This window comes from Lepisosteus oculatus, chromosome 8, assembly GCF_040954835.1.
Source record: "Lepisosteus oculatus isolate fLepOcu1 chromosome 8, fLepOcu1.hap2, whole genome shotgun sequence".
Taxonomy (NCBI): domain Eukaryota; kingdom Metazoa; phylum Chordata; class Actinopteri; order Semionotiformes; family Lepisosteidae; genus Lepisosteus; species Lepisosteus oculatus.
This window is the reverse complement of record NC_090703.1, coordinates 47,700,722-47,761,669: the sequence shown is the minus strand read 5'-3', so window position 1 is coordinate 47,761,669 and position 60,948 is coordinate 47,700,722. Positions and strand designations below refer to the sequence as shown.

Here is a 60,948-nt window from a genome sequence, read left to right as displayed (position 1 = left end):
GGCTTCAGGGAAAGTCAGGCTGAAGGAACTCCGCTTGTTTACACTTCCACAGAGTAGACTACGAAGAGAACAGACACGAGTATTCACAATACTGCGGAAGTCCAGCCAGCGTACTGCTCTAGAAGGAAGAGTGGACAACGAGGCAGAGGACGCAAGTGAAAACTAACTGAAAGTGCATTTAAAACCAAGAACAGGAAACACTACTTCACCGAAGGTGTGAGGGAGCACGGAACAGACCACCCAGCAGCGTTGCTGAAGGCGATAACCTGGCTTTTTTTTTAGAAAGAGCTTCATTCAGGACCGGAGGCGTTATTTTTACACAAAGGGTTGTGGGTGTATGGAACAAGCTACCCTGCCGTGTAGTTGAATCCGATCCTTCGGCGTCTTTCAAGAATGGATGAGATCCGTGGACTAATTCACTGTTAACTACCTGACGCGCTGGGTGAGCCTGAAGATGGGAGATAGCTTCTTCTCCTTTTGAAACTTTTAATGAATGTGCTCTTAAAACAACAAACAACGCGTCGTCGGGCAAGTTGGATTTGACGTGGCCTGAAACAATTGACTCAGCCTGTTAGACAAACGATTCAGGGCGGAAAATGTGGTCGGAGGATTTGTGGGAAATCCCGCGCAGTGATTTGCGATGTTATTACATTGCGACAATCTGTTAAAACCGAGGACGTAGTAGTTACGTCAACGTGACACGTGCCTTCCACGTCAGACTGCGTCATAAAATTTCTCCGGGACTTCAGTCGCAAATCCTAAAAACCGGCACTGTGGATGTTACTGAAGGAAATAACAAAAAGAGTTTGTATTAGGTCTGAAACAATGCTATAACACAGTTCTGAAACACGAACAACGCCAGAAGAACAACGATAAAAGGGGCAAAGCAATTCTGAAAAGGAGAGATGACGTCGAGGTGTCACACTTTTAGCGTGAGCACAGTGTAGCCTCACCGCTTTCCTTTAAAAATATGTCAGTGGGTCCCAACAAGTGCAATGTAAGAGTGTCCTAGTCTCCACTCAACTAGTACGTAGGATTCGCGTTTTTAATTATTGCCGATGACTGGCGTTTACCCAACGAAAACACGTCACTGAGCACCGAGATGGGCTCGTAAAGTCTCGTGCCAAGCGCGTATGATCGCTTCCTGTGACGTCAGTCGAGTTTTTAATAAAGCACAAAGTTAACCGTTTCCTCCCCCCACTATTACTTTTCATTACAGTACAGCTGTGCAGACGTCACACACCCAACACGAAAATACCTCCCGCCGCCACTAGAGGGCAGTAAGACTGCGCGCATGAAGACTCTCTTTAAGCATCGCTTCTGCCGGTGTCTGGGAATTTGCTTGCAGTCTTCTCGTTCCATATGTATGCAATTTCCCGCATTCCCGTCATACGCGTTACGAACTTGTCGGTCTGACGCTTTTGCCCACCCAAAGCGATGCGCCTTTGCACAACTGTTTATTTTACGATTGCGACGGCGCGCTCAATGAAGCAACGGTAGGGCTCCACCCGGATTTTGAACCCACAGCCCTGTAGTTATGAACCCGAGCGCTAACCGCGGCTCTACACTTCTGCTTGCTTTCCTTAAAGCAACAGCCCCGCTGTCACATTACACTAAGGGGCTACTTGGGCAAGTTAGGGGCAGTGTTTGGTTTGGGACTCTGGATTTGGCCCCGACTGCTGAGGAACCTTTCACTGACGCACAGCGTCCAGACACTCGATGTTTCACCGTGTGTGTGTGACCCCCTATACTTAACCACTAATCACGACTTTAATAATAATTGCTTCATGGAGAGACATCTGCTGTGTCACGGTGTTGGTGCTGCCAGCAGACTTGCCGCTCCTACAGTGCAATTCGAAGGCAACCTTAATGACCTCAAAATAATACCGTTTTTGCATTTATTGCAACAGCAATACAAGCGCAACTATACCATTAACCTGACTACAACTGATAAAAATAGTAATTTATTTAATGACAGCAAAGTTGATGCCAGTTAGACTAATAATATAGTGGTAACAATAATTATTATTTTTAAAAAAAGGTCGATATATTCCGATGATCGTTGTAGCCGATCACTCTTCGCAGTTACAGCGCGCATCAGTGGTGCGCTGCAGGCCCGTGTGCCGGGTGTTCACCGCGGCGTGGAGCGGAGAGCCCGTGGATTCCCCCCTTTCCTCGCGCGGAGCTCCCAGACCAGCAGGAGGAGAGGTGGTGGGAGAGGAGAGAGGAGGGGGGGGTGAATCGTGCGCATGCGCCGCGACAGGCCGCGATGGCGCTGAGAACGGGCATCGTCAGGCTCCTCTGAGTCTCCACTCCAGGCGAGGATCCGGGAGGAGGAAGCCGCACTCGAGTGGGATAGGGACGTACGGCGGGACCGCTCTCGGTACGCGCAGCCCAGAGAATCGCATGCGACACCGCCGCAGCCCAGACGCGCTACTCCGGAGGTGCACTTTGCGTTGTTCTGATTCAGCCTGCGCCGTCTCCCAGCCTGGCTGCGCGGACCGCCGGGGAGAAACGTGCGGTAAGGAGTCTCGCTTTCCCGCAGCTGAAAGGCTGACTCTCTTATCAGGCTGGTGCGCTTCTATCGGCTTCAAGGATCTAACCGTTTCCTGCAAACGCAAAAAAAAAAAGCCGCAATTGTTTTGGCACTGTCTGTTCTCCTGTCGGCCAAAGGTGTGTTTTTTGTTCCCTGGGATGAGTATATGTCTTTCTGAACAGACAAAACAAAATCTCGTTATGATATATTGTGAGTGGTATAGCGGGGACGAGAGCTGGTCCTTTTTCAATTAAAACTTTCCTCGTTTGTGTTCAAATTCTGACGTGTTCCTTACAGAAAGAGTTTCCTCAGAGACGTCTGGAGAGCATAGGCTGTTTCATAACCCTCGCAAGCCCTTTTGATCGCGATTTATTTTTTAAATACAAAAAAAAAACAAGTTACTGAGAACTCCAGTTTATAATAATCTCCGGAAAGTGTGGAACTGGAGTAACTCCCGAGTCATGAAAACCGTCTCAAAACAAAACCGCAAAGCTTTGTCCCTGAGCTGAGGGGTTTTTACCACCGAAATCTGCTCGTTATATCTAATTGCACATGGGTCTGGTAGAATATTTGACTTGTCTGCTCTATGCCACGTATGCTGCTGAACTGCCGCTGAAGCTAGAAATTGCTCCGATGTTTTCTTCAAAACTTTAATTCCCGCAGAAACACCTGAACGCAGAAGATACGTGTTAATGAAACGACAGCCATTAACAGCAGTTTTAATATCAAATTGAAATATAAAGACGTAATTGTAGAACAAGGGGTTCCACTGTCCATAACCCAACCAGTACAGTTTTGTTGCGTCACGGTGACGTCATGCTGTGTGTGTACTGTTACAATGGGGGGGTCCGGCTTTGCTTTGATCTGGTATTACCTTAGGAATCCATTATTATACCGTCCCCCAGTGAGCCGGTCAGCTGTAGTTTTCAACTCTTTGTTTCACCTTTTGTTTCCGAGTACAAGATATTAAAATTAGTTTGCTTGAGAGAAACCCTGATATAGGAATCCTTATCTACTTTGCCGGCCAATGAAGAACCAAATATTATATTCACGTGTTCGTCTCTTTGCACTGAGATGTAGGATTTGACATTTATTATACTGTAGCCCGGATACCGGCCAGTCTCTTCAGTTTAGTTGGAGTTATGATACAGCAGTTTCAATATGATTTCGTCGAAACGTTACCCTTGTCTGAAAGAAAATCGTCCTTGCTAAATATAAATGTTCTAGTTTCATACATTTAGTATGTTTTAGATTTGATTAAATGTTTTAGTTCTGGCTGGTTGTTGAAGTCCGACTGACGGACTGTCTCTGTATCGGCTCACTGGACACAGGTGACCTTCCAGCTCCTCCTCAGCGATGTCTTGTGGTTTCGTACAGATCAGAGTGATGCACTAACTGTACAGCAGACCAGTCTGTGGGGAGTCCAAGCGTCACAGTCTGGGCAGAAGTGTCCCGTCTCTACAGGACCCCCCCAGCAGTGACCGAGGGTATCCTGACTGCAAGGCGCTACACTGTTCAAGTCCCGGGAGCTCCTCCTGATGGGAGCCCATTCCAGTCCTCCTGCTGCTCAGGAACAGATCCGGGCCGCTGTGCTGCGGCTGTCCCAGCCCCCAGACTGCAGCTGCACTGAACACGCGTGGGAGGAGCTGGGACGTGTGGCAGCCGGGGCTCAGAGCCCAGAGAACGGGCTCATGCTTGTCCCGGCTCTGCAGGAGGACTGGGTGAATCTGAAGGGTACACCAGGAGCCCCAGGGGTACAGCCTAAATTATCTCCAGCAGAGGCGACTCCTGTACCAGCCTGTGACTTTCCCAGCTGACTCCTTGTTCCTTGTTGATGACAATTGTTAATCAGCATAACGCATCTACCTGGGTTGTATCTGTACAATAAGGTGTCAGTGCACCTGCTACAAAAACAAAGGTCGTTTTCCCGATAGTTACTTTGTGAATTTGGTGGCGTTGTAAATTGGAAGTTTCTTTCTCACTCAGTATATCAGATGGTTATGTGCTTTGTGTTCGAAGAGCTTTCCAGTTTGAATGGGTCATCCCAGGTTGTGTAAAAGCTGTGATGAACTGGTTCTGAAAAGCGATTCACCTGAAAAAGGAGACGTCTTTGTGTGAGCGTTGCCCACAGCGATGGCCAGCAAGCAGGCACTGACGCTGGGCGGGGAATGTGGCCAAGCTCTGCAGGCTGATTGGCTGCTGACGATGTCGTTCGGCCTGCTTCGGGGCAGGAGAGCGGACTCTCTCTCACAGTGCAGTGCCAACAACACTGAAGCTGGCACAGGGCTTTTTGAAGAAGCCAGTCATTTCGGCTGTGGGCTGGGCTGCTTACACCAGACAGGAACTTGGCATTTTGCATGCCAGGGCTATGACCCGATCTTCCTGTTGCTCAAGCCTGACGCCTGCTCTGCTGTCCTCCGGTCACAGATATTAGTGCAGCCTCAAAACAAATGGTACAAGTAGACCAGTGCTGTTGACGCAAACATTTTCTCTCGACCCCAGTTGACACAGGGTGGGCCCATGCTGTACATGTCATGTGGTGCTGCCCCCTTGTGAAGGGGATGATAACCACAGCAGCTACAGCATAAAAGCACCCTCTGGCCAAAATAATAGGAACACCCAGTCAAATAGCTGCTTTCAGCAGCAAGCAGTGTGTGGTTGGTTTGAGGGTCACAGGGCAGAGTGTTATTATCTTCCCTGACCAGAATAGTCCCCAGGTCTCAAATCTATTGACAACTGGTGGAACCTGTTCACTCCCACACCCCTGTTACTCACATCATCACCTCAGCTGCAAGAGTTCGTCCTCCCTGTTGGAGGGGATGGGCTGCAAATATTTGATCACAACAAGATCCTAAACCACATCCTGCTGAGGCTGCTTTCAGAAGCTCACATGCGTTGCTCGGTGAAGTTTCCTAATATTTCTAACATTTTGACCAGCGTACACGATAAGAAGACATTCCAGAACTGTGCATCAGTCAGTGCCTTGCAGCACAATCTTCGCATGTTAAGAAAGCATGCCCAAGCAGAGCATGGTTTCACACTCTTCTCTGGAGGAGACGATGTGTGCAAAACCCTGTGTCCAGCCGGACAGCGGGACTGACTTCCAGCAGCCTGAATACTGGAATATCAGCCTGAATGTGGAGGATTTTCTGTATTTCTTTTGGGCACCTCCAGCCCTTCCTGGAAAAGCTGTTGTCGCTCCTCTTACCTTGCTGACACTTTTATCCAAAGCAACTTATATTTGTAGCCTTATATGTAGAGGAGAATTTTACTGGAGCAGCCTGAGTGAAGTTCCTTGATCCAGGGTGCACCAGCAGTATCTCACCTAGGATTTAAACCCTCAACCTTCCAGTTCCGGGTCCAGAGCCCTGAATGCTCTAAGCATCAAGAAGTACCGAACAAGTCATTCACTGTTCTGGAGCCCTGGTTTATCATCTGAAGTTAGCAGGGTAGCTGAGACCTGGCTGTTCCAGCACATTCCTGAAGGCAAGTTAACAGACTATTATTAGAAAGCAGAAGGACGCGATAATCTTATCATCTGACTAAAGGATTTTTAAATTTATTTTTGCTCCTCAGTCTAGATCCCTGTGGCTAATTCTAATCCCAGCAACTCTATTGTGCTCACAAGATGCTCTTCTGTGTCTTTTGTGCTGACTGTGCTGCAGGATTGCTGCGCTAGCCCCAGTAACTCTTAGTAATGTCTCGGCTGTTAAAAACCAGTGTGTCTGCATCTTCCTTCCTATTTTGCAGAAGTGTGTTTAACCGAGCTGGGTTAAAACTGCACAGTTGCAATGACATCCTGAATGCCTCATCTGTTCTCTGATGGTTGTTGGGTGTGATTCCACTGATCTTGGATTAACTGCCTCAGCTTTCAGAATTACTTGATGTCCAGATAATTTTTGGAGAACAACGTGCTGGTGTTCAAAATACAGACCATCATTTTGACTTGAGCAGAAATTTTGGCTGGGACTTTTGGGCAGGATTTTGCAGGATGTCGTTTCAGGGCGCTGACCTGACCACGTCCTTCCTAGGTTGTGTAAATGAGCTCGGCAGAGGACCCTGTGCTTTCTGGTTGTTTATAGAAAGAACTGAGTGAGTAAGGAAAGTGCAGGCCTCCCTGTAGAATGGCAGAGAAGGCCTAATGCACAGAGACAGACTCCTGGTCTTTCTCTCTAGTCTTCAGGTGGATGTTTGGGATGCAGATGGGCTGGATTTGGTTTGGAACCTACCTGTGCTTCCTGGGGTCTGCCTGCAATGTGGTGGTTGGAATTGGAACTCCTATTTCCGTTGTCTGTGAGCCATTTCAGGTCTTGGTGGCTTTCAAGCTCTTGGGATGAATCCAAAGGGGTTCTGTGACATGTGTTGGTCTCTCCAACCATTTCTGCTTTGAAAGCTGCAGTGCAGAGTACTGAACAAGATGCATTTACCAAAGGAGTCATGAGGGGCACCTTCCCCTAGACTGTGCCAACAGTTGCCAAATGGCTTCTTGCTGCTGCTTGCAATTCCTTCAAAGCTCACAGGCCGTCTTGGCCACAGATGGTGAAGGGATCCCCCCCCGGTGTGTGCTGTCGCTGTTTGCACTGTGCAACCATGGCATTTGAATCCATCCAAGACCGTTGTCAGTGAGATACCTTGGTTTAAACCCACCGCCCATAGTTGTGCTTTTTTGTCTTTTTGTGTTTTGTTGTGTTTGGGGGCTTTTGAACAAACGGACCTTTGTTTGTTCCTTTGGGGTTTGAATAGGTCGCCAAACGCTCTACACAGGTCTTTATCAATCACCTTCATCGGTGGCAGGCCAGGAGCCTGCAAGTCGTTAAAGCTGAATTGCATTAAACGGCCGAGGGCTGGCTATTTTGGCGGCCCCCGAGTGGGAAAGCAAGATGACAGCTGCGTTTAGGACACGGGGGCGCTGCTTTGTAGCGAGGCTGGCGAGCAGCTTGCTTTCAGAAACGGATGTGGCGTCCGACCCGGACCGCGTGGCTGGGTTTTTCCCTCCTGCCCAGGCTTCCTGGACTCCTTTTCCCTGTTTGGGTTTCCTGTCTCCAGGATCCGTGCATTTGGTGTATGAGAGTGTGAGGTGTTTTTTGGACCCTTTTGTTGCCCTAGGAGGAGTAGAAGTCCTTGGCGGGTGTGAGCTGGTGTGTGGGAGCTGCCCGGGTGCGATGCCCGCCCGGCGGCGCTCCCTGCTGGAACGGGTGCTCTGCGCTCCCTCTGTTCCTCTGTGCTCTCCGTGGAGGAGAGCTTCCTGGCTGCCCCCCCCGACCCCTTTAATAATGCAGGATCGAGTGACACATTCGCCGCCGCCGCCGCCTGGTCAGACCGTGACGTCACCCTCCTGAAACCCGGGCTGCCTTCATCAGCCCACGAGGAAGAATCTGCTTACTCACATCCTCTCTGGCATTCTTTCCCTGCCGACGGAATGCGTTTCTCCGGAGGATACCGTCCTCTTTGTTTGTTTGGTGTTCTTACCTTTTCCTCTGGTGTAGGAGAATTGGACTGTAACCCTTCCCACCCCCCGTGTATGTGTGTGTACCAGCTGTTCTGGTCGTGACAGAGCCGTGCATTGGCCAGTAGCAGTCATGGAGGGGTTAGGAATCGGTCCCGTCTGAGCAGATTCCATCCCCAGGTGTCCTGCCCTGCCATGTCGCAGTGCTTGTGCAGGATGAGATCCGGTGCGGTCTGGCGTGTGCTGTGTGCTCTGGTCACGAATGATGAGAACTGTGAGGTGAGGCGATGCTCCCCGCGGGCCGGAAAGTCAGCTTGTTCTGAGCAACACACACTATGAGCCAGTGGAGTCGCTGGGGCAGAGGGGCAGATAGCTGTCACTGGGGCAGAGGGGCAGGAGGGCAGATTGCAGTCACTCGGGCAGAGGGGCAGGAGGGCAGATTGCAGTCGTTGGGGCAGAGGGGCAGGAGGGCAGATTGCAGTCACTCGGGCAGAGGGGCAGGAGGGCAGATTGCAGTCGCTCAGGCAGAGGGGCAGGAGGGCAGATTGCAGTCACTGGGGCAGGAGGGCAGATTGCAGTCGTTGGGGCAGAGGGGCAGGAGGGCAGATTGCAGTCGCTCGGGCAGAGGGGCAGGAGGGCAGATTGCAGTCGCTGGGGCAGAGGGACAGGAGGGCAGATTGCAGTCGCTGGGGCAGAGGGACAGGAGGGCAGATTGCACTCGCTGGGGCAGAGGGGCAGGAGGGCAGATTGCAGTCGTTGGGGCAGAGGGGCAGGAGGGCAGATTGCAGTCACTCGGGCAGAGGGGCAGGAGGGCAGATTGCAGTCGTTGGGGCAGAGGGACAGGAGGGCAGATTGCAGTCGCTCGGGCAGAGGGGCAGGAGGGCAGATTGCAGTCTCTGGGGCAGAGGGGCAGGAGGGCAGATTGCAGTCGCTGGGGCAGAGGGACAGGAGGGCAGATTGCAGTCGCTGGGGCAGAGGGACAGGAGGGCAGATTGCAGTCGCTGGGGCAGAGGGGCAGGAGGGCAGATTGCAGTCGTTGGGGCAGAGGGACAGGAGGGCAGATTGCAGTCGCTGGGGCAGAGGGGCAGGAGGGCAGATTGCAGTCGCTGGGGCAGAGGGACAGGAGGGCAGATTGCAGTCGCTGGGGCAGAGGGACAGGAGGGCAGATTGCAGTCTCTGGGGCAGAGGGACAGGAGGGCAGATTGCAGTCGCTGGGGCAGAGGGGCAGGAGGGCAGATTGCAGTCGCTGGGGCCGTCTCCCCCGCTGGGTTACTCAGGCTGCTTGTGCTAGTGGCACGAGCAGTTTTGACGTCAGAGAAGCCAACCCAGAGAGCTGAGTCAGAAAACCAGAGGCTGTGACGCCCAGGACCGGGGAGGGGGGGGGGGGGCGGGAGGGGACGGGATGGGAAATGATTCATGGCTTCAGCTGGGCCCTTTTTTTCCGTGTTTGTTTATTTTTAGGTGTATTTTTTTCTGCGTTCCGCTCCAGTCTTCCTTCCACTGCTCCGGAGCTTCCTGCGCGGAGGCGTGGGAGGCTCTGTCCACACTGGGGCACAGTCCAGTTCAGGCAGCCAGCAGGGCAGGATGAGGAAGGGCACCAGTGGCCCCCCGCCCTCATGCCACCAGAAACTCTCCCAGGGCTTCAGGGAGAAGCTGGGAAGCAGGCTTAGAAGTAGACTCCACGGCCAGGGCCAGGGTCAGTGATCCTCAGCCCCTGTGATCTGAAAGGACTGCAGAGGTGTGGGACACTGTGAGCGAGCAGACTGGAGGAGCACGCTTCGGAGAGGTACGGTTGTCTCTCAGTTACAGAAGGAGCCCCCATGTGGAGGGGCAGTGCAGCCTGAGAGCCAGAGGGCTGTCCCGGCCGTCACCTGTGTTCATGTGCGCTGAGACGGCCCCAGCTGTGTCTCCTGGGTCTCACCAGGGGGCTCCTTGGCAGATGTGCGTGTACACACACACACTCACACACACACTCACACATCTGCTGCACGAGGATGTTTATGGGCAGGGAGTCTGGAGCCGAGCGGCGTGCGCGGGTGAAAGGGGCATTGTGCCGGGGCAGCAGGGTGCCTGGCGCTGTCAGTGTGTTCCTCAGAGCGCAGCGGTGGTGCTGTGAGCAGGTCCTAGCTGGGCCCCTCGGGACCTACAGGGGTGGAAAGGCAGATGATCGCCAGAGGGGCCCCCGAACACCCTCTGCATCTGGCCGCAGACATAAGCGTTCCCTATTTTGGGAAAATGTTCAAGTCTGGTTCCGGAAACGCGGGCCGGCGGCCCACCGGGAGGGGAGTCGGGGTGAGCCTGCTGGAGCAGGGATTGTGAGCCGGGAAGGTGGCGGGGCTGGGGGACGCGCTCTGGCGCAGGGGGGCAGGCGAGGGGCCCGGGGGAGCCCCGCGGGTCTGGACGGGGCGGTGCTTGTGCGTCTCCTGCGTGCACGCGGCCGTGAGCGCGCAAGGGAGGGGGGGTGGCGGCAAGCTTATTGCATCCAGATGTGGTGCGGAGAGCGCTGCCAGCGGACTGTTGTGATGGTGACGAAAGCGTTTGACACAGAGTCTGGCTGTGTGAAAACAAACACCCCTCCCCCTTCCTGATGGAATAACTGTCCAGCTTAGTCTTCCGCGTGACTGTGCCGAGCTCACTGGCGCCACCTGCCTGCCTTCCCTACGCTCATAATGTCAAATCTAAGCTTTTGCTGCTGCTGCTGCTGTTGCTGATCTTGATCTTGAATAGGAATCGTCATGTCACTCCAACATGAAATGCCATTTGTTATCTGACCTGCTGAAAAATTCAATTGCAGTCTGCCAGCCGTGGTACAGTCACATCCTGCTGCTGACGGGCCCAGGTTTGAACCCCTGACCCCTGGGTCACTGTATTATTGTGATATGCACTTGTTTCTGTGCTGCAGGTGTCAAGCTCAATTTTGCACTCTCTTCTCTTGGTCCTGGTGGACTGGTGTGTCTGCAGGATTTCTCTTTAAAGCAGCAGCACCTGATGAGCTGGCAGAAATGCCTAAATTGATGCATTTAAGCCAATGACAGTTGGTCGATTTAGGTCGTTAAGAGCCGAGCTGGAAGGAAAACCTCCAGACTCTGTGGCTGTCCAGGATTGGAGAGCCCTCCCCTAAATCTCTAACAGCCTCTTTCTCTCCAGCTTCTTGTCTGGTGTCTTAACCCGGCCGTTCACAGCCTAGTGGGCACATTATGGCTCCTGGAGGTGTGAAAATCTCCCAAAAAATGGTGGGGAAAATATCTGGGAGTATTTTTGGTCCTTAATCTCTCACATCACCTGTTTGAGCCTTTCTGTCCTCCCTCTCCATCTCTCTTGTAAGAGCCTCCTCCTCTTCTTTTGTGCTGCTTCACTCTCTCACATATTTTACCCCAGCAGCCATATCACTCTGCAACTCACCACTGGCGGCCCACTGAAGCTCAGCAGGTGTGAGCCTGGCCAGTACCTGGATGGGAGACCTCCTGGGAAAAACTAAGGCTGCTGCTGGAAGAGGTGTTAGTGGGGCCAAGCAGGGGGCGCTCACCCTGCGGTCCATGTGGGTCCTAATGCCCCAGTATAGCGACGGGGACACTATACTGTAAATAAGCGCTGTCCTTCGGATGAGACGTAAAACCGAGGTCCTGACTCTCTGCGGTCATTAAAAATCCCAGGGCGTTTCTCGAAAAGTGTAGGGGTGTAACCCCGGCGTCCTGGCCAAATTTCCCATTGGCCCTTACCCATCATGGCCTCCTAATAATCCCCATCTATGAATTGGCTTCATCACTCTGCTCTCCTCCCCACTGATAGCTGATGTGTGATGAGCGTTCTGGCGCACTATGGCTGCCGTCGCATCATCCAGGTGGGGCTGCACACTGGTGGTGGTGGAGGGGATCCCCCTTACCTGTAAAGTGCTTTGAGTGGAGTGTCCAGAAAAGCGCTATATTAGTGTAAGCAATTATTATTCTTATTATTGCTGTCTGTCTCTTTTCCGCCCCTCTCTGCCCGCCCGCTCGCTCACTCGCTCACTCTGGTCTCTCCCTGCCCAGGCGCTGCTGCCCGTGAATGATCCTTTCAGCCATGATGACGGACCAGCCCCCGTCTCTGGAGATGCCCATGCTGGGTGAAGTGTCCCTCGTCCCGCACCTGCTCAGCGGAGACAGCGTGCAGCAGGTGAGGGGGGGGGCGGGAGGTCTGGGAGGAAGGAGGACGTTGAAGAACGTGAGCAGGTTCCAAAGGGGAGGAGGTCATTCTGTCTGTCCAGCCCTCTTGGTCTTTAGTAGTTACTTGATCCACAGGTCCCATCCAGCTGGTTCTTGAAAGAAGCCAGTATATCGGCTTCACTAGCACGGCTGAGTAACTGGTCTCACACTCCCGCTCTTCCACAGAGCTCCCACCTGTGTCCGGCAGTTCATGCTTCACTCTTCATCCTGAAGAAATACGCTGGGTTGACATCTTTTAAGCCACCAACAGGAACCATGAGAAATGAGCTTCCTTTAGGTTCACTGTAAAAGGCGGCACAGTGGCATGGCACTTAAGGCACAGGGGTTCAGCCCTTCTGTGTGGAGTTTGCACGTTCTTCCCAGGCCCCCATGGGGTTTCTCTTAGCATTCCAATTCCCTCCCCCCACATCCCAGAGAACTGACTGAGCCACATTCCCTGTTCCCTGAGGAAGAGTGGGACTCCCTTACTCGCTGTTTTGCCCTGTTTGCAGTGGCTCTGAAGAGGAAGAGGAAGGAGTCGTGTTTTATTGACGTGGCTCGCTGTCCAGAGGCTAGATACCTGTCCATGCATATCCCCACGTTTGGGATGTTGACAGTTTTTTTTTTTACTCTGGAAACATGCGTGGCGCGGCTGAAATATCAGCAGGCTCCCTGGTCTCTGTGTTGGCAGCACTATGCCAGTAATCGGACGGGGCTTACGGGACTCAGTTTGCAGGAAACTTCCAAGGACAGGAAGTGGACCGCGTGTGCAGTCCGTGGGGCACAGCCGCTGCTCCTTCACAACTGCAAAGGCCTAGAGCCAGCAAAGCTAAAAATAGGACAAAGATGCGAAGGTTCTAGCTTGTCTGCGCCTCCGCATTTTATTCCAGTTTTCCGAACTGTTCCCGGCAGCAAGGGCTCTTGTTACACACGAGGCTCCTGTCGTTTTCCATTTTGCCTGGAAGGAGCCTGCAGACTCGCACACAGCCCTGGGAGCGGCGGGGTCAGAGGGACTGCAGGCTCTCTGGAGCACGGTCAGGCAGGGGCCCGCGCACAAGCAGATGGCCTCCGACTGCTGGGAAGATGGGGGGGGGTGGGGAGTCTTAGGGGAGGAGGGGAGGGAGGGAGGGTACAGGCCAGAGGAGACAGAGGGGAGGTTTGCTAAAGTCTCGCCCGCACACACACAGACACAGAGACACACACACACAGAGACACACACACACAGAGACACACACACACAGAGACACACACACACAGAGACACACACACACACAGAGACACACACACACACAGAGACACACACACACACAGAGACACACACACACACACAGAGACACACACACACACACAGAGACACACACACACACACAGAGACACACACACACACAGAGACACACACACACACACACAGAGACACGCACGCACGTACGCACACGTACGCACACGCACGCACACACACAGAGACACGCACGCACGCACGCACACACACACACAGAGACACACACAGAGACACGCACACACACACTCCTTCCCTCTCCCCCTCCGGCCTCCGCTCCAGTTCACTCTGTGCACCAGCCTGCCAGCAGCACTTCCAGTAAATGTGGGAGGGGGCGGAAAGGGGAGGCTGTTGGAAGCGTGCACATCCGGAAGAGCACGGAGAAGTGTGTGTGTGTGTGTGGGGGGGGGGTGATGGCCCATGCTGACTTGTTGAGGCTGGGCACTGTGCTGTAGTTCCTCTGGGCTTCGCTGCCAGGCTTCGTTCTCACAGTCCCCAGAACCTGACCTGCACTTGATTTTCTAGAGCGACGATAGTGGGGAACAAGCTCCACGTCTGGCCGGAGACTGCATCGTCGTTCAGAGCAGAAATTAAAAGGAGCCGCCCGTTCTCCTGTCGGAATGGCTTGGAGATGGAGGAAGAGGAGAGAGTTTTCTGTCACCCTGATGCCAACACCCCGAGCCCTGATGGTGTACCCACTCTGCCGCGCTCGGCCCTTCTAGTTTGTTTGGTGGTTATTAGCTAATTGATCCAGGGATCTCCTCCTGCTCTTTCCCGAGGGAAGCCCGGGTTCAACGGCACGGCTGGGTGGTTTGTTCCACACTCCCGCCACCCTTTGTGTAAAGAAGCTGACTGAATTCCAGGGAGAAATACAGACTCACCCCACCTGCCCCCTACATCCCCTATCCCAGAACCCTCCTAGGATTACAGGAGACCCCTCCTTCCCTACCTGAGAGCGAGCACTACTATAGTCAAAAGAGCGAATGAATAGCAGCCAAAATGCAGGTGCCTAGTCTACACAGAACTTCAGTGCTAGTGGGCCCGGTCACTGGATTAATTGGTCTGAAGGAAGAGGGTTTCCAGGCCCTCAGTAGCTGAGGATGTGAAGCGCTCTGAGCCTGCAGGCCTTACGGCAGCAGTAAATGTCACTGATAGAGTGCAGAGGGAGTCTGTACCCACACTGGCTCCGGGCGCTCACATTTCTCCCTGTTTGTAAGGTTGCCAAGGCGATAACAGACACGGAGACCAGCTCCTGTGGAGCGGAATGGGGAGGGGGGGGGGGGCCGTGCTACGGGCTCAGCATGGAGAAGTGGAGGGGGCAGGAGGGAGGAGGGGGGGCGGGGGGGACAGTTCTTTAATAACCCTTCTCTGACTTTGGCACTGAGCAGCCAGGTCTGGGAACTTCAAGCAGGGCTAACGGGAAGGAAATCTGTTTGTGCTCAGGCTGCTGTGTTTCCAGAAGGACTTGGACAGGGAGATAAATTCTTGGGGGGATGGGGGGTGTTTTTTACCTCAGGGCTCCTTGTTTTGTAAGGACGCGGGTTCAGATCAGCTCGGGGGGGGGTTGGTATGTGCTGCAGAGTGCTCTTTGGTCCCTACTCTGTGCTGCTTTGCGAGAACAAATATTTAGACCTGCTTTTCCAGCCTAAACAAACGGCGACTGTTTTGTTCTTCATGATCTCTTTTTTTTCAAGGCTTGCTTAGAGATTGACGTGCTCTGATGTCTCGGGATGAGACTCTCCTGAGGATGATTTCTGTGTTGCCCTGGCACTGACCGCCCACAATCAGATATTACAGTGGTGTCTTGGGCTCAACGCTTGATACTTTCCTAGTTTGGGGCACGGCTCTACTTTGGTGTTCGGAAAGCCTCTCGGAGCTTTTTTTTTTTCCCTGCTACTTGTTTAAGACTTGGCTGTGCAGCGGTGAGCCATGTACCCCTGTGCAGATGGAGACACGCCATTGGACACTGGGCGAGCTCCACAGCTCCTGACGGGCGAGTTCGTCCTGATTGGAGGAGCAGCGGGTCTCTCGATGACATCACCGCAGGCCTGTGAGCGCCCCGCAGCTGGCAGGAGTTTTCGTTTCCACCGAACCCCAGAGGGCCCTGGCTGATGTGGCTCTGTTTTGACTGCCATGTGCTTCTGGTGTTGTACAACCGGGCATGGTCCTGGCTGCGGTCAGCTAGACCTTTATTAGACGGCTCCAGTGGAGGGCTTTTTAAAAAAAAGGGCTGGATCGTTTACCATGCCCAGGTACATGGCACAACCAGGTGCTGCAGCATGTATTGGGTTTGGCTGTTCAGGAGTGTGTGGAAGCCATAGTGAGAGGACGACCCACCGGTGTATCAATACCGACCCCCGTCCTGTAGGAAACATCAGCCCTTTAAGACCAGTTCCGAACGAGAGGAGCCATTTGGCCCTTCTAGCTTGTAGGGTTGCTGGTAGCCGGTTGAGACAGCCCTTTCGTGGAGGAGGCTGCAGGTCAGCTTCTGTCCAGACCTGCCCTCCTTTACTGCTTCCCTATCCCGCCTCTGGCTCCAGCCCCCAGGTAGTTACTTGCAGAGGATCTGGGGAATGAGGGCACATTCCTGACATAGCTGCGTCTTTCCCAGCATTCCTTGCACGCCTCTGCCTCTGCCTCCCCCCCCCTGCCAGGGCCCCCCATGAGGGCCTGGTTTAGGGAGTGCAAATCGGAGAGACATACCTTTGTCACATGTGTAACTGCCTCTACCCCGGACACACACACCTTCATGATATACAGGATTTAAGGATACTTCAGCAGGATACGTCATTTTAAACCTTCCTGTCTTTTGGATGAAGTGTTAAATCAAGGCGGTACATCACTGTTTTGTCTTTAAGGGTCCCAGGGCACTGTTCTTTAGTGTATGGGTGTTAACCCAGTGACTTAGCTAAACTATCCCCTGGGATTTGTACAATATCTGGCCTCCCTTAATTCAGCTGGTGAAGCTCTTGCTCATTTCTTTACCTGGCCAGCTGGTGCAAAATGGCTGCTGTGTGTCACCCAGAGAGGCTGCACGTCGGTGGTAGATAAAGTGAATTTGAAGTGTATGTACAGTGCCCTCCAGGATGGTTGGCACCCTTGGAAAAGATGAGCAAAAAAGGCCATGAAAAAATGTCTTGGTTGTGTATTGGCTTGATCTTACATTGAAAATGTGAGAGAAATTTGAGGTAAGCTTATTCAAAGAAAAAAAAATCCTTATAAAAAAACATTTTTCTCAAAAGATCACAACGATTGGTACCCCTAGAAATTCCTGTGAACAAAATCTAATTGGCATATATTCCCCTTCATATTTCTGGAGGGCACTGTATGTTAAGTGCTTTGGGATAAAAGTCACTGTGTAAATGCAAGGAAGTATTGATTTTTATCGTTGTGAAGTGATCGCTGTGCTCTAGTTAAGAGAATAGCAGGTGATTGATTGCTGCCTGGATTTTACTACCTTACTGCAGTGTAAACGCTGCATCTGGTAGTCAACTGTGTGCATGTGTGTATTCTCACTTGAGTGCGCCACAGTAGAAACCAGACTCCCAGGGCCGAGTTATTTATTCTGTTATAAATGGGTATTACCAGCTGCTGTTTCTTGTACTGCATGTCAGCAGCTCCTATTGTGAGTAACGTGGGGTTAAATAAATACATGTTGGCACTTTGATTTGCTTTTCTGCTTCATGAGAACAGTTTACATAGGAGCCTGCAGCTCATAAAATGTTAAATGGATCAAAGTGCTGCCTGTGTCGGATTGCATTAGCGGTGTGCTTTTTTACACTGTATGTAATGTCTATGTATGTGTGAGTGCCTGTGTGTGACACAGGTCCGGGTTGCATCGCTGTGGTTTAATAGGGTTTGATTCAACTTCCTTCGTTGCCTCTGCGGGTTGTGTGAAGCAGGTCGTGACCTCAGGGGGCTGTCTGGCCTAGTGTACCCTTCCCAGGCCCAGGGAACACTGCTGTGCTGGGCAAACATCCCCTGTGAGTGAGCTTTACAGACAGGGGGAGGGGTGTGAAAATGGTGCAGCACAGCAAACAGATTCCCAGTGATGATCTGGAGACCTGGCTTGTTTGCCAGGCAGGACAGACAGGACAGACAAAACAGGACAGACAAAGACCACTGCAGACTGTGGAGAAATGTCGTCTTGGGTCGTGGGGGCTGCTCTGTTATTAAACCTGCACATGTACATGCGAAGTGTTTCCTGATTCTGCGTTGGGGGGTTCCCAGGTTTCTGCTTTCTCAAGACTGTTACAGGGACTGTGCTTTCAGTCTCGAGCTGCGCAGCAGTGATGAATTCCTCTGCGCTGAAGGGCCGGCCTTCCGTCGTGTGGGAGATCAGTGCTGTGGGGTGTCCTGGGGTTGGGGGGTGCGTCACTGTCACGGTGCTGTGGGGTGTCCTGGGGTTGGGGTGTACATCACTGTCACAGAGATGTGGGGTGTCCTGGGGTTTGGGGGGTACGTCACCATCACAGAGATGTGGGGTGTCTTGCAGTTCCACCCTCACTCCACAGGGGAGTTTAAATGAATGGTGCGGCAGAGGTTGGAGAGCTGCAGGGGTCCCCTGAGCTAGAGCTGGGGTCTGGTGTAATTAAAGATGCCCCCTCTTTGTTCTGCTCGTCCTCCCAGGTGATCCTGGTGCAGGTGAACCCTGGGGAGACCTTCACTATCCGGACAGAGGACGGGCATATCCAGTGCATTCCAGGTGAGGAAACATCCCGAGGGCCGAGCGAGGGCGGCTGATGGCTCTGTGCAGGCCTGCTCCGGTGTTGCAGGTGTTTCAAAGCCCCGGACATTTAAAAGGCAACCTTTTCTTTTGTATCCCCATTTCCACCGGACTTCTGGACTCGCTACAGCTGGCAAAATAACGTTCCGCAAACCATGTGCGTAACGATCACGTCTGCCGAGAGAGCCCATGTGCAGAGAGATTGTTTCCCTGGGCGGTAAAGATCATGCAAATCATTGCATTCGCAGGGGGGCAACTCGAAGGAGCCCACCTTAACACTTGCGACGGATACAGCTTTTGAGGAAGACTTTGTTAGTGTGAATGCATTTTCAGATGAGCTCCCTGTGGGCACAAGAGGGTCTCCACAGAGCACAGAGGGTGCTGTGTTGTGATGAGTAGCTGTGCCCTCAAAGTCTGTAGCCTTTCAGTTGGCTCTTCGTGCATGATCGTCGTTTCATCACAGAGTCTTTCCCCTGCCCAGCCGAGTGCTGTGTGTGAGATCTGCAAGGCGTCACATAGTGAACGGCAGTCTCCTCGGAGTGCTGTGCCTGCTTCTGCTCTTTTCTCTCCCGCTCGAATGCAGCAGTGTGACAGGGTTGTTGCAGGTGCACTGAGGTCAGAAGCAGCAGTGTGGATGAGATGGTGAAAAGCAGAAGGCCCGCTGTCATGTTTGCCCAGCCCTTTGTATCTCTGTGTCTCCGTTTGCCGCAGGTCCTGCACATGTGCCGATGGTGTCCCCCAATGGCTCCATGCCTCCCATCTTCCTGCCCCCAGGGTACATGTCTCAGGTGGGTACTCCGACCCCGAGAGAAGAGTCCGCTGAAATGTTACTACAAGGTTTACCGAAGTTGCTGCATTTTCTATGCAGTTCAGTAGTATCACCTGCAGGGAAAAGGAAATGGAGTCCCGAACTAAAAAAGCAAATAAATAATATTTGCTGAGAAAATACTCTGTGATCAGTACTGGTTTTCCAGCCCTTGACATAGCCAGTGTTCCACTGGTTAGTGGTTTAGTTGAGGTTTATGGAAGAGGTCCATAAATCTGAGATCACTCCAAAGTTATACTGATTGTATGGAGCTTAATGTGAGGGCTGAGTGTGGTGGGTGTGTGTTGTGTTTTGCAAGGCTGGAAGGCTGTAATTGAGCTGGTCTGTATTTTGCAGCGGAATTGGTTGGGTGGTCAGGAGCTTTTTCTATTCTTGTCATTCATAAGTCACACGCTGTAGATACAAAGAAGGCCAGGCCTTGTACTGGTGCTGAACAGCACAGGTCAGGGGTCCGTCTATGTCTGGTGCACCACCTGATGGCTGGAGATGGGGACAGGTGAGCCGAGGTGCCCAGGTGCTCTGAGCCCTACCCGTCGTTGACTCTGCTCTTTCCCGCCCCCTGCAGGTTGTGGAGGAGAACGGCATGCGGAAAGTGGTGGTGCTGCCCCACTCGGCAGAGTTCCACCACTCCATGGCTCACCCGCACCCCCACGTGCCCCCTTACCTGCCCCCCCACCCGGCCCTGCTGCACCATCACCACGTTTACCCCCCTGTGCCTGCAACTGGAGAGCTGCCCCCCCACTTCCTGCCCCAGCACCCACCTCCACAGATCTACAGCGATCAGGGTGAGTCCTTTCCACTCACCAGTGACCATGTGTGTCCTGCTGGAGCCGGTCTCTTCTGTTGACCCCGAACTTCGAGGAAGGAACCACTTTCTCCAGCCTCCTCGCCCTCAGGGCACCTCAGTGATCTTCTTGGATCTGTTTTTCTCAGGGGAGGCTTTATAATACCCACTAGATTCCTTCTACAGCTCTGGTCCTCCTGCTGCTGGCCGTGATCTTTTCTGTGCGGTCCTCGTGTATTCATAGCTGCTAACAACAGCCGTAAAATGTTGATGTCGTTCCACTTGATGAGCGTGAAAGTGCTTCTCGGATCCGGGGCTGCCGACACAGAGCCTCTGCTCGCGTGCGTCAGTGGTATGTCGTCATTCCTTGGCTGAGCTGCGACCAAGCGATGGCTGGGGGTACCGAGCTGAACGTGAGAGAGAAGCTGGCAGACCTTGTGCCATCTCAGGGCTGTGTGTTGAGTTTCAGGCGGGGAAGGGGGTGTCTGGAGTGATGCTTCAGCTGAGGGGAGGAGGGGGTTCTGGGAAGCATTCCCCTTCTTACAGCAAACCCCCCTCCTTGTCAGCTGATGTGGTTCCCTTTGGTTCGAGGAGTGGAGGCTGAAAAAACCGCTTTCACTGAAGTCCGAAATATCACTCGGTCTCAACTCCCATCGGGGCACACAGCTGCATCTGATACTGAGACAGGATGGTGGGGGTGTAGAACAAGTTACTGATGAGATCCTGGGAGTGATTGGCTACAAACCAGGCAGTGTGTACGAATGGCCTCCTCTCGTTGGTAACGACTGTGCTCGTAAGTTACAGTATACCCACCCTGCCACCCCTGACAAGAGCGATGATTAGTTTAATACCCCCGTGTCCTGCTCACTGAACATTGACTAATTCAAGGGCAACACCCCCATGCCCCTTCCCCAGCTTTGAAGTGACAGTTATTTGTTTCGGGGACCCTGTTCGGTGTTCCCCCTTAGTGAAGTCATTCCCCTGCAGCCCTCAGGGGTGGCCGCTGTGGTCCCACACTGGGCTGAGCTGGCCTCACTGGGCCGTTCTGTGGCTGTAAGCCCAGAATGGTGCAAGAGTCCTGCCTGTAGTGATTCAGTGTTGTTGTTGTGTCCTTGGGGCCTTGCTCAAGATTTGGGGTGTTGGTTTTCCGGGAGTCTGTATGGAAGTGCGGGTGGGAGGGGGGTCGGCTCTTGCGGGGTGGGACCTGTCTGTCTGTCTGTCTGTCTGTCTGTCTGTCTGTCTGTCTGTCTGTCTGTCTGTCTGTCTGTCTGTCTGTCTGTCTGTCTGTCTGTCTGTGCTGGGCCCCCGTGTCTGTCTGTCTGTCTGTCTGTGCTGGGCTCTGAACTGGGCCCCCGTGTCTGCCTGTCTGCCTGTCTGCCTGTCTGCCTGTCTGCCTGTCTGCCTGCCTACGCTGGGCTCTGAACTGGGCCCCCATGTCTGTCTGTCTGTCTGTCTGTCTGTCTGTCTGTCTGTCTGTCTGTCTGTCTGTCTGTGCTCGGAACCGGCCCCTGTCTGCCCGTGCTGGGCTCTGAACTGGGCCCCTGCGCCTCTCTGTCTGTCTGTGCACAGAGGCCGCGGCCCATGGCCGGGGGGGGACGGGCCTGTCCCGGGACGACCGTGCCGCCAAGACGCAGGAGTCGCTCAGGAAACGGCTGAAGGACCGCCCGCTGTGCGCCAAGGCCGGCGGCAGCCCACCGCCTCTGCCGCACAACGGCTGCGGGAAGGGCCACGCTGGGGCCCCCGCGCCCTGCAACCCCAAGAGCGCCGCCAGGCCCCGGGCGACCCCGCCAGCAGAGGGCGACAGCACAGGTGAGGGGCGCCAAGCCGGAAGTACCTGGCACTGCAAGACCCGAATTAATCCCGAATGCTTTGTTAAATTCACACATTAAATGATGAGACGTAAAACCGAGGTCCTGACTCTCTGTGGACATTTAAAGTCCCAGGGCGTTTCTCGAACCCTGGTGTCCCCCCTGGTCTTTACCAGTCATGGCCTCCTAATAATCCCCCTCTCTGAGCTGGCTTCATCACTCTGCTCTCCTCCCCACTGAGAGCTGGTGTGTGGGGAGCGTAAATCCATAATCCAGGTGGGGCTACAGATTGGCTTTACGTTACCTGTAAAGCTCCTTCGGTGGACTGTTCAGAATAAAATCATAAATCTGATAAACAGCAGCTTTGCAATTTACTCACCAGGTTGCATAAGGTGGTGCATGTAAGTGTTGCAGTGTGTTGCCAGTACCAGAACTTGAATTTCAGTCACATTTCAGTCATTTCTTCTGTAGTGTGGGAGCGCCCCCTTCTGTCTGACAACTGAATTGAACTTGCTTTGATCAGACGTGTTGGACAGGCCTAGAACCCTGAATCGTAAAGGATGAAATACAGCTGCAGAATTGTATGGAAACTGCAGAATGCTGGCACACGTGTGTGGGAGAAACAAAACTGTGCCCGGTGTGTGTTGAGATTGTCTGCCGCTGGTGCTGTTTCAGAGGCAGAGGTGAAGGGGCTCGTGGAGCAGCTGTCCAGTGTGGCCAAGCCCGTGGTGAGTGACCCCCCTGTCCACCTGCGCTGCCCTGCCTGACCCGCTGCTGCCCCCAGACAGGGCAGCTGAGCATCTGACTGGCTGCCTCCCCCCCCCCCCCCCCCCCCTCTCTCTCTCTCTCTCTCTTTCTCTCTCTCTCTCTCTCTCTCCAGGTGTGCAGCGTGTCCCCGCGCAGCGCGATGCTGTCCTGGAGCTCTCCCCTCGGCCCGCGCGACAGCGACAGTGAGGCCCCCAGCGCCCACTCGCTGTCCTACGAGCTCGCGCTGTCCCACGCCGGTCGCAGCGCCGACTACAGTCCCATCTACGTGTGAGTCCCCTGCTGCGTCTCAGCCTGGCTGGTGACCAGGACGGATCAGCCCCTCGTTTCCTCTGAGAGCTTGCCAAGCTCCGTTAGGGCCTTAAGGCAGTAGAGACCGCAATAGTGCTGCGTTCGTATTCGTCAGACTCCAGCCTTGATTTAAAGGCAGAGGCTGTAGAAGCATCTATCACGTGTTTTGAGAGGTTGAATCACTATTTAGGGGCCCTGCAACTTCTGGGAACCCCTGTCCTTGGACTGGAGGGCTCTGTGTGCCTGTTCCGGCTCTGCATGGGGTCTTAATGAAATGAGAATCTAGCCAGTTTAGAAGGGGTCTCTCCTAGCAGAGCCCTAGGAGGGTCAGAAATAAGAGCAAACCATTTAGGTCATGTAGCTTGTTAGGTAGTTAGTACCTAATTGATTTGAGGTTCTCGTCCAGCTGTATCTTTAAAGAAATTGGGCTATCAGCTTCAACCACTTGGCTGGGCAGCTTGTTCCACCCTTTGTGTTGAGCTGCTCTCGGTTTTAAACGCACTTGCACGCAGTGTCCGCTGCTGCCCCCCGGTTTCGCGTTTCACCGGTACGTTCGGCAGAAATGGCGGCTCGGGAGCGTTCGGGAACAGACACGAGGGGCTGGGAACCGAGACCCATCGTCTCCTCTCTGTCCTCTCCAGGGGCGAAGACACGACCTTCACAGCGTCTGACCTGCGACCGGCCACAGATTACCATGTCAGGTGAGGCCGCGGGGAGCCCGTCTCGGCACCCCCCCCAGTGTCCTCTCATTCTGGGATTATTGTGGGCCTGTCGGTTGGGACACGCCTCTGTGGTTTTGTGTTGCAGGGTGTGTGCGTCGTGCAGCTCCGTGAAGGGGCGCCCCTCGGAGCCCGCCAGCTTCACCACGGGGTGCTGCGCCCCCGAGACCCCCGCGCCCCCCCGCCTGCTGGCCCGCACCAAGAGCTCCCTCCTGCTGCAGTGGAAGGTAGGCCCGCCCTGCCTGGCCCGGCCCGTCCCCAGGTCCGACCCGCGGGGAGTGCGGAACAAGGACAGGGTCTGACGAGGGACGCCGGTTATCGTTTGGCCCCGCGGCAGCTCTTCTCCACCTGACTGCTGCCTCTCGTGTTCTTGTTCAGGAGCTCAGCCTTTCCTTCTCTTCCCGGAGAGAAAGAATGGAGTCTGTCTGAGTACAGTGCGTATCTCCCCCTTCTGTTTCAGGCTCCCAGCGACAACGGCTCCAAGATAGCTGGCTACCTTCTGGAGTATGACGAGGTAGGTCACGATTACACCCACATCTCTGGGGTCTGGAGCCCTTCCTTTCCTCACAGAGGCTGAATTGTTACTGCTAGTCTTACTTCCGATAGTGATATTATTAAACCTAGTAATTATGCTTATGCTTGTTTTATTTATTTTGCACAGTTCCGTTTTGTAGATCAGTCTGGGTGATGGCAAGCAACGCGTTGTTCAATAATATATATATCCGTTCATGTTTATCGCAGATCGGGCAACTTTTAAACTTTTGTTTCCTGGGTTGTAGATGTACACCTGTGAGCCTCTAGGGTTTCATCCCTTGTGTCCAGTCTGTCACCTCTCTATGGCCATCGCACAGTGTACTCTGGGTCCTGTTTGTTCCTCTGCTTGTTCTCCCTGTATTAATTGGTGGTTTGTTTGCCTGTCTGTCTGTTTTGTCTTGTGTCACCAGGGAAATCAAAGTGCCTTTAAGGAGGTTTACTTCGGGCACATGAAACAGTTCAAAGTCATCAGGCTTACTCCCTCCACGAAATACGCCTTCAGACTAGCTGCTAAAAATGATATAGGACTGAGGTGGGTACCGGGTTCCATCAGAGGAGAGCTTTCAGTCATGGTGTTGTCTTTCTCCCTGTTAAAGATTTTTCCAAATTAATGATGAGTCTGGCCCTGATCTTGGTCATGTGTTGTACAGTCTTGTATTAGGGTTGGCTTTGATGGTAGGACAGACCCCGCTCGGCGTCTGTCTGGCCTGTGTCCCATTGCGGGGCAGACCTCACTCGGCGTCTGTCTGGCCTGTGTCCCATTGCGGGGCAGACCCCACTCGGCATCTGTCTGGCCTGTGTCCCTTTGCAGGGCAGACCCCACTTGGCGTCTTTCTGGCCTGTGTCCCATTGCGGGGCAGACCCCACTTGGCGTATGTCTGGCCTGTGTCCCATTGCGGGGCAGACCCCACTTGGCGTATGTCTGGCCTGTGTCCCATTGCGGGGCAGACCCCACTTGGCGTCTGTCTGGCCTGTGTCCCGTTGCGGGGCAGACCCCACTTGGTGTCTGTCTGGCCTGTGTCCCATAGCAGGACAGACCCCACTAGGCCTGTGTTCTGTCGCTCCCTCTGCTGCCCCAGTAATGCATCTGTGTGTCCCTTCCTGCAGTGCGTTCAGCGAGGTCCTGACATGCTGCACCTCCGGCTGTGTCCCCTCACCCCCCGCACCCCCCCGCCTTGCTGGGGCAGGTGTGTCCTGGCTGGCCCTGGAGTGGAGCACCCCCAGCGGGCTATCGGGGGAAGAATCTCTGACCTACACACTGGAGATGGAGGAAGAGGGCTCGGTGAGTCCCCAGCCAATGACCAGACACTTCAACAATCTTCAACATTTAATCTGTGGAATCAAACCAATTGCCTGCACTTCAGGCAGCCAAAAATCATGACCCCCGATCTGAAGTGTTATATAGCTCAGGTAGATACTGTATAGGGTACCTGCACCACCTAGCTGGTAAATGCTTAACCCGGTGCATATTCAAGTCTGACTCTGTTATCAGAGTGGACCTCTGCAGGACTGTCTGTCAGGTTCAGGGCATGTGTTGAGAGCTGGGTCCTGTGTGCTACATGACTTGAAGGGTAAAATGTCTCCCAAAATTAATACATGGAATTCAGGTCACAGTCAGCTACTGCAGTAGGTGTTCGCTGTGTGAACCGACATGTTCACAAAGCAGTGCTGTGAGAATATGTAAGTAACTGGAGGAAACAGGCAGCTCATAATTCAGTAATTGTGCAGGGCTACTTCATGATTTGGAGTTATTTTCAACACTGTTGTGTCCTACAGGGCTATGGCTTTAAACCAAAACACAACGGGGAGGAGCTCTCATGCACTTTAAAGAATCTCCGAAGGAGCACCTCCTACAGGTTTCGGGTGAGTTTCAGGACGTCCCATTTCATCCTCTGCCTCCCTGCCCCCAGCCAAACCCAGTTTTAGTGATGCAACAGCACAGTGGTTGGCTTTAGCATGTCTCAGTAACAGTTGCAAGAATAGGTAGCAGCACAGTTGCAGTGGAGACTCGAGACTGCATCCTGGATCAGTATAATTCCCGAGCTGCAGTGTGGAATGTGGGGATGCAGCATTGAGCACCAGTGAGCAGCCTCTAAGGTTGTCTGTCTGACCCTTGAACCCTTACAGCTGTTTGCTGCCAATGTGGAGGGCCGCAGCCAGCCCAGCGCCCCCGTGGAGTTCAGCACCAGCCCGGACAAACCCGGCCCTCCCGGTCGGCCCACGGTGAAGGGGAGAGTTCACGCACACCGTGTGCACACTGTCTGGGGTACGCGCCTGGGTTCAAGCACACACGCAGTCCAGCTCCACCTCTGCTCTGTGCGTGCTCGGTTCACCCTCACTTTCCTTTGTGGCATGAGATCATTTGACGGAGTCTGTGCCCGTCCTTGCAGTACATTGCATCCTTCGTTTCTGAACTTTCTGGACATGCTCCACAGCGCCCAGTCTGGCGCCTGCCTGCATCCTCCAACAATCCCATCTTGTGGCTGTCTCCCTTTTCCAGATGCTCCAAGGGACAGCGGAGGCTCGGAAGTCACCAAGTACGTGCTGGAAATCTCGGAGAATCTGAACGGTAAGAGACGCTGATGGCCGGGGATAAGAGCAGAAAAGTCCATGAATTGATCAGAGCCATTGATCGGGAAGGAAACGGCCCTTCCAGGCTGAAATCCTAACTGGAGTCCTCTGCAGCCAGCGGCCGCGCTCCTGACCTGCATGTCTGGGGGGAGTTGTGAGGAGAGGTGGAGAGACAGTCTGTTTCAGCACTGGATTTATTTAGCCTGTCAGTCATGCATTGGTCATTTACTGCAATTTTGTACAAAAGACTTGAGTGTTATTACTTAATATGTATTGCTGACGTCCCTTGCTTATAAGCTTGGATGTTTTAAGCTTGTTTAGTTAGGGGTTTAAGATTAACCTGATTATAGCCAAGTCAAACGGAGCCGTGGAAAAGGTCTCAGCTTCATTCCCGGCCACTCCGGCTGAGATCCAGGAAGTGCCTGGCATGCTGGGATGCAGTGTGGAACAGTGGGGCGGAAGGCTGCGTGTTGTCTGCTGTGGGCTAATCGTGACAGCGCTGTGTGCGATCGTGTGTGTCCCTCCAGGTAACCCGTGGGAGATGGTGTACAGCGGTCTGGCCAGGGAGCATGTTTGTGATCGGCTCAGTCCCGGGTCCTGGTACAGGCTGAGGGTGTACTGCCTTGGCGCGGGGGGCCAGAGCCAGGTACGCAGCACGGCACCGGCCCACAACAGGCAGCGAGCACGGGCTCCAGCCTCCACCTATCGGAAAAGAAGTAACTTGTATCGTACTTGTATCTCACTGCCCTGTTTCGAAATATAATACATTGGTGCTGAAGCTCACCTTCAAACTTCACAAAAAATAAGACAGAGAGGTTGGTCTTAGTTTGCTTTTGAAAAGCTACTTTTTATTCTCCTTCCAGCAGAGCCAGGTTAAACCTTCGCTCTGAAGGGAAGGCTGCAGTGAATCAGGGTCAACAGGGGGCTGTGAGGGTCAGCTTTGCTACCTTGACATCTGGATTGCATCGCCTTTTAACTCTGATCTACCTTGGAGGGTAGAAAATACCAAGCCTCAGAGCTTGAGAGTGTCTTTTATAGGAGCTGCTTTGAAGAGTAATCTGCCTTCGCCATGAAACGGATACCAAAGTGCTGTAATCTGTCGGGGGAGCTCAGTCGTCTGCTGCGATAGTGATCTGTCTCTCTCTCTCTCAGGCCTCAGACGTGCTCACTGTGCAGACTGCCGCGGTGCCTCCAGGATCGTGCCAACCGCTCTGTCTGGCGGGGAGAGCCAAGCCCCGGGAGATACCACTGAGATGGGGTGAATAGTCAGCGCATTACCCTAACTGGCTGAACTCTCTTTCTTTAGATAGTTTTTATCTATTCCAGATTTTATTTTTATTTTTCCTTGCAGCAGCTCAGCACCATGCCTTTTAAAAAAGCCCCCCTGAGTTTTGTGAAGTTCTCGCACCATTGTCAGCACTCTGCTTGTCGGATCTTCAGGTCGGACCGGGCCTGGTGCAGTGCACGGGGCCACGCACAGATACATTTGTGCCTGGGGCCCTTTCGGGTTATGGTCTCTGCGACAAGGCTGCACATTCGCTCATGATGTCCCTGCTGGAAACAGAGGAGTGGAATGAACATCTGAAGCGGGCGGTGTTGATGATCTCCGGACCGCTGGGCCCGCGTGAATGTGTTTTTGTACTGAGAAACAGTGGACAGGTGCAGGTGATGTTCTGATGTGGGACGCTCTTGTCCACAGGCCCTCCCCTCCAGGACGGAGGGGCCCCGGTGTCTCAGTTTGCTGTGGAGATGGCGGACTCGGCACAGGGCCCACGCCAGCAGCTGTACGAGGGCCCCGAGACGGAGTGCACCGCAAGCGACCTGCGGCCCGGCCGGACCTACTGCTTCTGGGTGAAGGCGGCCAACCAGGCGGGGGTGAGGAGAGCCGTCACTGGCTGATCCGGCGCTGGGAGGAGGGCGGGTCTGCTGCCTTCCCCTGCAGCTGCTCAGGGCCGTGCCTTTTCAAGAAGAGCAGCCCTGAGCTTCTGCCACGGGTGTCGGCGTTCTGCGTGGCCGTCTTCGTCGGGCCTAGTGCAGCGCTTGGGGCCAAAGGCAGATGCGTGTGTGTCTGTGGCCTTTTCACGCGAGTGACAAGGCTGCACATTTTTTCTTTGATGACAGCACAGTTCACTTTTTTATTTTTTTTTATTTTCGAGAACAGATAAAACCATTTTAAGTACAACCGTGTTACGCAACCATCCCTTTCCCACACAAATATGCAAATACACATCAAACGTGAGAATTTAGTTTTATTTTTGTCTGCTCCCTGCATATTTTACAAGTATTTTACTCACCTCTTGCCAAACTACATTCAAGATAGAGGAGGATGCTATGTTAAGATTATGAAGATGAAGAAAAGGTAAATAAGACATTTTTAATTCAAGTTTCTGTTATTCTGTATCTCGACAAATTCAGACTTTAAAGGTTTAATGTAAAGTTCAGCGAGATTGTTGTGGAAATCCAGCTGCTACAGGGTGCTTTTCACAGCTTTACGGATGGTGAGAATCCAAAGGGAATGTTGGGTCCTGCCCGTGGGTGTGTGTGTGGTCACGAGTGCCCGTGCTGTGTGTTACAGTGGGGTCCCCTCTCCGAGATGTGGGAGACGCCCACAGCCCCTGGTGCCCCAGAGCAGTGCGATGCTCCCCAGCTCACCGTCAGGACCGCGACGTGTGTTCTGGCTGCCTGGGAGGTGAGTGTCAGGCGGGAGGGGAGAGGTAGCCTTCCTGTTCGCTGATGTTCTCCGCTGCCTTTGTTTTGCCTGGTGCCAGAATTGAAGATGTGCACCATGCATACAGCATCTGTGGGTGGACAGCACCCAGACATTAATTGACACATTGATTGCCAGTAGTGTTGCCAGTCTAGCCTTTGGACTGCAGTTGAAGTGTCTCTCTGTTAGTGGACAGCAGTGCTCATTTATTTTTGTTCTTTAAACCTTCTCTCTTTGCCTTCTACTTTCTCCCTGCTTGTCTTTCCCTCTCGTTGTGTGGCTGTTTGCTCCCGTCCTCCGTCCTCCATCTCTCCCCTCCCTCCCACTCTGTCTGCAGCGCCCTGGCTGTAATGGAGCAGAGATCAGCGAGTTCAGGCTGGAGTGTGGGGCAGCGCAGGGCTCTCTGCAGCTGGCGTACTGTGGCCCGGCCTTGAGCTACGAATTGAGAGGGCTGACTCCAGCCACCACTTACTTCTGCAGGGTGCAGGTAGGGCTCGGGACCTGCTTCCACACCCCTTAGATGATCTGAGACAGCAACCTTGAGCATGCAGGGCTAGTACTTGTTTTAACTCGGTAATTTCAGATGCGTCTCTTGCAGTATCTGAGTCAATTATCTGTTCAATATTGTATGTGCACCTTTCCAAAGGTCCCATGTGCTGTTTGTGCTCAATTTGCTGTGTTTCTATATTCCTAGTACAGCTCAGTCCTGTGGTTTTCCATTTAGATTAATCAGTTGCCAAAGAATATTGCTGGAAAGCAGCTTGTTTCACTTTCTGGACTTGTATGTGCAGGTTGTATTCACGTTCAGTCCAGATGAAAAGATTTTGAGATTTGATTGAAAGGTTGATAAATGGATTGTTTTGTTTTTTTTCTTCCTCCCCTTCGCAGGCAGTGAATGTGGCTGGAGCCGGGCTCTTTGGAGAGGTTGCCACGGTGACGACCCCTGCCTCCGTGCCAGCTGCCGTGCCATTGGTGGAGGAGCTGGGGGAGGAAGCTCTGCCCGCCCCCCTGCCCTGCCCCCACACCTGCCTGGCGGTGCAGTGGAAGGAGCCCTGTTGCCATGGCGCTGAAATCACCGGCTACAATATAGATTTTGGGGAACGGCAGCCCCTGTCTGTGGGGAGGACCAACTACTGCGTGCTTGAGAACCTGCAGCCAGAAACCCCTTACAGGTGATAGTCACTGGGCAGAGAGTCTGCAGTGCACACACGTGCTCACCTGAATCTTAATTGCTTCTCTTTAGGGGGGTATTCCTTCTAATAATCCACACATGGTCAAAGCAACATTTTATTTGGAGTATCTGTCTTGAGTCTAAACCAAAGACAGTCTTTGCAAAGCGAGGTTGTTGGCACATGACGTGACTTTATCTCCTCGCTCGCGCTGTGTCAGCATGCGACGCACCTGGGCGTGCTTAAAGAGCGCCCCCCCCCCCCCCCCCCTGCTGGGGAGAGCAGGCATCACCACGCATGCTGCAGAGACTGGCGCCCCAAAAGGCTCTGTGGGCTGTGGGTAGGTGGCACCCCACGAGCTGGCGTTGGCACCTCTCAAAACCTGAAAACCTACCCCCCTGGCTCTGTGCTCCTCCTCTCCATCTGCTGGATTTTAACGCCTCCCACCTCTTCCTCCTAACGCTGTCCCTCTCTCTCTCTCTGTCCCAGGGTCCGAGTGCAGGCAGTCAACAGAGTGGGAGCCGGGCCCTTCAGCGCTCCCCTCAAAGCCAAAACCCGGCCCTTGCCCCCCTCCCCCCCGGCCCTGGAGTGCACAGCGTTTGGCCACCAGAGTCTGAAGCTGAAGTGGGGGGAGGGCCCTAGCCGGACCCCGCTGGGTGGAGCCGTGCAGTACTGCCTGCAGATGCAGGACAGCCTGGGCAGGTGATGTGTCACATCAGCACAGGAATGTTCAGCAGCTCACAAACCTCGGCCACTTCGGTAGCTAATGGTTCACTGATCCCAAGATCTCATCCCTCCCCCCCCGTGGCTTGAAAGAAGCCAGGGTATCGGCTTCACCAACGTGGGGGAGCAGCCTGTTCCACACTCCCACCCCTGTTTGTGTAAAGTCGTGCCTCCTGTTCTTGATTTTTAAATGCTCTTCCATGTGGTTTCCCTTTGTGTCCTCTGTCAGTGTTCTGCTCCTCATTCTGAAGAAATATGCTGGGTAGTCAGTGCCTTTGAGGCACTAACTAATAATTGCATCACATTCCATTTCTTTGGGAAATTCCATGGGAAACAGGTTAGTCCAGCCTAGGATTTAGCATTTTTAGTTAGTCCAGCCTAGGATTTAGCATTTTTGCACCGGTGGATAAGATTGAATGATATTTAATACGATTTGCTAGTTATAATAACCCTGACTGGTGAACTGATAAAATTATCCTCCAATACAAAGGGCACTATTGCAGAAGTTCTCCAGCTTCCTGAGATGCACCTCTACAATCTCACCAGCAGAGAGGGCTGTGAAAACACCTATTCTCTTGCAAATAGAGCTGCTGCTATACAGTAAAACAGGGGTAGCCAGCCCTGGTGCTGCAGGAATTATTGACCTGTTAAGAATTGGAACACATGGGTGTTGTTCAATTCAAATCTCTAAACAATTGAAATAAATGTCTGATGTGTGAACCCAAATGAGGTTCCAAAAGTGTGAAAACGTACAAATTAAGGGTGATCGATGAAACCTCCAGGACCAGTGATTTAAATATTCCATCTCTCTCCGTGCATACATTCTCTGTGTGCCTGCATAAGCAAATCATTCTTGCAAACTTAAAGCATTGAACTGTGTTCTTTATACAGAGGTGGGAAAAGTTATAAGCTGGCCCTTCTTCCCTTGACTTGAGTTCGCTTGACCTTGACGGTCTGCCTGTGTCTGCGGCAGGTTTGTGTGCATCTACAGCGGGCCCTGTCACACCTACAAGCTGCAGCGGCTTGGCGAGGCCACGGTCTACCACTTCCGCATCCAGGCCCAGAGCGAGGCAGGGGTCGGCCCCCTGTCCCCCGTCTACAGCTTCAGAACCGCCAAGTCGCCCCCTGCACAGCTCAGAGGTGAGAGACGCTGCCACTACTGCCTCACTGGAGGAGAGAGGAGCGCCCCCTGCTGGTCACTCGGCAGATGGTCTGTATCGGCGGCCTCGTGCAGAGTCGCGAGTTCAGCGCACTCGCTCCTCTTGGCCTCCATCGCGGCCAGCGAGGAAGCTGAAGATCGAGGGAGTGTATCGGCCGCCCCACCTGGGGACGTGGCTGGTTGGCACTGACGGTGTTTCCTCTTCCACAGCGCCCAAGGTGCAGCACCTGGATGGCAGCCTGTGTGAGGTCACGTGGGAGGGCCTGCCGCCGATGAGAGGGGACCCCATCGTGTACGCCCTGCAGCTGACCCGGGGCCGCGAGGCCGAGCAGGTACAGTGTGTGTCTGGGGCCCCGTGTGGGCTGATGGGGAGCAGGGCTCGCAATGGAATCGAAAATGATAACGCATCGCGCTTATCCACGCTCTCTAGCCCTGGGTTCGATTCCAGGCTGCAGAGTCTTCCGTGAGGAGTTTGCATGTTCCCTCCCGCCGTCTACAGATCTGTCGCCGGCGCGAGTGGCCTTGCGGGGGCGCTCAAACCCACTGGGCTTGACCTGGGGACAAGAGCAGGGTGGGAGTTGCCGGAAATTAATGGAAGGAAGGGTGTGTACTTTGCAATTGGCAACCGTACGGGTCCCCTGGCCCTGACTCCTGTGCGCGAGGGCATGGAGTGTTGACGTTCCTCCCAGGTGCGCCCCCAGAGCCGTTTGCAGGCTGGTTTGGCGCCATGGGCGGAAACTGGAGCACTTCCTGTGTGTCTTGGGCCGACGCCCTGTGTTCTCTCCGCGCAGCTCTACAAGGGCCCGGACAGCTCCTTCCTGTGGCGGGGGGCGGCGGCCGGCGGGGAGTACCGTCTGCGCGTGTGCGCGGCCCGGCGGTGCCAGGACAGCGGCGAGCCGTTGGAGCTGTGGGGCCAGTACAGCCCCGGCACGCTCTTCTCCTGCCCCGAGCCTGCGGGGGTCCCCCCGGGGCGCCCGGCCACCGCGGCGGGGAGGGGGCCGCCGGCCAGGGGGGCGCCCCTGAGCGACGAGCAGTTCGCCCTGCTCCTGCTGCTGGGCTTCGCCGTCGTGGCCGTCCTGTTCGCGGTGGTCATCCAGTACTTTGTCATCAAGTAAGTCCTGCCCTGGCCTGCGGGGGGCAGCGTGGAGCCAGGCGGGGAGGTGGCGGCTGAGGAAGCGAGCACGCAGAGACCCCCCCACGCCAGAACACAGCCTCATGCACGCACAAGGAGGATCTCGAACCCTCTGTGTAATGGTTTTACTATTCTGAGTCGTTTTATTTTGTAGATTATTGTCTTTTTTATAGGAAAAGGTACTTTTTCACATCTTCTTTTCCCTCCTATCCAAGACCGATGAGAACTGTGTGGTCTGGGAGGTGGAGCCAGCTGCCTTAAACACACGGTGGTGCTGGGGGGCCTGGAGGGGTCAGTGTGAGATTCTGGCCCCCAGCTTTGGGGTGACCGCCTAAAAGTGTACTGTCAAACGATCTGGAAGTTATCTGCGCGTGGGTGGGGTGTGAGCCTGTGCATATTTGACTTTTATAAAGTGGAGGGAAAAGCATTCCACATTGAAAAGCTTTATATTCTGTGTGCTCTGACACAGGGTCTGTGAATCTCCCACCTTTTTTATTCGTGCATATACAGTATATATATATATTATTTATATATGTGTATAAATTAATTACAAATATAAATAAGGGAGAAGGTGCCAAAGTTTTATAGATTCTCAGAGAAGACTTATCTCCCCTACAAGGACTGGAGCGGAGTAGGTGCTCTCTGTCACTTTTAAGTACGTGCTTGTTTTCAGCAACCCAGTAACCCAGAAGCTACAAACAGACTCCCAGAAATCAGGAGTTACTTGGCTGAGACACTGTCTTGAGCACAGAATGTTCTCTACGTGCATATCTGAAAGAAAATGAGCATCTTAACTGTCATTAAGAGACAAGGTTTTTTCTTCGCATTTGTTTTGCTATACCCAGCATGTATATATATATTTATATATATATACATATGCAGAATATATCAAAATGCATTTGTTAAAAATGTTTCACTATTTGGCTCAAACTGAGCAACCTAAAGTTTGTTTTCTGATGTTTTTATCTTTTTAAGTATTCGTTGATCCGTACATTTGTATGTATACGGACTGATGCGGAAATTTTAATATTTTAAGATTGTTCCTTGTGTCCATTTCCCCTGAGCAGTGTTCTCTGGTTGTAATGAACACATTACAAACTGTGCTGTACCATGCACCAGACAGAGCCCCAGTTGCAGATAAATGTGTTTCATCACGAGCGTTTCTTAAATTACCAGGGTAATCTCCACACACCTTCCCCTGAGTGAGAGCTGCCCACAGCATGACCATGTCCTGGAGAGAGTGTGTAATTCCTCAGTTGGAAAGCATGTGGAAGAAAACATTATACCTGGGACAAGTTCTAGTTTAATCTTTCATTTGACGTAGAATAGTTTAAGGGCAGCACAGTAGGCCGCATGACTGCCTTGCAGCGCTGGGGCCCTGGGTTCAATTCCAGAGCTGGGATGCTGTGGGAGAGCTGTCTGTGTGGAGTTTGCATGTTCTCCCCAAGCGATGTGCCCCAGTTTCCTACTGCAGTCCAAAGACATACTGGTAGGTTAAGAGGAATCTGGGAAAGTTGGAAGTTGGTCCTGGTGGGAGTGTCCATGTGTGTGGCTTCTACTCCCCATCCCCCGAATAGGATGAAGAGATTAGAAAATGAATGGATGGATGGGTGGATGGAATAATGTTGTGTTTTAACGAGGCAAACAAGGCTTGAATAGTATTTAAAGACCTTGATCCATCCATCACCTTTCAGATCTGGTGAGTCCTCGGAGGGGTGTTGTGAGGCAGGTCCTAACCTAAACCAGCGCGGGCTACAGGTCTCTAGCTCAGGCACCAGCCAGTCTACTGCACACACAGACATACACCAGGCCATTTAGCAACAAGAAGTAACATAGCATGTTACTGCATAGCAAGCCATCGGCCTGTGGGAGGAAACTGGTGTACATGGGGGTACACGCAGTCTCCACACAGACAGTGCGCCAGGTCAGACTTGAACGCATGCCCCACAGCATGTTGAGGCTGTCTGAGTTTCTTGCCTCTTGAGTTTCAGGCGACCGAGGATCTAAGAAAACCTGAAAACATGGGACTGTGGGTCTTGGATCTTTGCTGTAGAATATCTCAGGAGCTTCAGAACCATTGTGAAGAAGACGATAGAGACTGAAATATTGTATTAGGTTCCACTTTTTCTTCACACTCCACAACTGCTACGTCATTATTTTTTCCTATTCCTATTCCAGTGCTGGGAAGACCACATTCAAGACATACCACATCACCCAGAGCGGGTGTACTCTCTTAATAACTGATCAAAATCGGCAACATAAATATCCTTGAAGGAGGACTTAAGCAAAAAAAAAATCGGATATATTTCAGAAAAATTTTTACATTTTGTTTTGCACGAGTCTTTTTGTTCCACTGAGTTGAATTGAAAAGTACAATTGGCAGGCTTCTAATTCTAATTATAATCTTAAATTGGGTACTGCCACTTTGAGGAAAAAGACCCAAACTGTTTTAATTAAAGTTCTCTTCAATTTTTCAATTCAATTTTGTGTAAAGCATTTTCATAAATATCTAAATGGTCTAGCTTTTTACACAAGAAGCTAAAACGGCAGTATTTATAGTTCCATGCTTATATTAATTCACCTCTCGGAGAACGCCTGCCGGCACTTTGTTCTTAAAAAGACTACTTTCTAAAACAAACCGCGTGTACATTTTAGTGCTCGGCTGCTCTCAATTAAGAGCACAATGTTTAGTAATCCCAGTGTTTATAAACCTGACAGGACTGGAAAAAACACCACTTGGAAACATTTAAGCCAAAGTCTGCTCAACATCCTAAATCTGTTCTGCCACTGACTCAACGGGTGTTATTTGGGCTTAGATCTTAACTGAGAGAGTAATACTTAGCATAGATCTTTTTTTCTTATTTAATTGAACTCTCACTGATTGTACCTGGTTTTAGAGTGATGTAATTGCAGAAATAATAGATTACCATCCAAGAAAACATTATTTCTGGGCTGATGCTCCGTTTTCAGATGTAGTTTGCAACTTTTTAAGGGATCGCTTCCCTCACACCAGTTAGAGTCTGGCAACTGCCTAAGCCTAAAGTAGTCTTAGACAAAGCGCTAACTTAAGACAAGGTACGTCTGGGACTGTACTGTCGTAACTGGAGCGTTGACTTTCAATCTCGATGAAGAGAGAGGGGGAGAGAGCCGAGTGTGCGACATGCCAATCACTTGACCGTTTTGGGATTTAAAAATGACTCTCCTCGGCGAGAGCAATCGCATTGAATTCCCCTAGTTAAGTTTTTATATTGTCACTTTCAAAAAATATATTTGAAGTATATCTTAAGTTTGTTTGCAGGTTTGACAGTAACGCTGTAATCTTTAGCTGTATTATCATGCTGATTAAGAGCGTATGCAAGCATAGTAAGCTAGCCACAGAGTAAAAACCTGTTTTGTGCAACAACATGATCTTTATGGCATTTCTACACTGTTTACAAGTCCCCGTTCTGTGCATCTGCCTTAATCAGACAACTAGTATAAAATTTGGCTCCTCAGTTTAGCAGTAGACAAGCTGGATGTTAGGAGCAAACACTCATTCCAAAGATGTTTATCCGGTAGTGTCTTCTTGTTGTATTTTATGTGTCAAGACTGTTTTCTTTTTTGTTTTACTATTACAGGGGCATACCTATTGAATGTGCACACACAATACAGAATCACTCATTCACATGCGAACATCCAGAAACCTGCTTTTACTTAACCACCAGCATCTTTAAGCATGAGCACACAAACACATACACAGCTTGGATTCATCACGCTGGAAGCACACTGGAGAATGGTCGGACTCTCTTTGCACAATTAATCAGGGGTCCAACAACAGGGCAAAAAAATATATAGGGTCTCCTGTAGGGTGCCCAGCTGGGCATGAAGCTAAAGACAGTGCACAGCTCACAGCATTCAGACTGCTGAAAACAGAGCCCTGCAAGGGAGGACTGGATTGTGGACTCCCATCCTTTGTTCAGAAGAGGGTTTTCGAACTCCGGTGATGGTGTGGCTCTTTTCCGCATGATTGCGGTGATGACTACCCCACTTTCTGTGGAAATAGCTTTGATTTGACGTGTAGCTGTCACAGTGGTGGGGGGGGTCCCACAGCCTGGGATCATTCTTTACTTCACGCCACGCAAGATCAGAGAGTTTGGTGCCAGGTTACCCGAAGCTGCTAATTAATATTTCAGTTACCTGGTGCTTCTTCTAGATTTCACAAGATGTCAAATTCAGACCCGTGAGGAACATGGACGCAGTGCCTGTTCAATGATTTTTTTTTTGTTAGCATCCTGAAGGTTATGGTGACTAGGTTTCCTAGTAGCACAGTGAAGACTTCTCATGGATGGTTCCTGGTACTGAGTAGTGTTGAGCTGTCATCATCCAGAGCTTCCTGACAAAGTCGTGGGGTCGGACCGCAACCTGCGGCCTGCTTGCTCTTTTACTTTATAGAGTAAGGCCAGTATTCCGTCTAGTCCACAGTCTCCGGAGTTGTTAAATATAGAAGCCGGAGTTAATGCTCTGACAAACAGGGCCAGTCATGCCTTAATCTGCCTCGTTTCTATCCCCGCTGTGCCCTGAGCTGAAACCATGGCGACCACTGAAAAGTCGCCCTGCAGAGCTGGTCAGCTTCTGGTTTTTCTTTTCTTGTGTACATCTCCCCCCCCCATCACCACCACCCACTGGGCTGTTTACCATCTGGCACGTTTGCAATCTCTGCGGCGCCACACAGGTGTCTCGGCCCCGACTGGTGGAAGAGAATTGCGGCGCTCGCTGATGTCGCAGCAGGCTAGCAAAGTTGCAGGGGCTGCTGGGAGCCGAGAGCACCCTGGCCAACTAATCCCACCCCATTGGTACCTCTGCTGTGGAATCCTGGTGACAGTCCCCTGTCGACGGTTGCCTGGCGACAGGATCCATGCCCATTCTCAACAGGTTGAGATCATGGAGACGAATGCTTTGAGCAAACTCCTTAAGTAGTTATTGCCAATTGTAATTGATCTAGAGAGGAGGGGAGTTAGTGAGGGTCAATAGTCTGAGTCCTTTTTGATATCCAAGTGTTGCCATGGCGTTGTCTGGGGAGCTGTTTCAAGGCCCAGCTGTGGGACCGTCAGAAATTGCCTTTTTCTGTTCTGCGCTTTACAAACTCCTCCTTTGTAGCAGTCCATAGTTTTTGAGGTGGCACTTTGATGGCATTTCTCAATATGTATCATACATTCCAAAACCATTGTTCTATATCAGCATTGTCATAAAGGTTGTGTTTCTTGTTTGTATGTTTGAGTATTTCTTGAGGTATTTCATAAAGTTGTGTTAAGCTACCATGCATTATGTAACACTAAATTGTAACTATCATAGATAATATATTTAATATGGCAAATAAATTACAGTCCTTATAAATTTGAGTTGTTCCCTTCTTTCTCTAGCATTATTTCACAAAATCAGGGCAGAAAATGAAAGAAGCTAATTAAGGTACAATTGTTTGTGTTGACCGCATCTCTCATCCTGGTTATCCAGATACTGCATTGGTGGTGGTGACTGGCATTTACAAAGCATATGTCCCTCAAGTGCTGTGTTGTTGTTTTTTTCATTTTCACCTCCAGCCCTATTCAAAGGTTCTTTAATAAAGGTCTTCCCAACAAACCAACACTGCAGACAGGTGTTTTAAAAGGAGTGGCCGGCGCGTCTCAGACTGGTCTTGTCTGCCTTACTTGGCCAGCTCGCTGAGCAGACTGGCTCCCAGAAGGATTTCCTGCGTGGGAGCCTGTACTTTTTTGCTGTTTGGTTTAGTTACTTTTAGTTCAATTACTTTTGAATTGAAACGGTCGCTGTGGGGGGGGCACCGAGCTTGTGAAGAGTATGTCTGCCGCTTGATCTCCATTCAAGCATTGTTACTGCTCTGCAAGAACGAGCCGGATTCGCTGCAGCGTGCCGAAATGTCCAGCGGCTCTGCAGCCCCCGTCCCTGCCCCATCACACACACGTGCTGGCGTCCGTGTCGCCGGGGGGGGTGACGTGGCTGCTCCGGCTGCAGCCGCGGGCGCGCGCGGCGGGGGCGCGGCCCGCCGGCCGCAGCAGGCGGCGCAGCGCGGCTCGGTAGCGCGCCGACAGCAGGTTGTAGAGCACGGGGTTGACGCAGGCGCCGAGGTAGAAGAGCAGCATGGCGGCCAGGTTGAAGCTCTGGGAGGCGGCGTACAGAGACTCCACCTCCTGCCCCGCCCACGTCGCCCACGCCACGCTGGAGAAGAAGATCCGGCCCACGTAGAACGGCAGCCAGCACAGGGCGAAGGACAGCACCGCCAAGACTGGAGGGGACAGAGAGCCGTTCAGGACAGCTGCCACACTTACAGAGCGAGGGAACCAGTTGCCCCTCTACAGCAGTTCTGCCCACCCAGTGTCCCTCTTTTAAACACTTCTGCTTTATTTGACATAAACAAGACACAGAGCTGCTATCTGGCCACAATTTACGTGGTTTATCAGCGAATTGACCCCATTTGAGTAGCAGCCTGGAAACCACGCGTCACTGAGCAATGGAAGGGAACAGTTATTTGCATTTAACTGCAGGCTGGGTTTCCATGCAAACCTGTAAATCGTGGCTCTTATGCTTAATCTGTTACAGTTACTCTCGCCAGTTTAAATTAATCATACCTCAAACTACAAAATTCTAAAAAAAAACCTTTAGTTTTTCCAATACAGGTGAGAGCTGAGAAACACAAACTAAAGAGAGACGTATGATTCCAGCACACACGGCATCAATGAACCTACAGCCAGAAAAATGGAACCGCAAACTCAAGATCAGTCTCCAAGCTGGTATGATTAATGGTGGTAAATGATTTTAATTTGTCCTTTCTGGTGCCTAGCTTTTACAGCACCTGTTAAGTGCCTTGGGTTTATAACTGTGTTATCTTGCACAATCATCCCGTTGATGCTACCGCAGTATATAAAATGTTTTTTCTATTAGGTCTGCGTGATCTTTCGTCCAACTCAATAAAAAAAAAAAACAGGCAATATCAGAGCGTGGCTCTAGTGCATGTTAAATAAAAGCAGGACTGTGGCAGTACAGCTTTTAATCAGCAGTGGCAGCGAGATGGACAATGTGCTTCATTAGAGGCAAGGTGCCCTCAACATTAGGGCTCACCGAGATAAAACCAAGAGGATAGACGACGTCTGTTCGTTCAGTCAAGAACCAGAGGAGGAGGAAGGGCTGCACCGTGGTCAGCTCACGATTTAAAGGCATGTTAGTAAATTTGACAAGACAGAGCCACTGTAATATTTGGCCACTCTTCATGGGCTTGATCAGCGAATTGTCCCTGTTCAGAAGCGTGCCTAGAGACCGTGCTTCACTGGGCTGGGGAATTGAACAATGCTTTTCCCTCATTCAGGACCTTCACGGCTGGCTCCCAGTCCCAGCCCGGAAGTGTAACTTTGCTCCGCGCCAGAAACCCAAGCGCCCCCCCGCCCTTCTGCTTTTCCCCCCCTGCTAGTTCTTACCCAGAATCCTGATGGTCTGCCGGTGGGACCTCTCCCGGCCGCGGGCGTGGGGGCCGCCAACCTGCCCACGGGACCGCCACAGCTTCCTGCCGATCAGGCCGTACAGCAGGGAGAGGCAGGCGAGTGGGAGGAAGAAGTACAGTGTGGAGAGCCAGGTCAGGGTGTGCAGGAGCCCGGAGGTCACCGCCTCTTCGGTCTGCCGGCACTCCTGGCCCTCCGTGTGAAACAGGAAGAACACGGGCCCCGCCGTGGCCATGGAAACGGCCCAGAGCGCCCCGATGACCCGCTGGACCCGGTCCTTGGTGACCAGGGTCTTGGCGTGCAGGGGGAAGCAGATGGCCAGGTAGCGCTCCATGCTGAGGGCCGTGACGTGCAGGATGGTGGCGTAGGTGCAGGTCTCGCTCAGGTAGAACTGGAAGCGGCACAGGAAGTCCCCGAACGGGAAGGGGCGGTACCTCCACAGGCGGTAGAGGTCAAAGGGCAGCCCAGCAAAGATGAGAATGTCGGAGAGGGCCATGCTGGACAGGTAGAGGTTGGTGGTGGTGCGCATCTCCCGGAAGCTCCAAAAAACCAAGAGGGTGGCTACGTTACCGCTCACCCCCAGCAGGAAGAGCACCACGCAGACCGCCGTGACCGGCACCAGCGTGTGTGGCTCGAACAGGGACACGGGGCCGAGCAGTGATTCGGCGGAGTCGTCCGTCTCGTTGAAAGGAAGGCTGAGGTTCCACACAACATCCATGGAAGGCTGGGCAGGTGCTGCTTAGCTCAGAGTAGCACAGGGCGTCCCTGCAGTCTTGGCTGTTCCATGGACCAGGGTTACAGACTATGCAAAGCAACAAAGGCACCACTCTCCAGGAGCAAATATCTCGAGTCTTAGCGTGGCTTTTATCGTTGTAGCAGAGGCCAGAGGTCAGAAGCCAGAGCTGCGCTGGAGCTCAGTTGGCGCACATGCAGTGACAGCAGGAGTGGTTGAACGGCTGTGCTCTTGCGGACCACTCATTAAATATCAACGTGAGCACAGGTTCGCTTATGGTGCTTGCTGTGAATCTGCCGTCAGCTGTCGCTGATGCGCATAACCATGATGCTTTCACTGGCTGCTGGAGGAAGGCGTATCCTTCAGAGTGGTTTCTTTACCCGTGGGCAGGACATCCCTTGTCAGGGCAGTACCCTCTCTTGTAGCGTAGAGTTTCACAGCTTTTAACGAGAGAAAAATGCCCTTTTGCGTGCTCTGCTCACTTGTGCCCCCTCCCACCTCTCTAGCCAAATCCTCCTGAAGAGCACAAACAGGAGCCAGACAATAAGACAATAAGAGTCAGACACAGACAGCTAGCCCATGGGCTGTCGACAGGACAGTGTGATGATCACTCCCACTGCCTCGAGTCATAAAGACGATTGAAGAAACAATCACTACTCCATCACATCCAAAGGCTCCACAAGAGGAGATTCATGTTCACTCTGCACTCTTTGTCCGGAAGATGTACAGTAGGCAGCCAAAATCCCGATAGTCCACAATCCACACATTTTATGGGAAAGGATATCCTCTCTCATAATATCTCATCCGATTCCCCCCGAAGGTTTACGGTGCTCCCCGAGTTTCCCTTTGCTGCTTGCCGATGCAGAAGGATGAGCAAGAACAGATGGAACTGCACCTTAATGTCTCAGACAGCTTTATGAAACCTTATCTCTGCAAAGACCTGCAATAAGGGGACTCTCAGAGTGCACTGAGCCAAATGCAGGTCTGTGCCATGAGGTGGGGGGAGTTGTAAATTTCCTTTCACGTTTCCCAGGGGATGCAGATGAAATTCTCCCTGTGTCTGCGTGTCGCACAATTCCAAGCAACGGATCTGGATGTTCCCTGGCTTTCACCCTGTCGGATGCTGAGCATAGAAACCGTCCTTTTTTTAACACACCCGGCTTTACCATTCCAGTGGAGCAGAGGTGGAATATTCTCCAACGGGAGGGAATAAGAGGTGGAGACCCCCAACGTCTACCTGCCAGAGCAAGAAAGCTCCGGTCCTGCTTCCTGCCTGGCTGTCTTCAGCTGGTGTTCCCCACAGGACACTGACGGGCCATCGTGCTGGTTTTAACGTGACTTGCTGTCTTCCAAGTCAAGGCAAAAGGTTCAAAGAGACAGTTAAGGGCAGTAAGATCCATTAGAATAGATTCCCCGAGAAAGGAGCAGTAGGATGGCGCGAAATCAATCAACGAAGGTCGCCGACAGCCTCTTCCAATATGACAGGCACAAGCCTGTTTGCCACAAGCTGTCTTGCTCTAACGTTTTTCAGTGCCAGAACCAGCCGGTTTCCCTTTAAATGACCTGGGTGACGTGGCCGGAGGGCTGTGGAGCAGGAATATTCTCCCTGATGTGCTCAGCACACCCCTTGGGCACGTCCTGTCTCCCCAAGAGCCTGTCCTCCAGAGCAGGGTGCCTGCTGAGAGTGAGCCGTCAGCTGGCGCGCTGTTCCCGGAGAGCAGCGGAGAATGAACGCGCCTGCTGTCAGTACGAGTTCAGGCAGCGCCAGCCTCCCTCAGCGGGGCTTTGGGCATCTCCACAAGCTGAGGAGGGGGATAAGGTAGCATTTTGTTACAATTGGTTGTTCATAAATGTTTTGCAAGGCGATTGATTTGGACTTTAATGAGCAATTAAATGCAGGGTGAACCGCTCTTTCCAATTGTAGCCACTAGAGGGCGCAATTTTTTTTTTGTTAAAGGCAGCCATACCCTGCTTGACTATTTTTTCAGCAGTGGTTTCCTTGTTTCACCATTTCTTTCAAAGTCCATGTTCTTAGAAAGGGTCCACGCCAAGAGGAGTCCTACTCCCCCAAGGAAAAAAAAACGCACAATGTACTGAGTCAGACTTCCAGAATGCTTCCAGTCTTCTTAAAGGTCACCCGTGTTGGACCTTGCATGCTGCCTAATTTCAAGAGATCAGATAGAAATGTGTTTTTGCGTGCTCCGTTTTGTGCTTGATAGTTGGTTGCCCTAGCATCATCTCTGAATCAACCCAGTTTAATTTGGCTGGCCTCCGGCCAAGATTAGACCAGGCTGTTAGTGTTTTATTTTGTCATCAGTTCCTTTCCATTTAATTGCAGAGCAGTTTGCAGGCGAGTGGCAGGAGGCATTGTTTGATCACGGTGTATTTGGCAGGGCTTCTCGACATCGCAGGGGCGGAGTTCTATCTGCGCGGGGCGGAAGAAATCACACAACGTTAAGACGATGAAGCTGCAGGGTCGTGCTCGTCAGGCCGCGAGGGGGCACGTCTGGGTGATTTAGCTGTGTTTGAGATGCATCAGATGCGGTGATTTATCACTCTCGGGGCTGACGTTGTTTTTCCATCCTCTGGGATCGGCCATCGCTGTGCTGCAACACCGTGAGGTTGTGTAGCAAGAAAGAGCACAGGGCCCGTGCATCCACAGTGCTGATCCTGCCCCTGAACGGGCTGGACTGAGCTGATGCCACCCAATCCCAATCCCAATCCAAATCCCAATCCCAGAGTCCCACTGACAGCACAGGGCCCCTTGTGTCAGCAGAGCTGTTCCTGCCTGTGAGCTGAGCAAATGTCTGGTCTGTTTTGTTCTTTACTCCCTCCTCTGAGGGTGGTCTTAAGTAAAAAACAAGTACCCCCTGTTCTTGGCTTTGAATACAGTGGTCTGTCTCGCTATTCAATTGAATTTCGCTATTCAAACGGAGGAAGAGCACAAGCCGGGGACTGTCACACCTGGAGGGGGAATTGACGATCTCTATCAGGTCTCCTCCTAGTCCTCTCTGTTCAAGACTGGAGAGGTTCAGTTCCTCCAGGCTGTCGGTGGAGCTCTAGTGGAGTTGTGAAAACACTGTCTACTCAAGAAATCAGCCCCACAGAACAGAAGGCAACAAAGTAAAATGGTAGGGCTATGCATTGCTGGACACCATACTGGACATACAACCAATATCACATTTACTGCTTTTTGGATGTACCCTGATATAGCCTAATTCTACTGCTTTGTTATCAAAATAGACTTTGCCGATGCTAAACATTGGGCATCAATTAAAAAAATGCACACCTGAAGAAGGCTCCACAGCCAAAACATTGTGTTTTCTTCCTTCTTTTTTTTTCAGCATGGAATAACCCTATTACTTGTTCCTTTCCAGCCTACACATGCTGACGCAGCCACCCACCTGAACTATCGATTAAAAATGTTGCCTTGCCCTAAAAGAACTAAAAAGTTTGTCAATCCTGAAGTTTGGCCACAGTGCCATAGCAACGAGAGATTAAAGAGGACTCAGGCTGTCCTTCTCAGAATTCTCTGCATTATTTAGCCACCTGTTAATAGCCTGGAGATAGCAGAGCAGTGTGTTGATGTTGTTTGGAGGGGGGGCAGTTTCAAGGTCTTTAAATGTGAAAAATGGCTCATTTCTCCAGGGCTGAGATCGTTATCCAGATAAAAGGAATGTTAATGTCTTAGCCGAAAACGTGCAGGATCAAACTCTGATCCTCTGCTGAAAGAGTCCTGGGGCCCGGGCAACAGGCAGAATACTGCTGATAGACTAACCTGGCCTCTGGCCTCCAGCCTCAGCAAAGAACAGAGGACGTCACTCAGTGTCGTGAGATGATTACAATAATCATAACAACTTTTAAAAACAGAAATAAAATGGAATGCTAGCGACTCACAAACAGCTTTAAACAGCAGTTCTATCCTTGCCACACAGTCTGGTGCATCATAATCAGCAGTATTTTCAAATAGGGGGAGGTCATGTGTTGTGTTATATTCAGCAGGAGCCGTCAGAAAGGGCAGCTGACGAAGGGACTCGAGAGAAATTGTTATCGACCCAGCTGGCTCAAGGGAGAGAAAGCTGAAGGAGAAGGTTGGTTTTTCTTAGAGGGATGCCACCTTCTTTGCTCTTTAACAATGGAAAGGCCTCAAATTAACAAAGTTGACAGTCTCTCCAGTTTCAGAAGTGATATCGTCTACATAATGCATTTATGCCTCACTAACTTGTTTATACGTACAGCTGCCAAGTGAGGAGTGAAACTGTATGGAATCCCAATTACTCACAAAACACAGAGTACAGAGGTAAATATTATCGAGCAGGGCTGCATGAAAAAATACTAGTCCACTATATCTCAGACATAATAGGTTTCAACAGGGACATGTTTTTTTTTACCAGGTAAGTTAGCGATAAATCATTTAATAGATATTACATGAATAAAATTTCCCTGCCATCAAGATGAGATGGTTAAGGTTTGCAGGTGTAGACCTTCACAAAGAAACATATCTTTCGGTGTGAAGTGAGCTACAGCCCAGAGATGAAGACTTACAGGAGATATCAGTTGTAACGCTTAAAAAGGGAATTTGGGGGGTATTTTTGTAATGAACGGACAAAGGCATTTACGCATGCGTCTCCTGCTGTCTGTTGAAATCCACTTCCGGTCCGTCTCACGTGATGGGGGTGGTCTCTGGGGCGTCACGTGAGCGAGCGGAGAGATTCCTGTTTTGGGCCTGACTGAGCATTGCGGATACAAAAGCTTAAAGAAATGGGACACTCGAAGACTTAAATAAACGAAGTAAGCGAGTTTTGTATAATTCAATCCTTTTTATATGAAGGAGTTGTCTGTTTTTTAAAATAATTCTAAGTACGGCTTTGATACGATATCTTCGGAAGAGCTACAAGAGGCTTGTTGTTGCTCTGTTACCGTGAGACAGTGCTGGTCGCTCACTGTATTTTGACTTTCGTAAATGCTTTCTTAATACTTACCAGTTTTATAGTTAGGACGCACTTACTGAGTTGTTTTATACTGGGTTCTTTATACACACACTGAAATTCGTAGTGATTCAAGCACGCCCGTATCAATTTGCCAGTGTCTTCCGTGACAAAGCGCTTGTTTCTCCCGTTGCTGCTGTACATGAAGTTTCAATCACGTCGTCCTCACGGTACCCACCAGTTAACACACAGCTGCCGGTACGGTCTGTTCCTGTAAATCTGTGGGTTATTTGTGTAATTCCGTCAGTCAGTTCAAAGTTACATAATGGAGCTATTCGTCTTGCAGATGGAAACTGATGCTCCCTTTGAGTATTACCGCCAGTGTGTAGTCATATTCTAGGTGTTTACAGTGAAGGTAGCTCAGTGGCAAGAAGTGTAGAATTAAATTCTATTTATAGGCTATACAGGCTTAACCTTTGTCACCAGACGCCCCCTGGAGCTTTGAATAAGCCACTACACTACAGTCGTAGTCATCAGCACATGATCAGTCAGCTTTGTTGTGGAGCGCGCTTGTGATCACCGGACGATAAAAACGGATTGATCTGTCAGAGAGACCCGGGCGCTGAACTTTACATAGGGGTTTTGTGAGTCCGGACATCTGCCAGAAGAGGTCAGTATTTTTTTTTTTGCCAAAGATTATACCCCAGTTCTTTGTAAGTGTGCAGTGTAATGGTGGATGGGGTACCACAGTTCATTGACTCTGTGTGCGCGGTGCACGGTCTATCCCTGTGAAAGCATTCTGGGAAGCTAAATTCATGGGGCTGTCTCTTGCAGATCTTATGCCAGAATGAGGTCATAGACGGGCCTGTGGATTGCGTGTAAGTGCTATCCTTCCATAAGCTGCAGGTTAGTATTGCGTTTCCTGCATTCCCCTGTGTGGCTCCAGCAGACAACTGTGTTCTGCAGGGCGTCTCTGGACTTTGATAGTTCAGTTGCGGCGCCTTGAATTCCCCCTCACACGTGCGCAAGCTCCATCTTTCTCTCCATTCTCGTCTTTCCCTGCTCTCTTCTTAGCCGAACCTCGGGGAAGCAGTCGCCTGTCTGGTAGCAAGAGACGGGGTGCAGCAGAGAGACCGGGGGTGCTCTTTGGGGACGCGGGGCGCCGCAGGTTCAGTGGAAGTCTGGCCGACGAGGCCATGTCGAGCACAGCCATGAAGAAAAAGGTAGGAAGGGGTGGAAGACTGTGGCCGGCACTTTCTCCACAGGGGGAGCGGGACGCATCTATAGTCTGCAACTGTTATTCCAAGATTACCAGTCCTGCGCACCACATCACCACCAGCGTTAAAACCAAAGGTTCAGGTGTCTCTGGTTCTGCTAAAAGCACAGTACGGCGTAAGGACATCTATCTCCATTGAGAAATAGCCTGATATTGAACAGATGCTGCCGAGATCTTAAAGGATCCCAGGGCACTGTTCCTATGAGCTGGGGTCTTAACCCGGGTATCCTAGCTGAGTCCCATAATGTTCTTGCACAATTTGACACCCCTAAAGGTCCCTCTGTATTCAGCTGGTGCTGGTGCTGCACTTCAGTGTACCCTCCTATTAGTGCTTTGGGATTACATGTACTATATCGAATCTTATTGTTGTTATTGTTGTACTAAGTCCTTCTTTAGCTATCCTATAGGTGCCATTCATTCTACTAACAAACATGATAGCAGTGCAGAGCTTGTCTAGTTAAACGCAGTAAACTTGTTTAAAGTTGAACCCTGAATACTGAGGGGGGAAGCTGAGCTGGAAAGAGAGACCTAAAATTTGTATTAGGATCCAAACAGTGATTTGGAGCTTCGGATTCAGATTGTCCAGTAGAGCTGTAAAATCATTGTCCCTCATTGTCTCTGCAATCCTTTGCACACAGGTGCTGTTGATGGGAAAGAGCGGGTCTGGGAAGACCAGCATGAGATCGATTATCTTTGCCAACTACATCGCCAGGGACACCAGGAGGCTGGGAGCAACCAGTAAGCACTGTGCTAACAAGATATGGGCCGTTGTCCCTATAACCCTATAAAAACAAACTAAAGGATGGTATTAGAATCCTTATAATGAATTGAGGATTACATCTGCTGTTCTGTAATACAGTGGTGTGAAAAAGTGTTTGCCCCCTTCCTGATTTCTTATTTTTTTGCATGTTTGTCACACTGAAATGTTTCAGATCATCAAACAAATTGAAATATTAGACAAAGATAACACAAGTAAACACAAAATGCAGTTTTTAAATTAAGGTTTTTCTTATTAAGGGGAAAAAAAATCCAAAGCTACATGACCCTGTGTGAAAAAGTGAATGCCCCCCCCCCCCTGTTAAAACATAAATCAACTGTGGTTTATCACATCTTTGGAAAGCTGAGTTCAATTTCTCTAGCCACACCCAGGCCTGATTACTGCCACACCTGTTCTCAATCAAGAAATCACTTTAATAGGACCTGCCTGACAGAGTGAAGTAGACCAAAAGATCCTCAAAAGCTAGACATCATGCTGCGATCCAAAGAAATTCAGGAACAAATGAGAAACAGAGTAATTGAGATTTATCAGTCTGGAACAGGTTATAAAGCCATTTCTAAAGCTTGGGGACTCCAGCGAACCACAGTGAGAGCCATTATCCACAAATGGCGAAAACATGGAACAGTGGTGAACCTTCCCAGGAGTGGCCGGCCGACCAAAATTACCCCAAGAGCGCAGTGACGACTCATCCAAGAGGTCACAAAAAACCCATAACAACATCCAAAGAACTGCAGGCTTCACTTCCCTCAGTTAAGGTCAGTGTTCATGACTCCACCATAAGAAAGAGACTGGGCAAAAGTGGCCAGCATGGCAGAGTTCCAAGACGAAAACCACTGCTGAGCAAAAGGAACATAAAGGCTCGTCTCAGTTTTGCCAGAGACTTTTTGGGAAAATACTCTGTGGACTGACGAGACAAAAGTTGAACTTTTTGGAAGCTGTGTGTCCCATTACATCTGGCGTAAAAGTAACACAGCATTTCAGAAAAAGAACATCATACCAACAGTAAAATATGGTGGTGGTAGTGTGATGGTGTGGGGCTGTTTTGCTGCTTCAGGACTTGGAAGAGTTGCTGTGGTAAATGGAACCATGAATTCTGCTGTCTATCAAAAAATCCTGAAGGAGAATGTCCGGCCATCTGTTCGTGACCTCAAGCTGAAGCGCACTTGGGTTCTGCAGCAGGACAATGATCCAAAACACACCAGGAAGTCCACCTCTGAATGGCTTAAGAAAAACAAAATTAAGACTTTGGAGTGGCCTAGTCAAAGTCCTGACCTGAATCCGATTGAGATGTTGTGGCATGAGCTTAAAAAAGCGGTTAAGGCTCGAAAACCCTCCAATGTGGCTGAATTTCAACAATTCTGCAAAGATGAGTGGGCCAAAATTCCTCCACAGCGCTGTAAAAGACTCATTGCCAGTTATCGCAAATGCTTGATTGCAGTTGTTGCTGCTAAGGGTGGCCCAACCTGTTATTAGGTTTAGGGGGCAATCACGTTTTCACACAGGGCCATGTAGTTTTGGATTTTATTTTTCCCCTTAATAATAAAAACCTTTATTTAAAAACTGCATTTTGTGTTTACTTGTGTTATCTTTGTCTAATATTTCAATTTGTTTGATGATCTGAAACATTTCAGTGTGACAAACATGCAAAAAAATAAGGAATCAGGAAGGGGGCAAATACTTTTTCACACCACTGTATATTTTATTGCCCCTGTTTTTCTGATTGTTAGTGTACAGACATCAAATAGTTCAGTCTCAGATCTGGCTCGTGCTGTTACCTAATATTGATCTCCCAACCTGTTTTTTTTTAAATTAAATTTGATTACAGATGTTTTTGAGGAAGTCATATGCTGTTGGGAGCGTACCCATATGTTAGCACTTTGTGCTCCCTGTTTCGTATTAGTCCTGGCTACCAGGGGAATGTGAGTTCAGGTGGGTCATGAAGTTCAAAAGGAAGATCAAAAAGAAACTACAGAGAGATTTATCAAAGTCATTAACTTTTTGAGCACTTGGTAATTAAAACCCATTTCTTTCTTGCATTTCAGTTGATGTGGAGCACTCTCACGTCCGCTTCCTGGGTAACCTTGTGCTGAATCTGTGGGACTGTGGAGGGTGAGTTAGCCACATTATCGTGCCCATGAGTCATTTTTGACCCCTTGTCCTTTGAGACACTTACACACCCCTCATCGTCGTTTCACTCCGTCTGAATACGAATGGCAGTGCTTGATCAGGTACTGTGCTAACCTTCAACACTGCCATTTATTTGCAAAACTGAACAAGCTTTAAAAGAAATGTGGCTCTATAAATGGTTATATTTAAAATGTAAGCCATTTTGATGCAAGAATTAGAAGTATTTGCCACCCCCCACCCCCCCACACACACCCTCTTCTGCACTGTTAACATTGGATTTCGCTTGGTTGCGTAACAGAGTCTAAAGCAAAACATTGAATGATGTATTTAACCCTTCCCAGAAAGCTAAATGCTATTTAATTCATGTGGCTCTGTCTAGAATTGCATAACAGCAATTGCATAACAGCTGAGTAGTCAGCATTGAGTGTGAGCCACAAGGAGCCTACTTGTCTCAGACGTATGCCGATGTATTGAAGGGCAGAGTGTGAGCAATAAGAATGGGGGAGACCTGAGAGAACAGCTTTATGTTAAAGAGGTCCTCAAAGCTAGTGTTTACTGCTGTGGAGTGCAAGCACGTGAAGCCATTGGTCATGCAGGTTTGAATGCCAGTGCAGTGGAACTAATGGGCATATCTGTCAGTGTGTTTGTTTTAAATGCCATTTGTTCTGTTCCTCTCCCAGGCAGGACACTTTCATGGAGAACTACTTCACGAGCCAGCGTGACAACATCTTCCGCAACGTGGAGGTGCTGATCTACGTGTTTGACGTGGAGAGCCGGGAGCTGGAGAAGGACATGCATTACTACCAGTCCTGCCTGGAGGCCATTCTGCAGAACTCGCCCGACGCCAAGGTCTTCTGCCTGGTGCACAAGATGGACCTGGTGCAGGAGGACCAGCGAGATCTGGTGAGCAGAGCTGGGCAGCCTGGTCCTGATGCCACCGATGGGGACTGAAGGCCTTTCTTACTGTCTTCTTTCACTTCACTGTGTTTGCTCTCAGTGCAGCGGACCTTCTGGGGCTCATTTTGTCTCCCACCTTTCTTTGACATTGAGATGTGAGTGCCTCTCTTGAATGAGCCCTAGCCAAGGAAATAAGCAAGTTAGCTGAGAGTCGGGCAACCTTCCCAATAGATCAGAAGGAAAAAAATAATGTCACAATTGTGCTCAGTTACAAATACTAATGTGTCCCTCAATTACAGTCAAGGACAAAAAACAAGAGATAGCTGCTGTTAAAAGCTATGAACAGGTGTGGGTCATTTCCCCTCTACAAAGGGGTTAAATGTTTTTATTGAGATCATTACTACTTTACTACTGCCTGCTGGGTATAAATCATTCACTCCTCTGTCCCCCAGCAAAGCGATGAGCACAGATGAGAGATGAGAGATGGCTTAAACTGCACATTCCCTCACTTCCAGCCCTTTGCCAGTACGTACCCCTGGGGAACCCTTCAGTCATGCAGTACAGATAATACTACTTTGTGCAGTAATGCAGTGAACTTGTTAATTCCGGTGATTTATTTTTCTCCAGTGCCTGAGCAGATCCTGGAGACAATGTGGTGTAGCTGATGTGTAACTGAAGTCAAAGGTTATTTTTTTTAGTGCGTGGGAGAGCTGGGCCTCTCATTGGTACAAGGGTCCAGCTTTTAACCCCTTTCTTTCTCCTTCATGATTCCCCCCCCCCCCCCCCCCACTGACTGGCTTCAGATATTTAAGGAGCGTGAAGAGGACCTGAAGAGGCTGTCCCGCCCCCTGGAGTGCACATGTTTCAGGACCTCTATCTGGGATGAAACTCTCTACAAGGTGAGGGCTTGAATGTGTGCTTGTATCTCTGTACCACTGACTCCTGTTGGGTTTGTATGCGCTTTTGTCTTCTGATGTATTGGAGCTTAACACAAGGGTGACCGTAGGACAAAATCATTATTTTTGTCTTGTCGAGGTGGTGAAGACAGGGCTGTTTGGCTTTTAAAAATGTATAAAACTGAAAGTGCAAAAAGTATGTGTTCTCTGTTTCTATAGTTGCTGTCTTTGTAAGATAATTGTTGCCATTTGATTAAAACTTACAATTAAAATGAGTATGGAGTATTCCACATGGGTTAACCATGCTCATGTCTGTAAATGACTGTGGTCAGACTGAACCCCTGACCCCTGCCTCCCCTCTCTAGCATGAGGCAATGCAAAAATGAAAGAAAACATACTTTCCTTTAACAAATCTCTCTGCAATGCATTGTTGTCACTTAGTAATTCAACAGTAGCATAACCACCTTGTAGCCTAATTTCTGATATCCTGGAATCTGGATATTCACATGGAATTCATCAAATTCCTGGATATTCATCTGGAATTCATCAGTTTCCCTTCGGGATCTATAAAGTCTTATCTATCAATCTAAGGTTTGGAGAGCCCCAAGTGAGACTGTTGCTGCTGTTAATGGTTTTGGGTTACCAGTAGGTGGCAGGAGTGAACATGCTTGTTTCATGCATGTTCACTGCAAGACGTGTTACTGTCTTATTATTGACATGCAGCTTGTTGACATGTTTATCAGTTGTTCCATGCTGTCAAAAAGTCCTAAGTATTACAACAACAACCTTTATTCAGGGGCTGTCCATCTGTACGATAATCAGCGTCAGTATATCATTCTTTTACCTTGATAGCCACATTATCACCGTTCATATTGGGATGGAAGACCTCAAAGGAACACCAGTTTTTTTCTGTAATGGATGTTAGTGCACTGGTGGGCCAGTAGGTGGCAATCCTTCCCTGTGGACTAGAACTCCAATCCTGTGCTCCAGTATGGTAAAAGGGGACACTGTTGTAGGAGATGTTGTTTTGGGTCATGCATTAAATCAAGGTCTTAACTATTTGGTCATTAAAAGTCCCATGGCTCTGTAAGTTTAAGGATTTTAGCCTTTGTATCCTGGATCAGTTTCTAGTCTGAGTGTGCATAACATGGCCTCCCTAAACCTCATTTCCCCATTAATTCATCTGGTGTAAGAGTAATTGATCCAGTTATTCTCACCTCCACGAGAAACAGCAATATCCTTTTCTGTATAAACGTGTGTAAGTTTGCAATCAGAAACATGTACCTCCAATGAGCCCCACAGCTGACTGAGAGAACTGTAGTTGTTCCTACACACCTGATGTGTGTGCTGTGTAGCGGAGCTCCTGGTGCACGATGGCAGCCAGGTGGGATCTCCACCTTCAGTGGTGGTTGGATTTTGTTATCTCCAACACGTAAAACACTAACACTGTGTGATCCTTCCAGTTGACAAATGCTCTGGGAATGGAAGGAACTGTTATCACATTTGCAAGAATCAGTCTGTACAGGTTGAGCCATGTGTGAACCCTGGTTCAGCATCCCAAAAATGAGTGATCTGGAAAAACTGCAAGCTGAGACTCTCCGCATTCCATGTTCTCAGCCAGCCAAGTTATTGCATCCTAGATGGCTTTGTTTCTGACAGATACGCCATCTTGGTTAGTAAAAACCCAACAAACAAGTCCTGCGTTTTCTTGACATTTTTGAAACTAGAATAGACTGTAGGAAATGCAAGAATGTATATAGAGGATGTAAACCAAGCCTTAGAAAGCACATCAGGGGATTTTTTTAATTGCATCTGTTGTTATCATTGCCATATGTTACCAGAGCATGGTTCAGCTATTTCTTTCCAAGGTATGTGTGGGAACTGGGGTTGTTGTCCTTGCCGGTGCTGCTGTTTGAACACTGTCCTCGGATCTGTCCCGTCCAGGCTTGGTCCAGTATTGTGTACCAGCTGATCCCCAACGTGCAGCAGCTGGAGACCAACCTCCGCAACTTTGCCCAGATCATAGAGGCTGATGAGGTGCTGCTGTTTGAAAGAGCCACTTTCCTGGTGAGAGCTGGGGCCTCAAACCTTGTAAACAGAGTGCATGTCTGTTACACCACACTGGTTGTGCAGGAAGATGTCAGGGTCATGTGAATGGCAGAGAGAAGTAGGAAGGAGGAAAATGACCAATAACCGCATAACAAGTGCGAGATTTAATCCCAAGATTTTGGTTTGTTACGCAGTTTAAATCCACACCAGATAAACTCTACCCAAGTCACCAAATTCTTTCTCGGTTGAAAAATATAGAGAGTTTTTCATTTTTGTTTGTTAAATTCGCACCTTGTATCGCTTTTCAGTTGCATTTAGAAAGCAGAGCAATTCAGACACTGGCTCTCTTGAGAGTCTTAAGAGTGCTGGAAGTTGTGGCTGTCTTAATTTCTGGCTGAAGGCCTGCAGTGAAACGCTCATTTTATGGATACCTTTAAAGATCGGCCGAATCCTTGTGTCACTTTGAACCTGGACTTGTTTATCCCTAATACAGAGGGTGATAAATTTGGGAATGTTCCACATACATCCATGATTAGAGCTTGGCACTCCCAGCTGGAAGTCGGCACCTAGCATAAATAAACATGCGGCTGCGTCAAGCCAAGAGTAACAAACTTGTCCCTCTGAAAGCCAAAGCATTTTTTACAAGCAGGAAGAAGGGGGTAAGTTGCCGAAAACATGACTGCTTTTCTGAAAGCTGTCTCTTTGCAAAATTATGGAAAGTGTATTAATCCGTATATCTCCAGGGCATCTTTAAAGAAGAAAAGTAGGAGGAGTGACTTTTTCAGTGAACCAGTTACTGCTGGTTTAGGTCCATTCCATAACCCTGTTATAATTGAATCCGAGTGTTTTAAATCTTGTCGGAGCGGAGACTCTGTGGAAGCTCTGTGGTCTGGAGCTGGCTGACCTGATGTGTCGTGTCGTGTCGTGTCCCTCAGGTCATTTCGCACTACCAGTGCAAGGAGCAGCGAGACGCCCACAGGTTTGAGAAGATCAGCAACATCATTAAACAGTTCAAGCTGAGCTGCAGGTACAGTTCTCCTCCCTGCCAGTGTGCGTCGTGCCCTCTCTCTCTCTCTCTCTCTCTCTCTCTCTCTCTCTCTCTCTCCCCCCCCCCCCCCCCCCGTCCATTCGCTCCTACTCGAGCTGGATCAGAGACGGAACAGAAAAAAAAAGCCACGAGGCCGTCTCGGCCGACACGCAGCGCTGCGGCGGTGCCTTCGTTCGTTTGATCCGTGTCATTTGTTTTCGTAGCAAACTGGCCGCCTCCTTCCAGAGCATGGAGGTCCGCAATTCCAATTTTGCGGCTTTCATTGACGTGTTCACCTCGAACACCTACGTGATGGTCATCATGTCGGACCCCTCGATACGTAAGTACCCCGTGTGTTAGGAACGTCGCTGTTTTGGCATTTCGCACTGTGGCTCTGTAACAGCATTTCTTTGATGCAACTCTAAAAATTCCCATTTCCCCCCCAGACATCACAGCATAGCCTTGCAGTACTTGGACAGTCTCCCACCTTTACAGGACACGCATGAAATGTGGCTGGACCTCCTAGATTGAGTGCAGAAGCTCTTGAAGTGGTATCTGTTTCCAACAGCTTATCCCTTTTCATTAGATAAGGGAGAAGATCAATTTTCCAAAATCAGGTGCAGGTTATTGACACAAGAGTGAAACTGCAGCTCAAGGAAAGTGGCTTCAATCCTGTCCTGTGGCTAGGCTGTCCTCAGATTAGCACCCCTGACACAGTTTTAAATTTTTACTTTGTTTCCCATTGTGCCGCCTGGAAACACGGATTTAAAAAGGTTTTCGGGTGGGTTTTTCTGTTAAACCACCATATGGCGCTGTCCAGTCTCACACACCCGCCCTCTTTCTCTCTCCAGCCTCTGCGGCCACGCTCATCAATATCCGCAATGCCAGGAAGCACTTCGAGAAGCTGGAGCGCGTGGACGGGCCCAAACACAGCCTGCACATGCGTATGCGCTAGGTAACATCCCCCCCCCCCTCCTCGGCAACCAGCCAGCCAATAAGGGAAGAGGGAGAGGACGGGATTCCTGGACTCAATCAGCCAATCACTCATGCACTCAGCTGCAAGTGAGAGGGGAGGGGTGGCGGCCATGCTCTGAAATTCGCTCACACGAGCTGGAGAAATCCGAGAACCTTACCTGTATCGCTGTCCCATTCAATCATATTGCGTTTTGTACCATAATACTAAAAAAACAAAACTTTTGTCAGCCTACAGATTTGCATAGAAGTGTGTCTTCAGCTTTTTTTTTCCCCTCTCTTCATTATGTTTATTGGGATTATGATGTGACCTTTTAGGTATGTTTATAGGAGTTTATCTTTAAATTGAACGTCCGAGAATTTGAAAAATAAATGTCACAGTGAAAATGAAGCGCTTTCACACCCTGTCGCTTTATTCTCTAGGAGTGTTTAGGGGAATTATTTGAACTTTGTGCCACGTGTCTTGGATTATATAGCATTGTGCACTGTTCTTAGAAAATGCCAAGTGAACGTTCAGGTTAAATCATGGGAGGGGTCTCTATTGGCAGAACTTGTTTACATTTGCAGGGGTAGTCCTGAGCGTACAGAATGTATAGATATTGGCAGGAGGACTCTGGATAGTTTGGAATATGGGGTGGGTGGAGCAGGGTACTTGAGGGAAGAATTGGCGTGTTGCTTTTTTTAGGACTTGCTCATTCCCAGCAGACTGCTGAGAATGCCTTGTACTGACTTTTTTGGACCTTGTGCAATTGTTTTTCTTGGACTGCCAAATAAACATGCAAATTAAAAAAAAATACAGCGAGAGTGCTGGATGGAGTGTTGAGTTTTATTAGGTTGTTTTTTTTATGCTCTGGCACTGAAGGACAGAGAAATTTGGAGCAGAGGAGCTTGACTTTAGTTGGCATACTCACCTGCATCACTGATGAATGTGGTCCTGCAACCTGTGGTTCTGGCTGAGACTGGGCCTTGTCAGAATGGACTGCTTATTAAGTAGGGGTCCTGGAGAGACACAGTACATCACGTTTAACAGTTCACCTGAGCTTCCAAAGTTTGGGGAAAAATGCGTAGGTAGTTTGATAAACTCCGTAATTTAGTTATCTTTCAGAACCAAATTATGAGACCACCTCCGCCACCTGGGAACCTGAGCACCCTTAAGCTATCAGGTTACACCCAGAATATAGTGCTCCCCAAGATGTTGCAGGACCAGGTCTGGAATCCCCCGTTTTACAAATGTGTTTTTGGCACACGTCCATCCGTAGTAACAGAAAGTCTTGAGTGTTTGTCTAGGAAAAGCATGAGATGTTCTAGTCAATAAAAACTGTGGCTCTTCAGTTATAATAATTGCTTACACTTATATAGCGCTTTTCTGGACACTTCACTCAAAGTGCTTTACAGGTAATGGGAACTCCACCACCACCAATGTGGAGCATCCACCTGGATGATGCGACGGCAGCCATAGTGCGCCAGAACGCTCACCACATATCAGGTGTCAGTGGGGAGGAGAGTAATGAAGCAAATTCATAGATGGGGATTATTAGGAGGCCATGATTGGTAAGGGCCAATGGGGAATTTGGCCAGGACGCCGGGGGTACACCCCTACTCTTTTCAAGAAACACCCTGGGATTTTTAATGACCACAGAGAGTCAGGACCTCGGTTTTACGTCTCATCCGAAGGACGGCGCCTGTTTACAGGATAGTGTCCCCCTCACTATACTGGGGCATTAGGACCCACATGGACCACAGGGTGAGCACCCCCTGCTGGTCCCACTAACACCTCTTCCAGCAGCAACCTTAGTTTTCCCCAGGAGGTCTCCCATCCAGGTCCTGACCAGGCTCACACCTGCTGAGCTTCAGTGGGCTGCCAGTTGTGAGTTGCAGGGTGATATGGCTGCTGAGTTCTTGGTAGTTCACAATTTCAGCTTAATGCATATAATATGTAGAAGGGCTGTCCTTGTAAAAGCATGAGGAGCTCAAAGGGAATTTCCTCTTTTGCATTCATGTGCTAACCACAGTATATGCTTTTAATTTTTTTTCTCCCAGAAATGCAGCTGAAAACCACAGGTTCAATTTTTGGTAGGAAAGCATTGCAACCACTACACTGTTGTAGTTTTTTTCCCCACTCGTATTTAGACACAGCAGTGGCTTCAAGCTTTTGTTGGGTTGCTGTCCTGAAGCAGGCAGGGACATAGTAACATCTAGAACAGTTTTATGTGGGTTACAAAAACTATAATATGGCCAGTTTTATAGTTACCCAAAATGGAAGTTTTGGACCTCAGCCTCAAAAGAGAAGAGAACACTTTTGCAATGGGTAGGAAGTGACTGGTAACTTCAGACGTTACTTCTCCACGGGGCAGATTACTGGTAGAGCTTCACAAAGCCAATCTTGCAGTTAATGTGTAAATGCATTGAAAACACTGGGAGGGCCCACATTTTTACTGGTTTCCCTTTCAACTCGTCTCTGAAGTCCCCAATTTCAGTCCTTCCTGGTTTATCTGGAGCGGGAATTACTGGTGCTCTGCAGAGCATGGGTCTTTAAAAGACCTAGAAAGCCAGTCCATGGATTTCATGTCTCCACTCCCGACACTGGGCCGTCCTGCTGTAGCCAGTTTAAGTTCACATCTCTTCTTTAAGACTTTTGCCACAATCTGTGGAAGGAAAGCAATGAAAAGGCAGAGCCTCCATATTCTTTTCACTCCGATATTTGGTGGGATAAAGGTGGCTGAGACTGATACGAATGGAGCTGCGTATTTTAGTAAAGTACATTGGAAGTTTTTTTTTTCAGGCCATAATTTTCCATGCTCTCTGCCTATTGGTGTGGGGTGAATGGCTTTAGTTTTGTCTTCTCTTCCTGTGAATTTGTCACGCGATTCAAATGTATCCTTCATAAACAGAAAGAGTGTGCCTTGTGATTGTCATTTGGTTTGTGCGGTGGAAATGTTTTGTTTTGTTTCCTTTCAAATACCAGTTCTATGTGTCTGTGGTTGTGGGGGGAGGGATGCCCCAGGTTTGGTCAGGTCTCACAGTCATCATGTCCCAAAAATGTGTGGCCTCTACTCCTGTATGAACTGGATTTTGCAGGGTGTTCGGTGTGAAACATGGGAGTGCTGGTTCAATGGCCTTGTAGTCAGGAATTGTGACTGAGACTCGGTCAAGAGTTTGAGTCTGTAGCTGGGATCTGTTCTGTTGAGTGCCAAGCCCCCAGTTGTCAAGCCCCAGCCACTTTCAGAGTTGTCCATGTACAGTTACTGAGGTCCACAGTCCAGCGATCTGAATCCTAGCTCACCTGACTAGCTTGTAAGGTCTCAGCAGAACTAAGTATTGGGTTCATTGGCAGAGGATAGTAGCTGGGAGCTGATTTAAAGAGATCAAGACATCCTGCTGGCTTTGATCGCCCCCTGTTCTTCTTAGAACATAAGAACAGTAATGGATAAGAAGACTGCTCTGCTTCATTTAGTAGTTACCAAACAAGTAAGGCTAAAAAGAACATTTCTGATCACATTGTGGTTCTTTTGTGGTTCATTGTGGTGTTTTTTTTTGTTTTTCTTCAGCATTGTTTGGCAGTCATTGTAAGAAAGATGGTGCCTGGCAGTGTTTTAGGCCAGTGCCTAAACTCGAGTGGAAACAGCAGCCAGAATTGTGGTCTCCCATATGCTAACCAGCGAGAGTGAGCTTTTCTTTCCCTGCCTCTGTCTTCTTTACCTCATAGCTTGGACTCAAATGTCCCAAGATTTCCACGACACCAATATTTTTGATTATGTGGACTGGTTGATTCCCAGCACTCTGAACGTGTAGAGGTAACAACACTAAAGAGGTTCACATTGGTTAGTGTTGAGGTGAAAACTGTAGAAACCTTCTTCACCACAGTAGCCTTCAGATTTAAAGAGCATCAGAACATTTTTTTTGCCTATCCTTTACTGGCTTCTGAATTGTCCTGGGGGCAATGGGGGTTCTTAAACTACAAAGAATCAATTAGCTTGATTGAACTAGATTGACTGTGTTTTTTATGGATATGGAGTTAACTTTTATTATCGCTTTCACGGCAACAGGGCAAGCAGGGTTAGTGAAAGTTCAGCTGGAACAGAACACTATTTACGATGCCTCTTAAAAGATGAGGCCCTGGTGATTGGACATGGGTGAAAAAGTTATTTAGTTGAGCAACTGTCTTACCTTTGTCTACCACCGAGTCTAGCCTAAACAGTCTACTGAAATTAATCCATGATCCATACATTCCTCTTGTGCACTAGTCCTTTTCACAAAGCACCAATTCTGTACTAATGAATCAGATTAAAGGCTGTAATTTGTATTCTTTATCTGTCTGTAAATAAACATAAGAAAGGTATGTTGAGCATTACAGACCCAGGAATGCACCTGGGTGCTCATTAATGGCCTAGTGCAGTATGTTTTTTTGTAAGTGGTGGCCAAGATGAC

The 60,948-nt window shown here is 50.2% G+C and overlaps 3 protein-coding genes across 7 annotated transcripts; 2 read left to right on the top strand and 1 right to left on the bottom strand.

Annotated features, from left to right (window-relative positions):
* The first annotated feature begins 533 nt into the window (after positions 1-533).
* On the top strand, positions 534-38,731 carry LOC102691810 (fibronectin type-III domain-containing protein 3A-like). Of its 4 annotated transcripts, XM_069193652.1 has the most exons (28): positions 2,023-2,521; positions 3,914-4,290; positions 9,444-9,768; positions 12,011-12,134; positions 18,069-18,144; positions 18,877-18,953; positions 19,557-19,776; positions 21,345-21,584; positions 22,259-22,311; positions 22,464-22,618; positions 23,281-23,340; positions 23,447-23,585; positions 23,819-23,872; positions 24,303-24,424; positions 25,000-25,174; positions 25,669-25,755; positions 26,020-26,158; positions 26,393-26,461; positions 26,991-27,109; positions 27,616-27,721; positions 28,163-28,338; positions 29,039-29,152; positions 29,508-29,657; positions 30,059-30,342; positions 30,829-31,041; positions 32,036-32,202; positions 32,432-32,553; positions 33,013-38,731. In XM_069193652.1, exons 4-28 carry the CDS (start codon positions 12,027-12,029, stop codon positions 33,334-33,336), a joined length of 3,549 nt encoding a protein of 1,182 aa, XP_069049753.1. In that variant the 5' UTR covers positions 2,023-2,521; positions 3,914-4,290; positions 9,444-9,768; positions 12,011-12,026; the 3' UTR covers positions 33,337-38,731. The 4 variants fall into 4 exon arrangements, with proteins under 4 accessions (XP_069049756.1, XP_069049753.1, XP_069049752.1 ...); XM_069193655.1 differs by lacking the exons at positions 2,023-2,521; positions 3,914-4,290; positions 9,444-9,768 and adding an exon at positions 534-932; XM_069193651.1 differs by lacking the exons at positions 3,914-4,290; positions 9,444-9,768.
* Positions 38,732-39,298: 567 nt separating this feature from the next.
* Positions 39,299-42,062, bottom strand: mlnrb (motilin receptor b). The gene is made up of 2 exons (XM_015351547.2): positions 40,817-42,062; positions 39,299-39,630 (listed from the first exon to the last, which is right to left on the bottom strand). Exons 1-2 carry the CDS (start codon positions 41,553-41,555, stop codon positions 39,299-39,301), a joined length of 1,071 nt encoding a protein of 356 aa, XP_015207033.2. The 5' UTR covers positions 41,556-42,062.
* A 4,180-nt stretch (positions 42,063-46,242) lies between these two features.
* rraga (Ras-related GTP binding A) lies at positions 46,243-57,314 on the top strand. 2 transcript variants are annotated; one of them, XM_006632867.3, is made up of 11 exons: positions 46,243-46,361; positions 47,333-47,404; positions 47,573-47,721; positions 48,413-48,512; positions 50,595-50,661; positions 51,360-51,582; positions 52,380-52,475; positions 54,417-54,539; positions 55,457-55,548; positions 55,773-55,888; positions 56,400-57,314. In XM_006632867.3, exons 3-11 carry the CDS (start codon positions 47,695-47,697, stop codon positions 56,501-56,503), a joined length of 948 nt encoding a protein of 315 aa, XP_006632930.1. In that variant the 5' UTR covers positions 46,243-46,361; positions 47,333-47,404; positions 47,573-47,694; the 3' UTR covers positions 56,504-57,314. The 2 variants fall into 2 exon arrangements, with proteins under 2 accessions (XP_006632930.1, XP_015207263.1); XM_015351777.2 differs by lacking the exon at positions 46,243-46,361 and adding an exon at positions 47,054-47,168.
* The last annotated feature ends 3,634 nt before the right edge of the window (positions 57,315-60,948 follow it).

Excerpts from the sequence above, each read along its gene's own strand:
- LOC102691810 (XM_069193655.1), top strand. The coding sequence starts at position 12,027 with ATGATCCTTTCAGCCATGATGACGGACCAGCCCCCGTCTCTGGAGATG. Across the intron at positions 22,312-22,463 it reads CCAGTGTGGCCAAGCCCGTG|GTGTGCAGCGTGTCCCCGCG; the intron begins GTGAGTGACCCC and ends CTCTCTCTCCAG. Across the intron at positions 32,554-33,012 it reads GGGGCCGCGAGGCCGAGCAG|CTCTACAAGGGCCCGGACAG; the intron begins GTACAGTGTGTG and ends CTCTCCGCGCAG.
- mlnrb (XM_015351547.2), bottom strand. The coding sequence starts at position 41,555 with ATGGATGTTGTGTGGAACCTCAGCCTTCCTTTCAACGAGACGGACGAC. Across the intron at positions 39,631-40,816 it reads GCAGACCATCAGGATTCTGG|TCTTGGCGGTGCTGTCCTTC; the intron begins GTAAGAACTAGC and ends TGTCCCCTCCAG.
- rraga (XM_006632867.3), top strand. The coding sequence starts at position 47,695 with ATGTCGAGCACAGCCATGAAGAAAAAG. Across the intron at positions 48,513-50,594 it reads CAGGAGGCTGGGAGCAACCA|TTGATGTGGAGCACTCTCAC; the intron begins GTAAGCACTGTG and ends CTTGCATTTCAG. Across the intron at positions 50,662-51,359 it reads AATCTGTGGGACTGTGGAGG|GCAGGACACTTTCATGGAGA; the intron begins GTGAGTTAGCCA and ends TTCCTCTCCCAG.